At 39.3% G+C, this 72,089-nt stretch overlaps 3 protein-coding genes and 1 non-coding gene across 4 annotated transcripts; 1 reads left to right on the top strand and 3 right to left on the bottom strand.

Moving 5' to 3' along the window:
* Positions 1-24,276: 24,276 nt before the first annotated feature.
* On the bottom strand, positions 24,277-32,374 carry LOC149283411 (rho-related GTP-binding protein RhoU-like). Its single transcript, XM_089497593.1, has 3 exons — positions 32,110-32,374; positions 27,398-27,456; positions 24,277-24,732 (listed from the first exon to the last, which is right to left on the bottom strand). Exons 1-3 carry the CDS (start codon positions 32,372-32,374, stop codon positions 24,277-24,279), a joined length of 780 nt encoding a protein of 259 aa, XP_089353719.1.
* Positions 32,375-41,280: 8,906 nt separating this feature from the next.
* On the top strand, positions 41,281-55,382 carry LOC149283409 (DNA-dependent metalloprotease SPRTN-like). Its single transcript, XM_089497632.1, has 5 exons — positions 41,281-41,417; positions 43,961-44,060; positions 44,399-44,527; positions 44,732-45,002; positions 54,703-55,382. Exons 1-5 carry the CDS (start codon positions 41,281-41,283, stop codon positions 55,380-55,382), a joined length of 1,317 nt encoding a protein of 438 aa, XP_089353758.1.
* Positions 48,753-48,882, bottom strand: LOC149283410 (small nucleolar RNA SNORA35). The gene has a single exon (XR_016277931.1). It is a non-coding gene; the product is annotated as a small nucleolar RNA SNORA35 (small nucleolar RNA).
* Positions 55,383-64,157: 8,775 nt separating the features above from the next.
* Positions 64,158-68,390, bottom strand: LOC149283408 (egl nine homolog 1-like). The gene is made up of 5 exons (XM_089497631.1): positions 67,596-68,390; positions 66,381-66,500; positions 65,605-65,741; positions 64,485-64,555; positions 64,158-64,213 (listed from the first exon to the last, which is right to left on the bottom strand). Exons 1-5 carry the CDS (start codon positions 68,388-68,390, stop codon positions 64,158-64,160), a joined length of 1,179 nt encoding a protein of 392 aa, XP_089353757.1.
* Between the last annotated feature and the right edge of the window lie 3,699 nt (positions 68,391-72,089).

Genomic DNA, 72,089 nt, shown 5'->3' with positions numbered 1-72,089 from the left:
TAGGAAACTCGTGGCACAAGATGCCAAGGGTTTTGCACATGGTAGAAATTCCTAATGCATTTCAGGGACCCATCTTGGTACAGTTTGCTCTATTTAAAAGAGCAGAGATAACACTTCAAACATTTTAATAAATACTCCATTATGAAAATTTTGCTCTTCAGGCTATTTTTTGGGGACAGCTTAATATATCAGAGTATAATGATCATTGTTGGTGCTATTAAAATACATTATGTTAGACTACCTTTTTATAAAAAAAAAAAAACATCACACTAAGCTACTTAATATTCTATATTCTACCTTAATATAAAAGATTCCAGGAACCTACAGAAAACAAAAGGGTGAAAATGATGAAGAGTAAAACTACCTCATCAAGAATCAGTGAATTTGATCCAAAATATAGACAGGTTGTATTTATTTTCTCAATAATAAACTGTTTACTTTGCACATTTGAAGAGTCAGTTGGGTCTATTTACTAAAAGGTTGGGTGGTCAGTTGAGTTGAGGGTTAACGCAACTAATCAGATTCAACTGAGAGTGCATGTCATTGTATATCAAAACAGTTCTCATTTACAAGGTTCAGGCGGGGGCATGCAAGTTGAATGAAAACATGTCCTTGCCTATAACAAGCAAAATATACAGTTTTACCCTTCTGCTACATATATTTAAGTAAAACAGTCCTCAAATTAATAAAGAAATAAAAAGGAAACAGAGGTCCTGGTCCCTATTAACAGGGTGGGCTGACTATCACCCTTCTTCTCCAATCTATGGTGGGATATTGGGTACTTTTTATTTATTTCTTTGCACTGCTCTTTAGAAGAGTAAGCGACATATTTAGAGGTGCCCTTGCACTCTTTATAGATCCCAGAGTTCTCAATTACAGGGCCCCTTTATTGTATTTTATTAGCATTTCTTCACATTTTTATGTAGGGGATGATATAACTTCCTACTCCTGACCAATTTAACAGTTTACAGTGCCAAAATTGCCTTTGTATGTTTAAACAATTGTTGAAAAATAGGGTGCACATTTTCTTAGGCATGTGTTATGTGTGTATGTCTTCCATTACTATCAACATTCAATCGCAATTATTTTTCAATTAGTACAGAATGTTCGGTTCTCTATTTCCATAAGCAGTATTACCACAAACTGATTAGTTACAGAAGACATACTAAAACATTTGCACTCCCAAGGAGAGAGGGAGAGCAAATAGCGATTGTACACAAACATTGTAACAGATGTATCATGCCCATAAATTGACCTCTTGGGAGTGATGCCAAACTCCTTTGTGTTTAATAATGTAAATGCATGAAATGTTTTCTTTTCATTTTCCTTTTGCCCTTCCCAAAATGAGTTTTACAAAAATGCTACATTGTTTTACTTGTAAAGCACCTAGCTCAAAAGCAATTACTTTTTTATTAGATAAACTGCAATTTAAATTGGGATAATCTAGTTCCTCTCTCCATAAATTTCTCCACCCACATAATGACTCCCAAATCTGTATAACAGATTGCTTCCTTACTTACATGACAACTCGTGCACCCACATTTCCATGAGAATACTCCACCATCCTCTCTCCATGGTCATGTTATGGTCCCTGTATCTGTCTGCAGTTTAATTCCTGGCTCTTTGCAGGTCATGCACAAGGCTGTGGATTAGTTGGAGATTCCTACACACTGGCACCAACTAACTAGGTCATCTCACCAACCGTGATCCCATTCTAAACTCCGCGTATAGAAATTTCTAACAATCACTCTCAGTGCATCTGGGTCATCTGCGCCAATTGGGTGACCTACCACTGCCTGACTATGTCCCTGTACAGTGACTCCGTCACTACAACCTCCTTGAGCAGCTCAGGAGCAGTGCAAATTTTGTAATAAAATTGCAGGAAGAGGGGGTTGCCCTTATGCTCCATGGTTAATAGAGGGTGGTAGATAAGCAGAACAACCTCCCAGCAGAAATGGAACACAATAAGGGAATTTAAACATGCATAGGATAGGCACATCACCATGGTGAATCTAAGCTACGACCAAGGACCTAGGAAAGCAGCTAAAAACTAGCAAATTAGATGGGTCGAATATTTCTTATCTGCTGTAAAATCTTATGGCTCTATCTATTCTTTCCAACATTCTGTCTTGCATAGCCAGGACAGAATGTGGCATTGCTATAAATGGTGACATACTCATGCTCTGATATTATGTGGTCCCATGAATTCACTTCACTCTTTGCCCATGTCCCACCCACACTTTGTATCCTACCTATGGAACAGGTGTTGAGTGTGAAGGAAATACTGTCAGAACAGATGGACAGGGTATATAAATCACTATGTCTGGAGTGTCCCAAACAAAGTAATTGGCATCTATTGGAGACTTCATCTTGCCTGCCATATATGTGCCTTATTTTTTTGTTTAACAGGTAGCTTTTGCACATTATTTTTCATACAATCCATTCCTTTGCCATTCTCAGTGAAGCTGTCACCTTTAATACAGAGTAGCTACCAAACTGAAGCATATTGTCTTGGGTAGTGTCCTGGGATCCATTCATCATACTAGTAGGGCTAACTGACCTTTATCAGGGTTATTTCATCATCATCATCTCTTCACTTTAAGAGTAATATATTAACACCATCCAGTCAATTCTTGCTCTGGTTGTTTGGACATTGCTCCCCAAGACCTGGGTTGGAGTAAGTGTTAATAAAATGGACGATTGCAGCCATGTAGGAAAAAGAAAACAGTGACGTCAAGACTGTATACTGAATTTTGATATAGTCAATGTCACCTGGCCACAGTATGAGCCACACCATCAAATTAGGTTAAAGCATATTTGATGGAGTATTCATAGTATAAAAAAAACTATTGTTATATTACAAAAATACGGTAATTTAGGTTTTTAGAATAGAGGTGCCATTCTAACCAGGAAGAATATTTCCTTCCTAGCCTCCCTCCTTATTCAGCTTTACACAATATGGAGTGTGTTTTTCACCCACCCAACCTTTTTTGGATGTGTCATATTGTGTCATGAGTGGCAGTGCTATGAGTTAGTCATTTTGAAGAGGCAATGCCCTTGGAATCCCGTCTTACTACTGGAGTTGGCTGATAAGGATTAGAGATGGGCATCCTCTTTTGGGTGGTGTCCCTGGCAGGCTTAGCCTTCAATGTTGGATTGAACCACCACCATGTGACATGCATTGGTTTGAAAGAAGAACATTTGTGCCTAAGAGAGGTTCACCAAGCAAGAGAGATTGCTATGATCTATGACTATAGGAACCAAGTCATCTTTCATTATAGGTTATGTCAGTATACAATACTGTTATGTTTAAGAAATTGAAAAGTTTATAGTATTGAAATAAACACCCTGGCTGTTTGTACCTTCAATGGTCATGGTGACACTGTTGTTATGTATTGGAATAACTCACACTTTGGATTAATACTGCTCATTAATTAACTAGAATCCACGACCACTTGTTTTTCAAACCTTCTCCATCACGTTTGAAGCTAAACAACTAAATAGAACTCAATCAAATCAACTGGTTTTGGCAAAGCCTACCGCTTAGCCCAACATGATCTTTTTTATCGTTCCTTTATACTTTACACAAGATTTAGTTTGTTCAAATGTAAATGAATAATGATAGGCTTAATGAAAGGAGAAAGGTAAAAGAAACAATTACTTCACTGCATGATTTGGCTCTGATTCCCTTGAACATGTGCACAAATATTGGTTAGGAGCTGATGGATTAAATACATACACAATAACAAGACACTGTGTTTAATGGAAATATCCAGGGCATGTATTCTTTTTTTTTGTTCTCCCACTAGAAACACAGCTGTCCTGGGCTTGCTTACTTGTTGCCTTTCGTCTGTTATTTTAAATACCTACTCACTTGTTAGGCAAAAAATTTAGATAAATAAACATTTTGTCATGGATGTGATTCAAACCTGCTTGCCCACTGCTTAAAACATAGTACCACACAGTCACGTTTTGCAGTGGAGAAAGAAAGCCAAATGATTGTTAACGAGAAAACACAAGAGTAGGGAAAAAAATCTAAAAAGTTTTGTAAAAAATGATCAAAATCAGTCATGTAAATTATTGCAAATGTAATTTACTGTTATACTTGCAATTCCAGGTTTTTTTTTTTGTGGCTATACGACAACAGCCTCTGTTGTAGTATATTTTTTTTTGTATGTATGTTTTATTTTTCTAGGTTTATACAATATAGAAACTCCATCTGTTCCTTTGGGAATTAACTATGGGAGGACAGGGGCCAGCTAGACTACCTCCTAAGAATAAAGCAAAACCACAGACTATAGAATGTATTCACTACAGTTGAGGAATTTTTCTTTCATCCTATTGAGTTGTGAGCACGTATACTTCAGTGGCTAAAAGGGCTATTTTCTTCTAGAAGTTATAAACTTAAGGACTAGAAAAACTATTGATAGTTACCAACAAAGAAGAAAGCCAAAGGCCATCATGCTACTAGTCACCAAAGCAAAATGATGCAAACGCTATGCTACCTTTGTATGCTTATCTCATGCATACTGCAAAACCCAATTTGGCCCTGAAGCTGCAGTGCAGATGAGTATGGGCCACCTATGGCCAGCAGCCCACCAGGCATTTGCCTAGTATGCCAGATGGCCACTTCGGGGCTGCCTGTCAGAGGTAAAGAGATATGCTATTTCTCTGGAGCTCCAGTCCTATGTGGGTAATACATTTGCTAATACAAACACTTTTTATCCTTTATTTTGCATGGCGTCCTGTGTGTTTGATACATAAATTCATTTTTTATTGAAGTTAGTTTAATAAAATTCTCTGTCCTCTGAACAGGCGATGGGAATAGACGGGAGCGCTTAAAAAAATCTGTAATTTCAATTTTTTTTTTATTTTTTTTTAATGTGAAATACATTTCTTTAAATGTAAATCCAATACATGTTGCCTACATTCTAAATATAGCAAGTGAAAAATAAACACTTGCTCATAACCCTGCATTAAGTTGTAGCACAAGGCACCAGGCGGTACATGTAAACAATACAGACAAGTACGGGTGGGTGTGGGGTTAAGATCTTTATGAGACCACCAACAAAATGTAACAAGTACTGCTACAAAAAAATAATCTTTCAAAATCCTGCTTGGCAAAATATAAACACAAGTGAAGTGCTTTGCTAAGGAGAACATCTGGAATACGAGAATCCAGAGATCCCGCAGATGTCTCCATTCAGATACACTTAGAGAACTACAACAGTGCTGCGTGTTATTAATCTAACATGCCTATTCCCTGCACTGCTAAACATATTAGGCCTAAACCATTACATACATACTTTTCCCATGTCCAAAAGGTCCTCCTACTCTGCTGATTTAGTTGTTTAATCACGTAAAAAGTTGCCTTAATTTTCATGCAATGCAAAGGCAGGTACAAACGAGGTCACTATCATAGAAACTGGAAAAGCTTCTTAAAAACTTGTTTTAACGTTAAACTTCCAGGAAAGTAAAACAGCACCTTTATCATAAATACTAAATTTAAAAAACATATATATATCAATGGTGGGGAGAACAGCAGTTTCCATGATGAATAACAGGCCTGGACTGGCCATCTGGCACACACCACCTAAGGTCCAGTGGGCCATTGGCCAACAGTGTTACACAATAAGCTGCATCGTGCTGATTATACCTGGCCACATGGTATGTGAGCATAAAAGTAGAGTGCACCGCGCATATCCAGCCGTCGGCCGCACCTATGTCATCAGACACCAGGCCGGCACTGATGAATAATGTGGTTACTCCTATAAATATTTGCATTTCAGGAAGAACATAATGAACCACAGCATCTATTACAATTTTGCAAATTTATCTAGAGGAAATAAACATTGGTAAACATGAACCGTCGTTAGCAACATAGCGAGTAATTGGGGGGAGAAGTGTGATGGTAGCCGTCTGAGACTTGTGGGCATACAAGGGTTAATGTGTATTTTGTATTTTCAAACTGATGTTCCTTCTTTGTATAATCCCTTTATGCTTATTGGTGCTGCTTCCTGTCTGCACTGCCATTATCTGGAGCTGATGTTATTAACCCTTTGTTGTGGTGTGAACTATTGTATTGTATTAATTAAATGCCTGAGTTAATTTTCTTATGTTAACTTTCCTTTTGTATACAAAGTACTTGGTTGTTTGTAGTGTTTTACCCACCCCTTGTTTTCCTATATAACCTTGTATGCCTTGCAATAAACAGAGAAGTCTTCCCCAAGAGTTTGGTGTGCGTCCCTTTCTTGGGAGGGTTGCGGCAGAGTCTTCGGATCTGTCAGCATTGACCTTAACACTTGACAGCCTCTGTAAGGGCTGTACTTGGAGGCAGAGGGATCAATACATGCCTCCCTATGCAGTGGCTAAAGGACTCGATGCCTACCCCAGCTCAGGTCAAACCTGCTACCGTCTACTGACCCTTCAGCCTCGCTCCAGAAGTTTCCCCTACTGAGACCAGCATCCTGGGGGAGATATAGTCACCGACTTGACCCCGGTCTCAGCAACGCTCCTTTCTGGACGATACATCCTGGGGGAGAGGCTGCTCCAGGTATCCGTATCGTCACACATATAGATTGGCAATGGGCCCTTGGGGTTTAGTCACTAAATACCACTAAATGCCATGCTGTAGGTGTTTTTCAACTTTTTAATATTATAAATAGCATTCTTTATCCCAATTATGCACAATAGGTAGCCCATCTTGTCCGACCACACTTAAAGAGAATCTAGGAAGTATTAATCAGCAGTAGAACTGGAAAAATAGTGACTGGATATGCCTGGCCACACGCTACTTGAGCTTAAATACTTTTAAGTGCCAAGGCCGCCCTGTCATTCCCAGTCTATATACATCCAGGCTCCAGCTACCCGGAGCCCTCTCCTTTTCTGGATTCTCGTAAGCGGTCTCACTGACGATGGTGGGCAGTTCCGCTGATGCTGTGTTGCTAGGCCCACACACAGGAAAACTGGCCATTATTGGGGGTGGGCAAGAAGTGGCATGTGGGGCATGCGCAACGCTGCTCCTGCAGCCCAGAGCTTCTTGTGGTGACCTGGAGAGGAGGCGCTTCAACCAGAGAAGCAGCGTTTCACCTGGGTTCCCAAGCATGCATAGATTGTGTAAAATAACTATAGAAAATGTATAGATGACATTTTATTTTTTGTCCCAACTTATTTGAACTATACACATGCAGGTGAAGGTTCTGCGTATTCATCACAATCTGGGATTACACTGAAACATTGTGGGAACATGCAGAGCCAACAAAGTTCCTATTCTTTGGGACTATTTTTTTTTTTTTTTTTTTTATAAATTTTGCGCTCTCTTTCTCTGTGATGTGTATGAAAGAAAGCAGAAACTTGTGCTTTCTTCTAATTAAGTTCTCCCCAGGGGTCATCATAACAAAGCCAACCTTATTATCCCTTTCTACTCCTAGTTTTGCCCAAAAAAAGGGATTAATACACTAAGTGCAGCCCTGTTTTCAAAAATCAGTGGGGCGGTCTGATTAGAGCTTTATTTAGAATTAATTTCTAGTGACTGCCGGCAAACTGGTTTGCCAGTGATTAAAATTAATCTATAAATAAGATAAATTCAGAGAAAGTTTCTTTGTAAGGTACTATGCCCTTTTAGCTATAAGCCAATGGCTTAACCATCGAAATACCACAAATAAGCAGTTTATATACACATGGAAACATTAATACAATTGTCAAACTTTGAAATGTAAAATGTTAGATTGCTTAGATTTTAAACCTAGCAGCGATGACTTATTGATATTTTCAAACATATAATTTATCCACTGTTCCTGCTGTTAAAGACTCAAACATTACCTGGTCCTTGGTCTTGGATTCAGAATAGCCATATGCCTATCCCATAAATGTTTCAATTCCCTCATTGTATTAGCACCTACCACCCCTCTTGGGAGACTGTTCAACCTATCTACCACTCCCTCAGTAAAGTAAAACATCATCGTGTTATATTTAAGCTTCTGATCTATTAAATGTTATGATCTCTTGTTTTATTTCTACTTGATCGAAGTAAACTTCCCTTCTGTACTTTGTTAATTGCCTTTATCTATTTAAATGTTTCTCTTCTCTGCTCCAAGTTATACTGTATTGGCTAGGATATAGGCCTCCCCCGTATATAGGCCCCACCCTAAAAGTTTGGTGCTTTTTTAAAGAAAACGTTTTTTTCTTTAAAAAAGCACCAAAAAAACATGCTGCCACTCTGCCCCCCCCGAGATATGCTACCACTGTCCTCCTCCCTGCCCGAGGTATGCTGCCACTGTCCTCCCCCCCCCGAGATATGCTGCCACTGTCCTCCCTGCCCGAGATATGCTACCACTGTCCTCCTCACTTACCGGAGCAGACTCCCGGGTGTCTTGCGGGGCCGGCGGGGGACATCTACGCAATACGCGTATACAACTTCCGGTGCCGGCACTGGTAAGTCAGGGGGGGCAGAGGTAAAACGCATCGTGTGGACGGTCCGCACGATGCACTTAGACAACCTCCCGTGCCGGCACCCCCCCCCCCCCGTGGGAAGTGCTGGCAGGGGAGGCTGTCTGAGCGTATCGGGGATTAGGATGCAGGTCCCCTGCACCGCTGCGGGGGATCTGTATCCAAACCCCGCTGCCTGCCCGGCGCCCGGGACTGCATGTCTCGGGTGTCGGGCGCTAGACCCCGAATATAGGCCGCACCCCCACTTTAAAAACTTAAAGTGGGGGAAAAAAGTGCGGCCTATATTCGAGCCAATACGGTATATATAAAGATTATTTAGTGTTCCCTGTTAATTATTATCCTGCAAACCATTCACCTAGTAGCCCTCCTCTGAGCTCTATCCAGAATATTAATATCATTGTGGAGATGGGGTCTCCAGAACTGTATACAATACTCTAGAAAAGGACTGACCAGGTATCTGTAAAGTGGAAAAACACATCTCTTTCTGCTACTAATGCCTCTGCCTATGCAGTGTTTGCTGTTTCTGACACTTTGTTGCATTGCTTGCTTGCCTTTAAGTCCTCAGTGAAATACTAAATCCTCTGTCTTTCTCTTCTGTTGTCACTGACAGAACAGTAACCCCAATTTTGCATTGGATTTTTTTGTCCCAAGTGCATTATTTTACATTTATCCACATTAAACTGCAGCTGCTGCACTCTTGACCATTCTACTAATTTATGTAAATCATTAACCATTTGGGTTATTCCACCAGCAATATCCAGACCTTTTTATTATCTTCTAAACAAACTATGGAGCCTTAGTGGAAAATAATACCAACAAAACTGATGACTATAATGGTGCTAAATAATAATTATTATTATTATTAATAAAAATAATTTGATCCAACTGAAAACATATGCAGTCACAAAAAAATTTCAGATTTTGCCTGCTTGCATTTTCTATTATAATATATATATATATATATATATATATATAATTAATTCCAGTGCTAAAATGGAGTAATCAGAGAGGACATTACATAGTGTGTGTATGTATATATATATATATATATATATATCAAAACCACACAAGTGTCTGCACACCCAAATAATAAGTGAGTAAATTATATGTGCAACACAAAAATAATATGTACAAACATACCCTTCCAGCAAGAGTTCCCACACACATTATCCAAAAGGTTCGTATAAAAAAGGAAGAGAAAAAAGAAAGAAAAAAAATTATGGTGTAGTATATCAAAGTTCGTCTTAAAAAAACGCTATTAAGCAAATCGGACCCTTACAATTTAAAGGGCATAAATATGCCCATACATAGAGTATAATGGTCTCCTTAGGAGTTTCTTTATCCCACACTGGTACTTGTAGATAAAGAAGGTAGGCAGCGGAGGCGAGTAGGTAAAAACGATAATTTTAATGTATAAAAGAAAGGCAAACTTGTTGTCCTCCGTTTCGGATGTTACAGAGTCCAGGCTTCAAACTTCGTAGCAACGCTACCACAAAGAGACACCGTCTTAGTCCTCTGATCCACTTCCGTAATGCTACTCCTCCTCCCAATGTCGTCAACACGCACTACGCGTTTCGCGTATCGCTTCATCTGGTGCATGCGCTTGACGCTCTGCCTACTGGTTTATAAAGCAGCCGGTCTATCCTAATTGGTGTAAGGCCGCTGAGGAAATCAAACAGCTGATGCCAATAATTTGTTTCAGGTGAGTATTCACTATGGTTCGTTTAATTTAACCCCTATGTATATGTCCTGTATGCATATACAAATTCTCTTTGAAAATATATATAAAAATGACATACAATAAATGCATATGAAACCCCCACATAGGTTAATCCATATAGTTATATATACAGGGTTTTCAGGAATCATAAAATAAATATAAAATAGATACAAGTATACTTATGTTTATAAAATATAAAATATTTAAAAATACATATAGAAATCCGACTATCGATATTCAAAAATTCCACCTCTCAACTCCACAATGTTCTGAATAAACATAAGTAAATAGATAAGAATACATATTACAAAAAATTACACAATTCAAAATCACTGTTTAACCCATTAGGAGTCAAGGTCTTAAGTCTAAACATCCATTCTATCTCCTGTTGTCCCAACTTCTTAATAAAATCCTCCCCTCTCCAAACTTTGCCAACCTGTGTTATGCCAATAAATTCAAGATCTTTTGGATCTTGGTTATGGTGGGTTAAAAAGTGAATAGGAACACTATGTTTATCGTATCCATTTCTGATGTTTCTCTGATGTTCTTCTACTCTAGTGTGTAGGGCTCTCGTCGTGTGCCCCACAGGGCTACAATATATATATATATATATATATATATATATATATATACACACTATTTAATGTCCTCTCTGATTACTCCATTTTAGCACTGGAATTATTCAGCCTTTATATTAATTAACACTATACAAGTAGAGTTAGTATTAACTGGAAGATAGGGTTAAATTATTTTTCACTACAGTTAGGCTTTACTCTTTTTATATAATACCCTGTTCTAAACACTAAAGTGATAAAAATATAATTTCAGAGAGACTGGACCTATAAAAACAATTGTGTTAAATTATTATTGTTGAGCACTAAAAAAATAGCTCCCATAGGGAAGTCTGCAAGAAGCAAAGAAGGTGGACAATCTGAAATAGCTATAAAACATGCAGACACTCGGGGATGTGTTGTCTTTGAGCATAGGAGACTGCCTAGCTGAGACAAAATCACTTTTGTTATTAGTCATCTGCTACTGTAAACAATCTCTGCTTTTCACACAGCATATCAAGGACAGTCTTTGTCTGGAGCCTGCATGGATGACCAGAAATCGTAGGGGTCACGGGAAATGTTTAACCCTTTATATTCATAATACATTAGTAATCCTCTGAAATGTATCCAGTATTTTAATACGAAACAAGAGATAAATAATGTTCTAGAAAGGCTTGTGGCTATAGTCGTATTCAATGGTACAAACAAGGCTTGTTAAAGCTAAAAGCTGTGGGGTTTTTGGTGGCGCAATTAAAAATCATTTTCTTATCCGTTTCTTTGCGTTTAATGAAGATTTGGAGGTTTGTGCAATTTCATATGGTATTTCAATCCAGCGTACTGGACACGAAGTGAGTCATCATACATATGTGTTTCACATACGATTACTGGAGTCTGTCTCTCAAGTTCAAGAAGCAGCCACTAGAAAAATAAACAAGCTTTAAAGGGACAGTTTAATGTCCCAGACAGCTTCACAAATGAAGAATGCACATTAAATTACTTTTACATGCATTCTTTAAAAGGTAAACAAATAATTAGAAAAGAGTTACCTTAACCCCTTAAGGACAATGGGTGGTCCCTAAACCCATTGAAAACAATGCATTTTGAGCCCGTACATATATGGGCTTTGTCATTAAGGGGTTAAGGAGACACTACAGCTCCCCATCTCCTCTGTGATGATTACCGTCAATGATTTGCTGCTTGAAGCCAGGGCTCAATCTGATTTATGGAATGTATATCACCTGGAGGGCAAATGCATATGGTGGGATTCTGCAGAAACCCCCAAGCCCTTCAACGGGGGCACCGCACAAATTTAAAGGGACGTCTCAGCTCTCACATGCACTAAAATACATATGATGGCTGGAGTGTCAATTTAACAACCCCAAATGACTGCCCCTTTGACAGTTATAATGATGATTTTATTTTTGAAAGCAAGCGGCCATGAGCCCCTTTATTTTTAGAATAAAAGACAAAACAGGCTTAGGTCACTTGGAGAGGCAGGAAAAAAGAAGTGAACCCTTTGGAATTACCAGCATTTATATATAAATTTGTCTTAAAATGTGATATGATCTGCATCTTACTTACAATAATGAGCAAACACAATCTGTTTTAACTAATAACACACAAATTATTGTGTTGTTCTTGTCCATATTGAATACAGCACACCTGATGTGTTTTAGAGCTACTTTAAAATAAAGAAAAAAAAAAAAAAAATACTCAACTATTTTGAGTTTGCTATTCTGAAGAATAATCTGCTGATGTAAACCATGCCCCACAAAAAAGAAATCTCGGAAGACCTACAATCAAAAATTGTTGATTTTGAATAAAGATGGAAAGTTACAAAGTAATCTCAAAGAGTTTACATATTCACCAGTCCACAGTTAGAAAAATTGTTTATAAATGGAGGCAATTTAGTATCTTGGCTACTCTACCCAGAAGTGAGCACCCAGCCAAGATGACTACACAGATTGATCAATGAGGTAAAAAAAAACCTTAGAGTAACAGCTAAAGGCTTGAAGGAATCATTGAAACTGGTTAACATCTCTGTTCATGACTCTACTATAAGCAAAACATTGAACAGGCCTGGAGTCCATGGCAGGACCTCGCAGAGGACCCCACAGACGAAGCCACTGTTTTAAGCTGTTTGCTTAAAGTTCATTCTCAAATTTATCAAGGTACCATAAAGGATCATGTAACGGTGGCTGTCCGACAGCTGAAGCTTAGTAGAAGTTGGGTGATGCAAGAGGACAAGGACTCTAAACAACAAAGTCAATCTACTACAGATGGTTTCAAAAAAAGAAAATCCGCCTTTTGGAGCAGCCTAGACAGAGCCCAGACCTTAACCCATTAGAAATGCTGTGGAATGATCTCAAGAGAGCAGTTCATACCAGACATCCTAGGAACATGGCTGTATATGTACACATATACACATACTGTACACATAGTACTTGTGACATCCTCCACTTCCCTCCTGTATATTCCTTGCGGCCTGTAGCTCCCTCATTATGCTGCATGCCAAGAAATGACATCACTTCTAAGAAGACAGCGTCAGTGAGTGAGGATAATTGCGGTAATACATCCAAGAACACGTCACAGGACGTGATAAACTCGCCGTTTCTGTGGACAGATGAGAGGTATGGACCCCTCAGAACACCAGGGCCCTGGAGCAGTGTCTCTGTGTGCTCTGCTGTTAATCCAGCTCTGGTAGTGTATTAAACAAACAGTGCCACTGATTGAGTTATAAAGTCAAAAGACCAAAGTTTAGGCACAGAGCAAGCCTTGCAGAGACATCAGTAAGGTCAGCGTGCTCTGAGATCTGTCTGTCTGGTAACGCACAGTATCATATTCACATAATACATCCCCATAAACAGATTCAGATGTAGTGGTAGATAATTAAGGTTTTAGTTAATGCTGCAATATTAGTTACTTGGCACAAAGTGTGAAACACTGATTACTTTAAGCAAGCAAGCAAGCAGTGAAGTCCACCAGCTGTTGAAGATGAACTCATGTTCATTCAGGCAAGTGGCCTGATCTTCTGAGCATCTTGAGATTTATAGTTCAGTAACAGTTGGAAGGCTGCCCCTTTCTGTATCTCTGGATCAGGCAGTTTACACATTAAATCACTGCAATATCAACAACAAAGTCGTATCACAATTATTAACAATTCAAATGATAATTAAATCAAAGCAGTGAGCTATTCACAGATTATTAAACAGGGAATTTGTATACAAAAATATTCGATGGGAAAAAAATATTTGAGTGATCCTGCTGAAACAAAGCAACATTTCTCAAGAAAAATTTTTGGTCATTGACATTTGGGCACTTTTTTTACTAGGTCACATTGTGTAAGATGCTTTTCTATTATGGCACTTTTCTACTTATTTGGATAACACAACTTTGTTGAGTAAAATGTTAATATGTTTTATTTTAAAAACAACTACCTTCTTTTAATTATTATTTTCTTGGGTACTTTGTACTTTGTAACACATACTGTATTTTTTAAATCCATTAAAACACTTTTTTTTAGAAACAACAATTTTCAAGTTAATTAAATAGTGTATTTTATTAATGCTTTTGTATATAATGCTTGAAGGACACCCACACTCCCATAAAAACTGCATTGTGTGTTTTTCATAAAATAAATTGTGGGCACAGCATATGGTTTTCTTTAAACATAATTGCATATATATTTTAAGAATCTTTCTGTAATAATTCATTTTTTTTCTCTTAGCAAGCATAACCTACAGAATGCTTTGAAATTCGAAAATTTCCAGGGCATGTGCTGGTAGTTACTGGCAAACCTAATGGGCCACCCTCTTTTTGGTTTTTTTTTGTTCATTTGCAGTTTTGTTTTTGTTCAGTGAAGTATATTACCTTTAACTACCATTTGGAAGGTTGCCAAAATGAACCCTTTGATTTTCAAGCTATGTAATAATGGATGTCACAAAAAAGTACGTTCGTTCAAATCTGTCCGGATCCTATGATGAGAAATGGAAACAGACGGCACAGAAAAGATCAAAGTGGGAAAGAAATAGGAGGATTTGAGGCAAGGAAATTAAATGACAAAAGGACATTAATCCTCTTTTCTGTCACTGTTCACAGCGTTTACAATGTACTCAACAAATGTTTTTAACAGAAAAACATTTTTGCAAACATGTGTAAGAGACTAAAGTATGTTGGAGTAGCCGATAATATGAAATGGATTCGATAGAATATCCATTTATGACATTGGGAATACAGCATCACTCATGCGCTAGTGGGTCCACCAGCCGTGCCAATGGCCAGGCTTCATCTCAGGTCACCTTGTGCCTCACTGGTTCCAACTCACTCACCTCTACTAAAACTAATGATTCTGTATGGCATCAGGGGCGGGCTGGGCAGGGGGGCAATTGCCCCCCAGGCCGCCCGAAATATAATCTAAACGGCCGCTGGGTGCTGATGCCGCCGGCCGGCGCTACTTTAATACGGCAAGCCTGATCGGCTATTAAATGAAAAAAAAAATAGTATTAAAGCAGCGCCGGCCGGCGGCATCAGCACCCAGCGGCCGTATGCGATGGCCGCCAAGTGATGGGAGCAGCGTGAGGGGTGAAAGCTCCGCCCCCTCGCACTCACCTTTCACCCCTCACGCTGCTCCCATCACTATGCGGCCATCAGATTGTTGGAAATCGAATCTAATATGATATGATATGGGCATAAGACATATCTGTGGGCAGAGTGCTCAGCATAGTGATGGGAGCAGCGTGAGGGGTGAAAGGTGAGTGCGAGGGGGCGGAGCCACTTCACTTGACTTGCCCCCCAGGCCTTAGGCTGCCAGCCCTCCCCTGTATGGCATTGTAACTTTATTCCTAAATCTATCGCAAATTTCATGAATAGATTAATAATTTACATGTTAATAATGACTTAATATACCATTTAAGTAAAGTTGGAGCTTGATTCTATTAACAAATATTTAATTAAGTGGCTTGTGGTATCCAGCACTGCAGCGATTGTTAGAAATGTGTTGGCATTAATTTTGTTGTTGATGACCATGGGTATGTGTTTTAAGATGGTACGATAGTTGGTAATGAGTGTTAGTAATTTCCAGCCTACGCTGAGTTAGTTGTATACACAAAATCCAGGCATTTACCACCCACTAAATGCTTAGTAGCAAAATGCTCACTGTTTTCTAATATACCATAAGGCACAGGTTAATTATATCATATCAAATTGACCATCCACCTCTCTCATCAACTGTTTTCCTTTGTTCTGCGGGTAAAACAATTGTGCACTGGTCTTCGAAAATAATCATTGGGGGTCAGAATGATTTTGATACTACATCTAAAATGTATGTAAATTTTTATCCCGTTATTTGGAGGGATCACGATTTCATGTAGGTAAGATGTTACATGCAGATGTTGCAGGTGGACCCAGGTAGGTATGCAGAGCCCTCATGAGCACAGGACCCAGGGTGACTGTCCTGTTTTGTCCTATGAGAGGAGACATGAGTAACCAAGCTTCTTTCTCTTATGCTTCTAGCTTATTATATGTATTGTTCACCAACTGGAAATATCATTTCACCCAGGTGTTTTTTGCTTTGATAACTTAAATGTTACATAGGCTCATACATTACAGGGTGTAATAAAAGTATAGTGCTTTTGTGAATAAATAATAAAAATAGTTACAGAAGAAACCAATCCTGTTATCACTGTTGGCGGATCTAGACGAGATAGGCGGAGGCCTGCTCCAGGAGCAGGGTTAAAGAGTTATGCCCTGGCACATGGAATCACCTCTTTATCTCCCTGACTTCCAGGAGAAGGTGGGGTCCCGCAATGTCCCGCAACGCCCCGCAATGTCCCTCAGAAGTAGTGCATTTTGTGAGCTGCATGTATGTTAGTGTCTCTGTGGGTATGTAGGTTAGTGTCTGTATGCGCATGTATATGTATCTGGGTAAGCGTGTTAGTGTCTGTCTGTGTATGCCGGTTAGTCTCTGCCTGGGTATGCATGTATGTGTCTGTCTGGGTATTTTGGTGTGTGTCTGTGTATGTATGTTTGTGTCTGTTTGGGTATGTATGTTAGTGTATGCATGTATGTCTGCCTGGGTATGTTAGTGTGTGTCTGTCTGAGTATGTTAGATCGTGTGCCTGGGCATGTTAGTACGTGAACACGTGTCTTTTGGTATGTTAGAATGAGTGCCTAGGTACGTTAGCATGTATTTCTGGGTATGTTAGTCTGTAAACATGTGTCTTTGGGTATGTGTATGGATGTTTATTGCATGAACATGTGTCTTTGGGTATGTTAGCATGTTTTGGGTAAGGTAGTGTGTCTTTGTCAGGGTATGTTAGTGTGTGTGTTACTGGTTGTGTTAGTAAGTATTTGGGTATGTTAGTGTTAAGTGTCTCTGTGTGTTAGTTTCCCCTTTAAGGAATGTTATGCCCATTTTCTTTATCTGTTTTTTCTAAATGCTTCATAAAGTCATACAAGTATTAAATTCAGCAGAGCAAAAGGCATATCAACTTTAAGAAACCTCCTAAACATAATAATGACATAATAATTAACTTGTATTAATACTCTTTTATATGTATTCACATAAAATGTTTTATTTATATACTCTAATGATTTATAGATCCCACACTAAGAACCTTGATATTAGACTCATCATAGTTTCCCACACCTTTAACAATTTTTAATCATAATTATGTACGCACTCACACACTTATTTAATCATGAATACATATTTGTTATTTGCATTATATTATTCAGTCATTAGTGTTCATAATTTACGGAAAAAACATAGCAATCAAGGCTATATGAATATCTGTTTTATAATGCAGCTGTGGTTACATGAAAAAAAAAATATTTGGAGTGTTATGTTAACACTTATCCCACATAAATTGGACAAAAGAGAAAATACATGTTTTCCTCTTCAGCCAATTACAATAATGGTATTTGTTACAGAATAAAATTGTTGCATAGAGAAAGGGAGGCATGGTGTGTGTTAGACAATAGACTTCTTGTGTCCATAACATTGAAGGGTTTGTTAAAGAACAATTCCCCTGTGTGGAAATGAAAGCGTTGTTACTGTATATCACCAAGGTCAGTGGGAACTCTGATGTCATGCTAAGCAGACATACTGAATCAATGTTCAGTAATTTATTTTATTCACATCCTAAAATCCCGCCAGATTAAGTATTTAAAAATGCAATTTTTACAGAATGTTAGTTAACAAACCTGACTCTGATGCCTGTCCCACAAGATGGAAATGGGGCATTATCTACTTAATCACCGCCTTCATATATAACTCCCTTATGCCTCGTTCTCCCCTTCTCTTCATCACTTTCTTGTGTATTAATATTATTATTATATACAATTGACATTAGACAATGGGGGGCTGGTATATACAGGTGTCTTATGTGCATGATACACACAAGTACAAAAATAATGCTTGTGCCATAACAGTACATATAAACCTGAATTACTAACATAAATCCGCAGTGTGGTTCTGTCACTACTTACAGTCAAGTGAAAAAGAAAGTACACCCTCTTTGAATTCTATGGTTTTACATATCAGGACATGCGGAACAACAATCATGTGTTCCTTAGCAGGTCTAAAAATTAGGTAAATACAACCTCAGATGAACAACACATGACATATTACACCCAGTGCTCAGTTTTTGTGCCTGACAGAGCCTATTGAGTCTACTTGATTCCTGTTATTGACTACGCTGCTCTCTCCGATCCTGAGCCTTGGGTATCGTCACCTGACATTGCTGTGTTTAGCTGATCTGCCCCTGCCAGTTGTGAATTATCCTGCATACCGGGTTTCTCATCCCGACCCTGACAACGGCCTCACATTTCCCTCTAGAATAGGTATACAGAGGAGTTAATGGTCTAACTCCTAAAGCCTAAATCATCTCTCCACCACTGTGCTTAAAAGTTGGTAAGAGGCGTTTACTCTAATATGCTGTGTTTGGTTTTTCATAAATGTGGCGCTGTGCATTACGGCCAAACATCTCCACTTTGGTCTTGTCTGTTCAAAGATATTGTTCCAGAAGTCTTGTGGTTTGTTCAGATGTACATGCTGAAGGCTGTAGAGTCTGAGATGTAACTCTCGGGTTTTTTGCAATTTCTTGCACGTTCTGACCTTGGAGTAAATTTCCTGGCACGTCCACTACTGGCAAGATTGGCAACTGTCTTAAATGTTTTCCACTTTTGAGTAATCTTTCTCATTGTATAATGATGGACTTTAAAATGTTTGTGAATGGCCTTATAACGCTTCCCGGAATGATGGGCAGCAACAATTGCTTCTCTAAGATCAGTGTTCATGTCTTTCCTTCTTGGCATTGTGTTAACACACACCTGAAAGATCCAGACCAGCAAACTGCTAAAACTTTATGGAGGTGGTCACACATGCTAATGATCAATAATGATCAAGGGCATTTGTTTAGCAACACGTGTGCTACTTAGCATCTTAATTCCTATGGAATGAGTAAGAATGTACTTAGTTTTTCACACATGGCTTCTCCATTTTGGCTTTATTTTTGTTGAATAAATCATGACACTGTAATATATCATGTGCTGTTGCTCTGAGGTTGTTTATACCTAATTTATTAGACTTGCTAAGGAACAGATTTATTGTTGTTATACCCCGATATGTAAAACCGTAGAATTCAAAGAAGGTGTACTTTCTTTTCCACACAACTGTATGTGGTGATGAATATTGACATTTTTTGTCAAACAATACTGGTAATGCCTTATACATTACATTTGGGTATGTCAGATTTAGGAAAATACGTTTGTAATAATATTCATACATTTGAACAATAGCACTTTAAAAAAAAAACCATGGCTGAAAGATCTCCCCTATAACCAGCCCACTAAGCAACAGGATCACCAAGATCACCCCCCCCCTGCACCTGCCACCCTAAGCCAGGATACATCACTGCTCTGGAGCAGTGAAAATGTTTTTGATGAAGTGAGTGATAAATCATACTTTACTGGAAGTCTGATGGATGAATTTGGGTTTGGTGGATGTCTACCTACCAGAATGCATAATGCCTACTGTAATGTTTGACGGAAGAGGGATAATAGTCGGGGGATGTTTTTCAAGTTTGAACTTAGTTCCTGTGAGGGGTAATGTTAATGCCTCAGCATACAGACATTATAGACAAGTTTCGTTTGGAGCAACTCGAATGACCTGCGCAGAGCTGTGACCTTAGCCCCACTGAACACCTTTTGGGATGAACTGGAATGCTGATTGCAAGCCAGTCCACCTTGTTCAACATCAGTGCCTGACCTCACAAATGCTCTAATGTATGAATAGTCAAAAATTCCCACAGAAACACTAAAACTTGTGGAAAGCCTTCCCAATAGACTGAAGTTATACCTACAAGACCACCTCCACATTAATGCCCATGGTTTTGGAATAGGATGTCACAAGCTCGTATAGGTGTGACGGTCCGGCAGGGCCAGTGTGCAACCAATAGCAAAAATACATGTTGGCCTAGAGTGCAGATCTATGTGGGGTCACCTATTATGTGGTAGTCCGGACTACCCTTCAGAGACAGAGAGAGAGAGAGAGAGAGAGAGAGAGAGAAGATAAAGACGAGATAAAAGAGGGAGAGGAAATAAAGAGAAGGGAGGGAGATGGGGAAGTGGGTCAGGTAAAGAGGAGGAGAAATAAAGAGAAAAGGGGAAAAAGGAAAAAAGAAATGAGAGATAAAGTGAGAAAAGAAAATATGAAAAATAAGAAGGGGTCGAAGAGAAGGGGAAGATGTAAAGAAAAATGGGAGAGGTTGGGAGGAAAAAAAAGCATAGATGAAGAGAAATTGGAAATAGAAAGAAAAGGAGATAGAGACATTAGGGATGAGAAATAGAGAAATTGGTTAGATCATGAAGGGGAGAGATAAAGGGGGTAAATGAGAAAGGTGAGAGATAATGAAGACAGGTGTCCATAGTTTTCATCATATAGCATACTTCCCAACATCTTGTATGCATTATTTTTAGTGCCCACATTTAATTGACTCACGTAGCCTTCCCCCTTGCACACCTAAGCAGCTTGGGGACTTTGGAAATAAATCTGTGCACCATTCTCTCACTTACCATTGAAGGTGGAAGTGCATGATGGCCTCATAACTCTGCACAAATGAGTGTTGGTGTTTCTAGAAGGATCATAGAAGAGATCTATACAACGGGTACACATGCTTTGCATTAGCCCCATTGGATACTAGCAATAAAAAATTTGCTACACAACTTCATAGTAGGAAATTAGCATGTCCTTAAGGAAATAATGAGTGGACTGAAATACATTTCCACATTTAATGGCTGTTCCCATCTTGCTGCTATGGTTTGAATGTCAGCAGCTTAGTGAACATGTTGGAAATTGTAAAGCCATTAATGTGAAAAACCTTCTGTTCCACTTTTTTATTGGTGTGAAATCGCCATACCTTTGAGAGGCAGGGCTATCCACATTTATGGGTGGGGCTAGCACCAAACACCTAATGTTTGTACCAGGGTGGGAGTGGGCATGACTGAATGCCAATTCAACGACCACAAGCCGGGAGTCTCTTAACAAAACACAGAGTTCCCAGGTATGGTGACCACCACACTAGTTTATTAGTAAATACACTAAAATAAAGTTGCATCTTCACATGCTGTATTTATGCATTAGTGAGACAGATCTTAAACAAAAATCAAGCAGTGATTTAAAGGCCGTTTACTCACGGTGAGGGCCCTTTTTACTTTTATTGGGTTTTTTTGTCAAGGGTCTCCTATACCATGCAAGATGTAAACACAAAGGACCTTTTTATGAAATACTACTTATGACTCAGTGAACTTATGTTGAAAAACAAAAACATGATGGCTATCCTCCGTTTAATCTACTATAATTGCTAAATGTCACTGTCAAATTACCGTGTTGTATTTTTTTCTAATAAGGGAGTCATTTTATTGGCCTTCCTATACTGTCCACCATCAAAGATAGGATAGATTATGGATCATGTAAAAGGAAGTACAAAAAAAACAAAACCCAAAACAAAACAGTATAGCTTTTCTTACAGGTAATCTTGATCACTCAAAAGTAACTTCGACAAATCAGATAACAAGCATCTTGTATAATAAACTGTGTGCCATTTTATTAGCAATTGTATTATACAAAAGAGATGATAAAAAAGTAACCAGGAACATGATAAACACGCTATAAAAATACGTTTTTTACATCTGTAAAAGAAAAGCAGAAAATGTACCAGTATTAAAAATATCTTGGAAATGTCAAAAATATATAAATACAAGCGAGGTTGAGCAATAAGTGGCCATGTTAATGTTTTAAATTCACAAGTGTTCACAGAAATATTCCCCAGTGAACACCTAATGTCAGATTACGGCTGATCATATTAAAGACATACAGAGTCAATTCTTGATTCCTTTTAAGAAACAGTAACTATAAATATATCAAAAGCACTTAAAATACTATGCCAGCTTTTGTAAAGGTTGTAACTTAATGGTTTCTGTTGCAACCATGTCTTCAATGCTTCCATAAGCAGCCAATTGCCAAATACCAAGACAGGGGTTTTTTAGGGCTTCCCAACATAACAATGCATTATTACAGGCATCCTTCAGCGAACTTTCCCTGCAAGGAGGTCTGTTAGCCCTGAATAATGCATGAGTCATATGGAAGATGTCTTCAAACTTTGTTTGATGACTTGGCGATACTTTATAAAAAGGCCAACTCATTTTTTTCTTGCAGGAGACTTTTGATAATGCATGGTGATATCAGCGATAAGTAGGTACAGCCAGGAAATAAATATACTTAAACGTATTGAATAGTTTTAATATTTTGGCACAACTTTATATACTACATTGACTACTCCTATCCAAATTCTGAATGAAATGATTTTAATGCATTTGCACATTATGGACAATTCTTTGCAAAAAAAAAAAAGTTTTGGAGTGCTAGCAGAAAAAAAATGTAGGGGTATCCGGGAATTTTCTAGGTCAGATTTTTAACACATACTAAGATTTGTTAAAAATATCTCTGTGTGTGAATTAAGATCCAATATAGAATGTGCCAAAATTCTGAAGGTTGTCACTTTACCCTCTCTATCACAAAAACCATTTCATATTTTCTATGTAATTCATAAATTTGTATCTCATGTAGCCGAAATATATTTGAAATCTATTCTTATAGTGGCCATATATGTGTTTTATTAGCCCGAGGTGCAAAGTGCTACATTTAAAGTAATAGGCGGGAAGAAGCCTCAAACAGATGAACTTGCCTGACTGAATAAAGTGGAGAAATTATGGAATTTTGAAGCAATTCATTTATGTATCGCATTGATCTATACCGTCACGTTTAGAATGCCAACATGAAGATGGGTAATTTATGCTGGAAAGTTGCAGTATTATATAAAGATACATAATCGACAGATGCATGATACCTACATATATATACACACACACACACACACACACACAACATGCAAATATTAGATATGCATTTTTGTTAAACCGCAAAAATGTCCCAATCTGTGGAAAATGCGTCAGCATACTGCTCTGTGGATTTTAAAAGGAATCCACAGAGCAGTATGCTGATGCATTTTCCACAGATTGGGACATTTACAGGCTCTGGCATGTGAGCAAGGCATTGCAAAACATCTACTTAAAAGCAGAATTTATAGATCGAGAACATGAACTCTTACAGATAGACATGCTGCTGCCATAAAAGCAGAGAAATGTAAAATGTTCCCTTTTGAGCTATACATTTGCATGTTTAACACTGTAGTGTGTTTCATTTATCTTCAAATTATATATTTCTGTAAAATTATATATATATATATATGACATAGGAGTCTATAACTGAAATCTCTAGGCAATGGCACATAAATATATATATTTTTCATTTAATGACACCCTGTCAGCTCATTTTGCAGACATCTAGATACACTCTTAGGGTGCCACTGAGCAAAAGATGGAACAATACGGTTGACCCAAGCTGGACCAAGTTCTACCGTGCAAATGAAAATCAGGACTTGGCATGTAGGGTTACAGGTTAGCTCTTGATTTGTTAAAAATACAGCCCAAAAAACGTCCATATACAATAAAAATAAACAATAATCTATATGATAAGTGGGTTAATAATTTCAAACGGAAATAGAAATCTGCATAAAATACTAATGTTAGTATTGTTTGCTTTTGAATCATGAAAGGTTATCTAGAAGCATTATGATTTACAGAAGCAGCATATATGTTACAGTTTTGAACATTTTTACATCGTTTGGGTTTCTGTACTAACTATAAAGCTAATATAGCTTTTAAGATATTACATTTTGGATAAGGAAATCTCTGGACCCTTGCAGAGCAAAGAATAAAGATGCAGTACACAGTATAATCCTTGTGACCAGGTGTCCATGTTCTCTTTCAAATGTACCATTATTGGTATTTTTGCCAATGCTCAATGAAAGGCAAATAAGGTTGCAATCCACAACTTCTGGTCGTCAGGACAAACTAAGCACTGTCATAAATCAATGGTTTCATTAAAAGTAAAAGAAATAAAAAATATATATTTTAAATTGGTTTTAGGCACAGCAACTACACAAAGCAGCAGTATTTTTTCCACCAAGACTTTGAAATATTTTTCACTTTGTCTGGAGTCCGACTCTTTGATTTCTTTGGTTGCTGTTGAGCATCGGAATACTGAATTCCACACAATATGGCAGCATCAAAGACCTCCTTAAGATTTTTCTGAGTCAACGCCGAGCACTCAATGTAAGAGGCAGCTTTGACTTCTTCAACGCATAGCTTAGCTGCCTCCTCCGCCACTGGCTTCTCCTTGCATTTGTTTAGTTCAATCAAGATGTTCACATCTTCTCTGAGGTCCGACTGTGTACCAACCAGAATGATTGGAGCTTTTGGGCAATGGCAACGAATTTCAGGAACCCACTTCTCACAGACATTCTGGAAAGATGACGGGCTTACAACGCTGAAGCATAGTAAAAACACGTCTGCGTTTGTATAACACAGGGGACGCAGCTTGTCAAATTCATCCTGCAATATAAAGTGAAAAGAAAAACCTTTCATTTTAACTCTTTATGCTACACAACTCCCTGGTTAGAAAACTAATTTGTAATTCGCAAACTCATGAAAGAATTTTGTAAAACTTGTAATAAAAACAATAATTCATAAAAATAATGTTGAGAGGCAGCTTAATGAGAATCCATTAGTAATTCATCATGTTTTGTTTGTTTTTTTTAGATTTTCAGTCTGTGTTCAAATTATTTCTTATAACTGTGTCTTCACTAAGAAAGCATCAGAAAATAAACCTTTTATATTCTTGAATGCCCAAAGCTTCTTAAATCGTAAGAGATGACCTTGTATAATCTGCAAAGCCACACTGATTAACAAATCCACAGAGAGTTCTTTGTACAGACTCTGAATATATTTATAAAATGTTAGCATATCCCTTCAAAAGTATTCATGTAGTGTAAACATACCCAACTTCGATAATTCCCTGTAACCAGAATCTCCACCTTATATTCAATGTATCCCCCCCCCTTGTTTTAATAATTGGGGGGGGGGGTATTAGTAAACTGGTGCCCATCTCTGCAACACATCTTCAATGTGATATCCATTCTGTAAGAAATTATGTTCTTACACTAGTAAAAGCACCCATTTATCAGAGATTTTTTACAGTGATTACTGGATCGTTAACCCTTGTGCTGCTACTTAGTCTCTTAGAATTCATTCTGTGCAGTACGAGAGAACGCAGAGGGAGGCCGCACCCCCTGCTGAAGTCTGTGAGCAGCATCGAGAGAGCTGCAGTGCAGGTAAGGGGGTGAGGGAGGGTGTTTGAATGAGTATGTGTGATTGAGGGAATGAATCTGAATGAACAAGTGTATGAATGAACGAGTGTGTGTGATAGCATGGATGTGTGGGGGGGATGGTACAGGGTGGCTGTAAGTGATGTGCTGACCCCATACCGTCAATGTCCAATTGTGGTGTGTTACTTACATTTAATAAAAGTGTGGTTAACACGCCAAAATTGGACAAAAAAAAAATACAACAATATTAATTTATATATGATTGTTGACAGCAATCAGACTCCTATTATGCTCAGCCAACTAGTACATGCTGGAATCTGGGTATGCCTGAGATTTCTGTTAAGATTCATTACACACACACACATTATTTATACCGGTAAGTAAGTGTGTGTGTGGGGGGGGGGGGGGGGGCAGGAGGATCCAGGTCCCCTGCAGCGTTGCGGGGGATCTGGATCTTAGTCAGACCTATTTGAGATCTGATTATAAGACGACCCCGATTATAAGACGAGGGGTATTTTTCAGAGCATTCTGAAAAAACCTGGTGTTATAATCAAGCAAATACGGCATATATTAACATTGTTATTACATTTTATGTACAATTTTGGTGTGTAACTTACTTACTTAAAATTGTGGGATTTTTTTAAAATTATTTTTAAAGGTGGGGGGGTCATTTTCGGCTAAGTGAACCATGAATTTTTGGTTTTGGTCCAGAATTTTCATTTCGGTGTCTCCCTAGAATAAATGGAACTATTTCATTTTTACTAATCCAGAATCCTGAATTTGTAGTCACAAAACTTTCTAGGCTCAGACATCAGTGAGAGGAAAAGTAAATGTTTTGTGTCATTTACTTTATTTTAATCTGCATCTCTTATTATAGGCCATATTTTCTCACAGTGAAAAATGAGGGCGGCCCTCGAACGTATACAATTCTGATGAAGTGGCCCACTGCAGAAAAAACTTGGACGCCCTTGTGGTAGACCAAAGCACACTGTGGGAACCAAAATACTTTTCACATTTATAAATGTATTACATATCTATACTCCAATGAAACCGATTTATGTGTTTAATCTGTTAGCCACTTAAAAAGGTGTTTTTTTTTATCAGAATGGTTTGCTTAGTTACATAGTTAGCTGTTAATCAGTCAACAAATCTAGAATCCCTGCCACCTGTGCTTTTTGCCCCCCCCCCCCCCATTTCTTCACCTTCAGGGAACCTTTTTGCAGTGAAAGCAATATCAGAAATCACATCTTGAACGTCCAAGAGGTATTTCTCAAGAGCATTATGAAATACACAGTTCATTCGTGTAGTCTCTTGCTGAAGATCAAAACTTAAGCTTCTCATATGGAATAAAAAGATTAAATATAATTTTAAAAGAAAAGTTTACCGATTTATGCAGATAAATAGGCTGTACTTAGACGCGCCCGAAATAGAACTAATCTACTTCTAATCGAGTATGTTAGCACCATACACAATCCAGCCTCCTGAATTCCAAATAAGTATCATTTTTCATAATGACTTCTCCAGCCACAGCTGGAGCACAAATGCAGCATATACATTCCCCCCCCCCCTGTTTTTTTTGGTTTTTTTTGTTTTGTTTTTTTTTAAACATGACGTGTAACGCTGTTCTTTTTCCCTTAGAACCCAACATATGGTATTTAAAAAAAAAAAATTTATATAAATTTGTATAATGCTTTTGACTTATACAGTTGTGGTTATAGACTTTAACATCATGCTGACAAGTATTTAGTATTTTCACCAGTCTATTTTCCTTATTGACCTTTTCGACAGGAAATTCTTTAGGAGTCTGCAATATATCGTACGGGAGATATAGAATATTATATGGTTGTACTAATACATGTAAATACACAGATAATGCAGGGTTTAAGACATACCTGACCAGCTGTATCACAAAGCTGAAGCTTCACTGGTTTTCCATCAACCGCAACAACCGCTGTGAAAAAAAAAATAAAAATTTAAACAAATATAAAAAACATTTGTTTTAAACAATATATATATATATATTATACACACATATATAAATAAATATATACGCACACACACACATATATATATATATATATATATATATATATATATATATATATATATATATATATATATATATATATATATATATATATATATACACACTTGTGTGGTTAAGCCTGCCTCTTAGGAAACCCTTTGAGACTCTTAAACACAATTCTCTGTGCCAATGAAGAGACAAATGGCAGAATGGAAACTCTGAAGAGATATGGGGGGTGAGTTTTAAGAAAGGAGAAGCAGCTCAAAAGCCCTCTTATCCTACAAAGCCTTAGGGAACAATCTCCTCCCCCACTTTACCTCGTCATGGTTTAAATCACAAGGAAAGCAACCAAAATATTATTTCCTGTACAATACTATAGGTTAAAAGGTCCAATCCTGCCTTACATCATGATTTAGCAGAAACAAGTTTAACAAAATCTCCCTGTTATAGGCATATCTTCTTTCTGGAATATAACAGTACATTTAACTCATGTCCCGTTTACTCTTGCATGAGGCAGACAGAGGTAAGTTTTCCCATATATTCCTTTATGGAATTGTCTACTTTCCTAAAAGTCTGCAACACTTATAATCTAAAAAGTCTTCATTACTTTTAATGTATACAAAGATGGGTCTGACATGGCAATTAAAAGACCAGAAATGAACATGAGGTTTTAATATTTTAAACTTTCACGCTTCAGTTTGCAACTTATTTTACAGCTGAGCAGAAGGAATAAGAGAACTGTTGGGAGTTTCCCCAAAATACCTATAATATAATAAAATTCCATGGCTAAAGTTAAAGTTTCAGGGGAAAAATAAGTCGTCAAAGCTACAAGCTTATTAGCAATTGTCTCCAGAGCTATAGATTTAGCAAACAGATGACTATGCTCTACTAAAGTGGAAATTACCAAATTTGATTTTTTAAATTAAACTAATCTGAGGGGTATGCATGATCTTAAAAGCAATACAGCCCTGCACTATGAACAGTGATACAATGCAATATTCACCACAAACAATACCTACGCTTGAAACTACAAGCATTTAATAAAACGTATCTCAATAGTCTACACTGACTGACCCTGTTAAATTTCCTAGGGTTTACTTTGCTCTTAAAAACGCGTCGGCCATCAATCATTCCAGGGTGCTCTGGAAGTGTGTATTATTATTGCAACAGCTGGTGAAACTTGAATAGCCAAAGACCTGGGTCCAATGCTTTTATATTAAGGAGAAGTCAAAAGAAAATTCTACTGGACCGTTGTGCCCAACACGATTGGTATCGGTGGCAAAAGTAGCATGTTGAATTCCGGATATGATGTTGTCATCTCCCACTCTCACAAAGGCTGCTTGAAGAAAACAACAACAACAACAACAACAACAATGTGCACTTCAAGCAAGGAGCAATAAACCCCGTTAATCCCAGGAAAGCAATGCCTCCATAATATAAGCATATGGTAGATTTGCAATACTTGTATTTTTTTTGTGTAGACACCACTACGTGTGTTAATAGAACATTAAGAAAGGTTAACAGATATACTTTAAATCGAAAACAGCATGTACCCTCTACAGTTACCGTAGAACTACAATTTCCTTGATAGCATTATTATAGAGCTGTAATTTCAGACCAGCTAAAGAGTAACCTGTATTTCTACAATTCATAGTATGTGCAACATTAAATCCTTTTATTCCATACCGTACAACATTTAGACACACAACTGTTCTAGTACGATATGTACACAACTACAGTTTGCTAGTATAGCTTCATGTTTTTATCCGTATATTAGATTTTTTTTTATATTTTTATCCTCTGAAAATTTTCTGCTTCTAATGAAATTCTAAAATGTAATTTTGTGGGATTTCCTTTTACCCACTTTTTCACAGAAAGGGCTCCCTAAGCTAGCCTGCCAGACTCACAAACTATTGTTGTGGCACCTGCTGGACTTGGGATATTTGCTGTTAGTGCCGTATTTGCCGTACCCAAGTACCCGGGCATTGACTAGATTCATTTATGAGCTAAAAATGTTTGTTGAGGTAGTTGGAACTTAAGTCATATGGGGTGCTACCTCATGTCCTTTTAATATAGCACATTTTCTTTATGTAAGAAACTAAAAAGGGGGGGGGGGTCTGTTACCACTGTCGTTATCTAAGTCATTCAACTTACAGTTGATGGTTGTAACATTTTTCTTTGGTCAGTCGAGCTGTTGACATTCAGCCACCAGCAGATTTATCTGGAGCAAGTACTCTCTATCTTACATTTAAAATAATAATAAACAAAGACATTGCATCTGGAAATAACGGATCTTGTTCAACGAGCTCTACAAAGGATGTTGGTTTTGTCTCTGAAGGCTATAAGCTATACAGTATAGTGCCTGACCCATCCTGGGCCCCATCCTTCCCTAATGGAGTCAGCACTAAAGCCTAATGTAATAGAAGTATGAGAAGACTACCAGGTGTCATATCATAAAAAGTAGACCTTTTCTTATTAGGGACCTTGTCCAATTTACTTGATATAGTGGATGTAATTTGTTTCCAGCATTGGATACAGCTCCACATATACAGATCATCTGAAGCAGTTACAAAAGAAGCAGAGGAAAGACATTTGCTGTGTAAGGGTTTTTTAAACCCCTTCCAAAGTGTAAGTACATTTTGGTATTTTGCGTGGTACATACATTGAGTGATAACACACCATTGGGGTCCCTACCTGTCTCTCTGTTTTTTTGCATATTTGTCATACACCCATTTTTGAAGACTGGATTGTCTCTTGAAGCCTGAATACGTGTAAAACACTGTAAGTGCATTACACAGACTTGCAGCGATATCACTTGTGTTTAATATCACACAATTATATTCTTTTCTTTTTATTTCATTGTTCATTGAAACCGGTATACACGAGCGCCCCCTAGTGTTCTTAGTTCTATTTTGGAAACACCTGGAGAGTGTTTTGTACGGGTTGCAGCTGAGTATCCGGGAAGGTTACACTACAAAAAGGGAAGTATTTTTATTGAATTTCCTTCTCTACACACCCACTCCACACTGGTTTTCATCACTCTTCTTTTCCAATTTACTTGATGATCAGCTTTTCCTATGCGCAATGCTACCTGGACTGGAAACCGTTTTAGAAAGTGAGGCATTCCCAGCCACCTAAGTGAAGGGCTTCCCCGTCTCCCCCATCATTCATGGAGAAGGAGGGTTTTCATCCTGAGACCCTCTGCTAAAATTTGCCCCACATGAAATTATTGGGTTAGCAGATCCATTGCCCTTATTTAGGAACAGTCCCAAATAGGTAAAGCAGGTCCAGGTGGAGCACATTTTAAGTCCTACAACCTTAACCTACCCAAGACAAATAAATATAGCTTGAGAATGGGTGTGTAGCTGCGCCCTTTGATTTTTTGTTTTTACATTTTCTCAGTCTTACAATCACTATTCATTAAGAGACACCATCCTGTCTAAAGTCTTCTATTCTGAAACAATAGCATTAAAATTGTTCTGTGAAAAACCTCTTTTTCCACTGTCACCAGTTCTCCAATTTAAGTACCCTCTCATGAGCTTAATGGTGCTAAATGCAACTGCGATAAACTATAGCCAGGACTTTTAGTTAACTAGACAGGTCAATGGTGCATAGAGTCAAACGAGGAGCATGTATTGCCTTGTAAAAACATAATTTCAATTTGTATCACATAAGATATGGATCTGTTCCTTCAATTGATTAAATACATACTGGTAAATAACATTTAAAAAAACAAAACAAAAAAAAAACTATTTTTTGTAACCTGCAAGTTTATTTCCCTTTTTTTGGTCCCTATCAATATTTTGATTCCAACTAAACGTTCTTTAAAATTACAAGTCAAAACAATTGTGTTATTGGATTACCGTAAAACTATTATGTTAACAACCAGGAGCCGTGAACCAGAAGATTTATCTGGGCTCTAACCTTGACACAAGTAAATAAACAAACATACATAATTATGTTTCAACTACAGAACACACACATACATACATTATATTTACACACACACATATAAAATATATACAGACAAAACAGAATCTTGTGCAGCTCTACCCCTTTCATCCTCAAAGGGGCCCCTTAAACCAACCGAATTATCCTAAACAGCTGCTTAATCTGTTTAATATGGTACAGCCATACGGGGGGGGGGGACAAGTTTTTCTCAAGTTTAGCAAGTCATTGAAGGATTGCAGCGGAGCTTCAATGAGACTTGATAGGACCGGAGGAAGAGAAGAAGACCTCGGAGAAGCTACCCTTGAACTCATCACTCAGTAAATCTTACTATAACTATCAATAGATAAAACGGCTGACAATGGGTCAAACCCAGTCATGTAATTAAAAAGCGTTAAAATAAGTAATTCAAAACATTAAAATATCCCTAGCATGCCTTGTGGAGATGCGGAGGTCTTAAGATCATCGTTGAAGTTCCCGATTACTTTATATAAATATAGTACATACACATTTTCAGTAAGAATATTAAAATTACATACATTATAAAATATATAATCTATACATACGGTTAGATATAATCAATATAAAGCAGGACGCTTTTAAATGGGATGCACTGGGGTGTCCCATTACCTGAGAAGTTGTCAAAGGCTGTAGGCACGTATTCCGTGGGGTAGCCATTAGTGGTGTAACTCACTACTAAACTGGTCTTGCCCACTGCTCCGTCGCCCAACAGGACACACTTGATCTTGCGCTCCGTGCCAGGGCCACCGGCTCTGCCCTTAGACGCCCCCAAGCCACGGCTTCTGATCCTCCGAGGAGGGACAGGGGGGACTTCATTGCAACCTCCAGAAGGTACCGGTTTACTAATATAATCCGCCTCTCCTTGGGGAGGCATCGGCTTCAACGACACCCTGCCGGTGGAAGAAGAAGTGAAATCAAGCAGCTGAGGGCAATCTGATGGACGGGGGGGGGGAAGAGTGACGTCAAGGCCAACAGTGCAGAACAGCTAGAACAGATCAATCAACGGGTTATTCCACGAAATCCTTTCCACTCCACAGATCGTGCCTTTCCTAGCAGACTGAATCCCAATGCAGAGAGCCGCTAGGACGGCTGCTGGTTTTGTAGCATGTGCTCCTTTGGACTGTATCTTCTAGCAGCTCCCCAGGTGCTCCACATAATCAAATAGAAGAATAAAGAGAAGGTACCACTGGAAATGAAAGGGTTTGCAATGACCCAGAAAAAAAAACCCCGCTTCAATAGTGGAAAAATAACTTCAAATAATGATTCCGAGACAGGCCCACGAGCATGCTGTTATGGTGCTATAGCAGGTTTCTTTTCTATCGCTTCAAAGCCTTTGTATACGATTAACATAGTGTGACAGAAGAATAAAGCGCCTCAGACAGCGAGTCTCCTGCACCGCTGACTGGCTGAATGAGCCTGCAGATCGCACTCCTCCTACTTCACCCCGGGGATTACATCAGTGTGGGCGGAGACAAAGCACCCCTCATCCCGCCCTTTTTTCCCACAATAGTAAGCTCATTACTGCCGCCATCTGTTCATGTCCAGTAATGCAAAATACATTGGTTAAAGCACAATAACTTGAACGTTAACATACAATATCAAGGATGTAAGCTCGCTAACAGGCACTCATTTTTACCTCATGTATCGGTCTGTCTTAGCCTGCCAATTCTTGTTTTGCTATGTCCTTTGTATGTACGTGCTGTAAGAAGTGCTAAGTAAATTGTTGGCGCTATATAATAATAAAAATAATGATAATAATTAAATTTTTTCCATTTCCTTTTTTCAACAAATGGAGTCACTGTATTTCTGTTCTGTGTCTTCTGTTTTGTCACCTGACACGGGACATATTTTAGCATTTATTGCATGGCGTGTACGATAAGTCCCTAAAGACAATCACAAGTAATTTGTATTTTTAATTTAGTCTTTGTTCATTAAAGCAGGTGTTTTCAGGAGAATTGCCCCGTCAACTGACTTCACTATGCATTGCCAAGTGAGCATCTGCTGCAAGAGCATGCGTGGACATATATTTTGCATTGTTAAATTAGTAACATTTTACCAGAACACGGGTCTTCTTGACAAAAATAAAAATACAAGTGAAGTGAAATTTGTTGAAACAGCAACTCACTTTTCCCAGAAAGAGCAGAGGGGTAGATGAAGTGGAGGGTAAAATACACGTTTAGGGGGTAGAGAGAGGGCAAAAAACAGTTTAGGGTTGAATGCAATATTGTCACTTTGGTTAACTTTGTCAGGTTTTTGGTGCATTTATGATGTGATAGTTTCCCTTTTTGTTTTTAGTTTACGATGGGGCAACAAGGTGAGGTCACTTTGTGGAATATTTTATCACTAACCCATTTTATTGGCACAATCACATATTTTGTGGCTCTACTGTGCTAGTAACTGGGGAGGCTGGCACCTTCAGCTCTGGGGGGCAGGTAAAGCCTGGTGGCCCTGTCAATCCCTTGCACCCCGTAACTCACATTTGCACTGGCACACATATTTACACTCACACTAACACACACTTACACATACTCATACCCACATAGGTACACACTCATGTTAACACACACACTGCCTCACAGGCACTTATACATTCATGCTAACACACACTCTATCACACACATACACTTACACATCACATTCATGCTAACACGCTTACACATATACATACATACATACATACATACTCACTCCCTCATAGCATCACACCCGCTGTGTTCCCGCCTCCACGAGTGGCATAGTCCAAGTCGGCCCGACCCTATGTAAAGAATTTTGCCCCTGCAATACAGTTTCACATCCTGGGTGTGCTCTAGAGTTGTGATTTATACCACCCATGCTTTTCAAGTTAAGATGTGTTAGTCATGCAGTATTTCAGTTGTCAACTAACAGTTTCTAAGTGGAAATATTCTAGCTTGTATAAACAAAGTCTATGAACTCCAGCATAGACCACCTGTTTCTCTCTGTTTCTGTGTGATCCAAATGTACATATTTTCCAAATTATATGGTTAGGGCCAGCGAAAGGATTTTTGTTATCCAAGGAAAAAAATCTTTCTACTCACTACACCTTAATCATAAAGTTCATATCCGCCTTCTGAATTCCTATTTACTTTTGTTATGTAATGGCAAGGGAGTATGAGATTTGTGTCCCACTGAAAAAGAGTGGAGTCACCCTCACTTTCCTTAGAAATGCAAAACCCAGAGAAATATTCCCTACCATCCCAGTAGCCAACCTGCAACACTAGGTTGAAAAAACCCTCAAATGGAGTCCTAAGGACAGACAAGTAGCAACTACTTTTTTTGGACATAGCATTAATTCTATGAGTACTTACTAAGATGGCAATGGCTTTGTCGGTATTAACCCCTGCCGCTCCCTTCTTAACAGAAGTGCAACAAAGTTGCACACTACCAGTGAGTGATCACATAGGTCTTAAGATGCCCACCGCGGAGGAGGCAGATAGGGCAGCCCAATGGTAAATACATCTCTGTGTGTATAATATATCATCCAACTAATTTTAACATAAGACAAAGGCAGTAAACGCAGTTTTTCACCCATTAGGGACTGGGCTGTTTTTTTATTTTTGTACTCTTCGAGACCAAGGCTGTTTCTGGAGTGTTTGTGTTTAGCTGTAATTTTCTTCTTTCTCATTAGTAACTCACACAATTATATTTTTTTTTTTTCAGGACAAAAAGGGTTTTCCTTAGATAATCTTTTTATCATATCCTCTAATTTACTATAATAAAAAATAGTGAAAAATGTAATTAAATATTTTTTACTCATCTACAAACGCTAATGAAGAAAAGTTTAGACATGCCCACTGTTTTTTGTTGTTTTTGCAAGTACAAAAAGCATATTGTATTTTCAAAACCATTTCATCAAAATTAGAAATAGTGACATTGTAACACTGGTATCTTTCATGAATCCCTGAAGCACCACCCCACACAGACATGTACTTATTTTTGAAAAGAAGACAACCCAGGGTATTCATCCTGGGGTATTTTGACACTTTTCATGCAGCCATTTTACCACCAATCTTTACTTAGGAGGTAAACTCTATGCATTGTGGTATCACTGTTGTTTGGCAGTGACAAATACCACGAGCTATAAAGTACAATGCATGTGAAAAAACACACGCAAAGATTGACAAAGGCTGGTGGTAGAATTAGTGCATGAAAAGTGTTAAACTTCCACCATTTGAAATTCCCTGGGTGGGCTACTTTTCAAAAATATATGGTTTGACAGGGCTAAATTGAATTGACTTTTTTCAAAGATGTCCCACATAGGACATGAAGGAATTACCAGATGTCAAAATTCCAAATTGAAAAACTGAAATGTGCATGTCCCAAACGTGGCCTTTAAGGCCCCAAACAACCTTACAAACAGATGCATGGGTGGTATCACTGTGCAGATATTGCTGCACAAATACTGTATTGGCCCGATTATAGGCCAAACGTTCAGCGTATAATCGGGGTTTAGTGCAGTACATTTAAAAAGACAGTAATCATGCCTGGATGTGTCTAGTGAAATTGAACCCAATCATGCGTTCCATTTGGTTAATTGGTCGATTAAGTAACTAAAGGGCAATAACTTAGGGCCAGATAGGTTTGGATAGCTGTTTTTTTTTTGTTCTATATATTAAATTATTTCAAGCTGTATATTGTGTTTACTTGGGTAATCTTTGTGTAATATTAGTTTGATCTGAAACATTTAAGTGTGACAAACATGCAAAAATAGATGAAATTGAGGCAAATACTTTTTCACAGTGCTTTAGTTCTATTAAAATGAAGAAAAACAATTTAACTTTTTTTACTGAGACTCTTAAGTATCACCTATCATTATATTTCTTACATTTATCTGTAAAAGGTTTTGCATACTGATCTTGGAAATTAGTCAGCCACGGTCATGGATAATGGGTGCTGAGGCTGGCTGTTTTTATTTTTAAACATTTCAGACGATATAGTGTATAATTGTTCAAAAATGTTTCAGATAACTTATGTGAATCTTCTGGGCGAGAACATGTGTGAAATGTGGAGCATGACTAAATGGTTCCCACGGATGACCAGAATGAAGCCAGATGCTTACACCTGGCACTGGATACATATTCCTACCACTGCAATCTTGGCCCATAAGCCACTTACTTTCCCACTCAAGTTAAACAAAAAATACAACATTATTGCACCATTATCTAATCACACATGAAGACATATTATTCATCAAAGACATACAAGAATATATATCTATTTGATTTTCCATTGTGGAAATATATCGGTTATTAATGCTGACATTCACATTCAAAAGCAGGGGCACAAATACATGTAAAGGAAAAAATACAATAAACCATAATAGTGTAGTACTGTGTATTTAACCCTTCAAAGTGAGCAATGGAATGTTTCATCAAAAATGAGTTCATCAAAAACAGTTATTTAATTCCATGGTTCTGGAATACATAATAATAAAAAGATTCAATGGCACAATATCACTGTACATATATTGTGAATTGTGAAGAGACACTTACAATGAGTTTTGCACAATCCTATGTGCAAAAAACACAGAATAGCAACAAACAAATGGTTAAAACGTCTTTTTCAAGATGTACTATCACTTACAAATTTCCCTGGGATTACCAAGTTTATTCAGGAGGTAAACATTAAATAAATTATATAAAAAGAACAAAAAATCCCAGGAATATAATCTTGCGGCACATTTAATCTGTGAATAGGCCATATTTGAAATTCTTCACAATAAAAAAAGAGCTAAACTACAATGTGACCTAAGAGGGGTTGCACAATCCTCCGCCACTTTATCAAGCCTACACCACCACCAATGCCCCTTTTCCATACCAACTTTTTCTCAAATTTTACAAATTTGTCATTTGTTAAATACTATATATGTTTTTTGTTCTTCAGGGACAAAACTTAAATGAAGATTATTGATACATGCTTCATTTAAATAAGCAGACTTGCCACAGTCAATGGAAGTTCTCATTGCTGTTATTTACCGTTTACTGTATCCAAAAATATTGTAATAATTTATGTCTACAATAAAAGTTAGAAGAAAAAAAAAGAAAAGCATAAGCACTATGTGTCAGGAACTTCATGGAGTGGGTTTCCATGGCCAAGCATCTGTGCACAAGCCAATGCGCAATGCCAAGTGTCAGCTACAGTGGACTCTGGAGCAATGGAAATGTATTCTCTTGAGTGATGAAATTTTGTTGAGAAGAGTGGAGGCTGTGCTGGTGGTGGGGTGATTCAATATTAATGCCCGTGGTTATGGAATGAAATATCCAACAAGCTCATATACAGTAGGTGTGATTGTCAGGTGTCTACATACTTTTGGTCATATAGTTTACTGTGACCGAGTGACCTGTCATGCAAGGCCCCAAAGTATTCAGAGATGGCTCCAGCCTGGCTGTCAAACAAAGATAGCACAGGTAGGAACTCCATTGTTTTACTAATCCCATCAATAGGATTGTTGCCAGGGGAATTGAAGGTTGGGTTGTATACATGTATCTGTTTGTCTATGTTAATGCAGTTCTGTGGATATATGAGGCTATGCTTAACAACAATAAAATGTTCATTCTTGCGGTACTCAGTTCAAGGTAGTTTTGTCTACTTATTGGGTACACATGGCAGGGTTCCAAGGTGTGCATGCTGGGAGTGATTTCGGGGACAACAGGAGGATACATGTGGGTGATCTCTGGGAGTTACTACAGCTCTCTTGGTGAACCCGTTGCATGTACTTTATGAAGATCTTATACCAAGTCTCAATCTTCAAAATATTCTATTGAATGCAAATTGGCACATGTACTATTTTTTTAATAGATTGGAAAATTAAACTTCTGTTTAAGTCTTCAGTGTGAGCTTAACTCACATGTGTGTACTTATTATGAATACAAGGGTGATATACTGAATTACACTGGCTGCTTTCATGGGATCAGGTTAAGGATGAGGAAATTAGATTCACTTTCCAACCTCTGCTTAAAAAATGCATCACTTTGCTTGTGCTGCAATGTACGAAGTCCATGCTTAATAGACTCCAAAGTACAGTTAACTTTTTAGTGTTCCTTTATTTGATTTATTTCATAAAGTACTAAAAGAATTGCCTTATACTCAGGCATAGTGTTCCCGTTGCCATTTGAATAATTTCTGTCATTTGCTAGTGTTGGCATCCCATGCACTCATGCTGCCGGCATATATAGGGCAGCAATTGCTGAACTCTCAAAAAAGGCACACTAAACAGTATTTGTCAACGCAATGCCGATCATATTTAAGGAAAACAGGGACAGTAAATGAGAAAAAGTGCTATGAACGCCCGTAACAGAGGAACAGTTATCATCCAATAGTTCCCTTTGTTGTAAAACATAATCTCTGCATCTTGTAAAGACACAAAGGAAAATACCTGGGGAAGTGACATAGCTCTTTAATAGGAAAAGTGAAAAACTATCTAAAAAGTGAAAGAATAATCTCAAATAAAAATGTAATTATCCATCCCTTCACTGTGATGATAGTTCTGCCCTTCTTCTGTCATTCCATCTACAACCCTCTCTACCCCATCTTACTTTTCCAATTCCCTAATTATCTCGACTGTCCATTTGTATTAATGAGGCCCAAAAAACAAAACTTTATTTTCACTTGGTTGAATGTGGGGTATATTATTATCAGTGGAATAAGAGAAGAGGGTTCTGCTCATATGATCTTACAATCTAGTCAGTGGTTGGGTAGAAGTGAAACAATAGGAGAGGACTGCTTGGATGGGGATAACTTGATCGGATCTGGAAGATCTGTTGAGGTTGTTGATCGTTCGGATTGCTTGATTATGATGATAGCTGAGAGTATTGGGAGGAAAGGCTGTACGCTTCTTGGAAAAGGTGGGTTTTCAGAGAGCTTTTAAAAGTTGCCTTCGAGGGAGAAAGTCTCACGAAACAAGGAAGCGAATTCCTCAGAAGGGGTGCAGCCATACCTGGGAACTCTACGGGTTTGACCCGGAGATTGCCGGGTGCAGGGCCAGCCTTAGGGGTGTGCGACCTGTGCGGCCGCACAGAGCACCATGGCAACTGGGGTGCCTGCCCTGGACTTAAATCAAAACATCGGGGGGGGTTTTTTTTGTTTTTTTTTTAACTTTATTTAACATCATCCATATTAAATAAAGTTTTTTTAACTTTATGTAACACGGAGGATGTTAAATAAAGTTAAAACAAAAAAAAATGGTGTTTTAATTTAAGTCCTGGGCAGGGGTGCTGAGCTGTCGCTCATGAAGTTTTCAGCAACCGTTCGGCGCCCCACAATCTCCGTGACTCCGTCGCGGTGACAGCGTTTCATTCTGAGCGCCGGAAAAGGGGCAGGGGGGGTAGATAGTGAGAAGGGGCAGAGGTGGTAGATAGTGAGAAGGGGCAGAGGGGGGGGATTTTTTTCCTTTCTTTTTTTTTTGGGATGGGGGCGCCAGAGGAGTAATCCGCACAGGGTGCCAGAACACTTAAGGCCGGCTCTGGCCGGGTGATTGCTGCTTCTCCGGGTCAAGACCCGAATCCTCCGGGTTGCGGGATCTTGACACGCCCTGCTCCCCGCCCATTTTTACTTTAAATGGGGGTGTTTCCTGCTGCTGTCAGCGGGAACGTCCCCTAACAACAGCGGGAACGCCCCTGATGTCAGTGGGCCCACCCACCGACAGCAGTGGGCCCACACCGACGGCAGCGGGACCTCCCACCGACGTTTGTATTGCAATGAACAAAATAAATGAAAATGACAAAACAGAAACATTAACATGTTCCATTTCAGCCTAAAACACAACACTTACTATAAGCAGAGTAATATTAATATGCTGTCAAAATTAGGACTCTAAACACCAACATTTAGAACTCCTGAAAAGGATTGTCAGGAAAGAGCAGGAGGTAGAAACCTGTCATGTAGCTTTTCAAGCAGGACATGCTGGTTCCTGTAGTTACAACTAACATTCTGTTTTTTCCCCAAAAAATCAAACTAGTCTCTTTATAATTATGTAATTATGTCATTTTGAAAACAAGACAGGAAATAAGCTATGATTCTAATGTAAATACATCAACAATATACAAATTCGAATGAATATAGGTTTTATTCAATAGACATTAACATTCATTTATGAAACCCTTGAGTGTTGTCTCCCAAGTGACCCGCTAAGGGCTGAACAAAAAGTGGAAACCAATACGAATCTACATAACTGTTTAGAGAATCTAGCTTTAGCACATACATCAGTAAGGAGAACGAGCTCTACACGCCAGAGTCAGGGCATTGGCAATGGTTGCGCCAGGCAGGGTCGGATGCGCATGCGTAGAGCTCCACAGGCGCATGAGCGGAAGTATGGTTTGTTTTTGGTTTTTTCTCTCGGTTAATTTGAGACGTTATTCAGCAACGGGGAATTATGGAATGATTGGTAGGTATGATGTAGCCACAGCTTAAAAAACGGAACTCATCAGTGGTGGTGCGTTTGTTAGGTTAAGTTTTGTGTTTGCGCCTGTTTTGTGACAGCTGATTGATGTTTATGTTTTTCGTGCTTCTGATTTATTGTAATGTGTTTGTCGCTTCCAAGGGTCCTTTTGATCTTCTCCGCTGATCACTAGTGTTCGGTGCCTCTGCCCGTGAGACGTGACTATGGCTGAAGACTTCTTACTAGCCCTCCGGTTACAAGAGGAATATGACCGGGAGCTGGCAGGGCCCTCGTGGGAAGTGGACGAAAATGACAGCCCCGAAATCATCCACACCGTGTCCCGGAAGTCTGCCACCCCCGCTGCACTTTCTACCAGCTCAAAGGAGATGTCTGTGGTGGATCCATCCTGGGAGCTGCTGGATCCGATTCCTGATATCCGAGCGTTGTTTCTGCAGTTTAATGACATGTTCTTTTGGGGAAAATTGGCTGGGGTAGAGGTGAAATGGAGTGCAAGGATGACACTGTGAGTCTGGGGGTCTTAGGGATGGGTATATTTCATATATATATCTTTATAACTTTACTGACAAACGTACATATTACTGAAAGAAAGGGACACAGAGTAATACAGGTGCCAGAATTTATTTTTATGGGTTTCAAATAAAGCCCAGTTAATCATTAAAAAATGGTATGAAAGTATTGCTCCTTGGAAGCCCCTTTTATTGGCGCAATATCCAGATTTAATTGCGCATAAGCCCTTGAGGCATTAGATTTACCTTCAATCGACTTATTTAAGTGTGCTGGCCCAGTTTGTCTAAATCCTATTTCTAATGATAACAAGCTTATTATTCTTTTTTTGCTGTTTTTCAACTCGTATGTGTCCTAGCTGGGTTATCTTAACCCAGGCTACTAGACAAATACCCTGACTCCTTTTCATACAGCCAGTTGTGAACACTACAGTGGCTTATTGTTAATCATCCAGCTGGATACTGACTAAGGCTAGGTTTCCACTTGGGTTTTTGTCCTGCGTTTTTTTTCTTGATGAAAAACGCCAAGAAAACTGCCACTGCATTTTCCTGCGTTTTGGCGTTTCTGGAGTTTTTTCTGGCGTTTTAGCCTTTCTGTGGAAATTGCTTTTTTTGACCTTAGGCAGTTTTTCCAGCCTTTACAAGTTAGAAGTTTCACCCAGCTAAAAGGGATTCGGATAAATGGCAAGTATCTGCCCCCTGATGTCATTTACTTGGTAGAGTTCTACTTAAACGCCCCGGCGGACCCTTTTGTCACTTTTCTGTGGTTTGTAAGGCATGCTTTATTCCGAATGTCTGCTCCTCTGGGAAGATTGGCCCCAAATGATGGTGCAAATTGTTTGCTGTTGCTTTTGGCACGCAGAATCCAGTTGATGCGTTGGGTATGTTTGTTTGTAATGGCATGTTTGTTCCAAATGGTGTAAAATTCAATATGAACCAGTCCAGGACTTTGTTTTGTGTGAAACTGTTTGTTTCCAGCCTATTTCTCGTAGGACACACAGATACTGGGTCCATCCTCTGCATTGTAACTGTGGAAAAAACGCCATAAAAAACGCCAAGGCAATAAACCCACATGGCTTTTTCATGGCGTTTTTTCTCTCCCATAGACTTCTATTGGAGAAAAACGCCAAGATTTCCTTGAAAAAACGCCAGAGTGTCGACATGCTGCGATTTTGAAAAACTGCCACAGAGCCCAAAAAAGCAGAAAAACGCCAAAGAGGACTGAAAAAACGCCAGACAGAAAAACGCCAAGTGGAAATGGCATTTTGCGATTTCCTATTGAAAAACAGCAAACATCTGGCTGCTGCGTTTTTCCACTAAAAAAACGCCAGGTGGCGCTATTGGCGTTTTTATGGGCGTTTTTAGCATAAAAAAACCAAGTGGAAACCTAGCCTAATGAAAGTATAAGGAAGGAGGGACTACTTAGCATTAGCATCACCCAAAATATCAGATGACTGACAACAATGGCAGCCTCCGGGTCTGCAGATAAAGTAAGTTATTTAGAGCAAAATAAGATAAACCCTTTTTCCTTCTTCACTGATAACTTATATCACTATATACAGCCCTGCAATATATGATCAAAGAGAAAAAACAAATCATGGGACGTCTTTAAATATTTAAACTCTCCTCAATTCACTTGCAGTTTAGGGTTTTTATAACCGCGCTGAGTAGAAACTTCAGGAATACATTTGACTTCTCTAGTTGTCAGACTGTCAAAAATCCCTGTACAAAAAAATTTCTTCTGATGTAGAGTTTGAAACTGTTCCATTGGTTGCTAGTGTGTGAAGAGCAAATATCAGACCGAAAGCTAGACATACGATGTTATATCCTATGTTGTAATCCAAAATGTGTATAGTGGAGTTTCCCTTTGAAGAGATCATCTATGTTTTGAAAGTATATTTTATATTTTGTTATAATTTTGTAAGTCTGACCAACCCTCCTGTGATCGGACTTCCTCAAGTGCTTTGCCTACAGTGTTAAAAGTGCTGTCCCATTATGACACAAAACATTTAATGAACTGTCCACCGTGGTTAGCAGATAAGCCTTAGCAAACCTGTCATGTTATTTGTTGTGAAGCTTTAATCACAAAAAGCCACACACGTTATAGAAGCAAAATGTTCCAACTGTGCTTGTAAAATTGACTCATAAGCTTATGAATAAGCGCAGTCTAAGGCACGAAATGCATTACGCTGTATGCTTTTTTTCAGCCATTTAGTATGTGTTCATACCAGCACCGTATACTCACTATTGGAGTGTGAAGCCTGTAATTATTTTTGGTTATGTGGAACTTTTAATAGTTGGTGAAGGCACTCGGTAAAAATATCTTCTATCATCATGATAGTGCTTCATTGTTTTTGAATTGTATGATGATTGTTACCCCTTTCAAAATCTTTAAGAAACATTTAGATTTGCTTTTGCATTTAATATAGCCATGTCCATACTTTGATTTAGGTATTGTTTTTTTTCTGTTTGTTTATTTTTTAAGATTGATAAGAATTCACTTTTTTGAAATGTGTGCATTTAAGATTTCTTTTCATTACAGATGTGCTGGGGTTTGTAGCTATGAAGGAAGAGGAGGTTTGTGTTCTATACGCCTAAGTGAACCATTACTGAAACTGAGACCAAGGAAAGATCTTGTAGAAGTAAGTTTTAGAGCTTATCACAAATCCTTAAAAAAAAACATTTAACACCTAAGGCTATAAAAACCTGGTAGAGATATGCAATATCTATTGTAGTGGTGCTTGATGTAGTAAGAATTATTGATCACCTAGGTTGAATTGATTCAATATTCTTTAAGCAAAAATAATGTGTTGCCTTTTAATGTTATCTAAATGGTTAAACTTTCGGATTTGAGAAATTGTGTGACCGTTTCACTTTAACGTTTAGTAAATATTTAGGAAGCATTGATTTGTTCAGTTTCTCTCTTTCTATGAAACCCAGTATTAGTACTTAATTTCTGCATTTTTTTTGCATGTAACAGACACTTCTCCATGAAATGATCCATGCACTTCTCTTTGTCACACACAACAATAAAGATCATGACTCCCATGGCCCAGAGTTTTGCAAACATATGACGCGTATAAACAGCCTCACTGGTGCTAACATATCGGTACGTTTATAAACTTATATTTTAACAGGTAACTGTGCTTTCTGCTTTCTTTCTGTTCATGAATGGGCACCAGCATGCAGTGCTATCAGTTTGCAAATGGTACATCATAATTAAATTGTGGTTATTGTCAATGATTGTACCCACAATCAGAGCCATGTGATTGCACAATCTTTGTATTAGATATTACCATGTTTTTTGTTTTAGGTTTATCACAATTTCCATGATGAAGTTGATGAATACAGAAAACACTGGTGGCTATGTAATGGACCTTGTAGGACAAGGAAACCATATTTTGGTTATGTCAAACGTGCAATGAACAGGGCACCATCGTCTCTTGATCCTTGGTGGTCTGAACATCAGCGTACCTGCGGAGGAACATTTCTAAAAGTTAAAGAGCCGGAAAACTATGGACAGAAAGGGAAAAGGAAGAATGAGTCCTCTCATTCTCAACCAACCAAACCATCTGATGTAAAAGGTAAGATGTTTACTATGTAACCATTTTAGTATTTATGTAAAATTATAATTGACTGTTATATATTGCACCGTTTGTAAACAGGGCATAATACGTATCACGTAACAATTTGGACTTAGAAACAAAAGTTGAGACGGGTCTGGCTTTAACAAGCTTACAATCTAGAAAGAGGTGGACGTTTATTACAGAAGAGGGTGAAAGTGCAAATGATTACGGTAGACCAGCCATACAACAGTATCCTAGTGTAAACATTGTTTAACCCCTTCAGTACCGGGACGTACCTGGTACTTCCTGGTTAACAGTTACCGGTAGACCGGGACGTACCAGGTACGTCTCCTCCAAAAAACGCCCCCACATCACCACAATCGCGGTGATCGTGGGGGCGCTGCTGCTGCTGTCTGCCCAGGACTCCTGGGCAGACAGCACAGCCTGTCTAAGCCCGCCCCCAAGCCCACGATCACTCCCACGGAGTGATTTTGTAGGCAGAAACAGCGATTGCAGAAAAATCTGCAATTGCGGTTTCAGCTGCCACAGGCACCTTCAGGGAAGGGGGGGAGGTGTTGAATGGGTCCCCACACAAGTGTGGGGACCTGATCCAACACCCCCCTGCTGCCTGATCGCTCCATGAGAGCGTCAGTGCAGCGCTAACCCAGTGCAGCGTTAACCGATCGCGGCATTGAAGGGGTTAATTCCCGTTTTGTAGGGGGCTCTGCTGCAACAGCAAAAACGACCCCCCAGAAGTCCTGTGATCAGTCCTGTAGGACTGATCAGAGAGACTCCTCCCCTACAATCTCCAGTCTATTGGAGATTGTGTCCCAGCTGCCAGAGGCAGCTTCAGGGACAGGGAGACAGGGTTCTTTGGTCTCCACATGAGTGTGGAGACCAGACCCCCCCACCCTTCCTCAGTTAACCCCTACCCCCCCTTTCCTCAATTAACCCCTTCAATGCTGCGATTGTGTGTGACCCCCATCGCAGCATTGCAGGGGTTAATATTAGTCCCCACAAGCTTGTGGGGACTAAATATCAGTCAATGCTGTGCTTCAATGGAGCATCAGCATTTAAAGAGTTAAAAAAATGTAAAAAATAATAATAATAAAAATAAAAAAAAATAATAAAATAATAATAATAATAATAAAAAAAAATAACAGCACTGACCTGAAAGTCCAGGGTGCTTCCAGGTCAAATGCTGGGCTGGGCTGATCAGATCGCTCCTGGCCAATAGGAGTGATCGGATCATTATGGCAGCCCACGGATGACCCTGCTCTACAAAGAGAGAGGGGTCATCTAGGGTAATTATGAAAAAACACAAATTATTAATAAATTAATTATTACCTGATCACTTGTCGGTGACATTTTAAGTCGCTGATTATTGATCGGTCTCCCTGATTGATGTCAGCGGCCTAAACCTGTCACTTACAAGTAATCTGATGAAAAAAAATATTTAAAAAAATGTAAATGCACATGTTCCAGTTTTGCCCTCATAGCTTCCTCAAAAAATGCATGAACCATGCATGTGAGGTCTTGTTGGAATCAGGGGATCTTGGTGAACAAAATGTTTTTTTGTTGCACTTATGGTGTGCAAGAAATTCAGTGCAACATTGAAATGTATGCGTTAAAAACGCAATAAAATAATTTCCCTGTGAAGTTTGGCAGACATCAGTGAAGAAATGGCTAGCTGAAAACTGTCAAAACTACCCTAGTTGAACACCTTGACTTGTCTACTGTTAATAAATATATACTTTTATGGGGTAATTTACAGCGGGGGGCTTCCAAAATGTCCCAAATGGGATATGGGCCCAGGAAACCAATTTCTGAAAATTCCAAATGTGAAAACGAAAATGCGCATGTTCCAGTTTTGCCCTCATAGCTTCCTCAAAAAATGCATGAACCATGCATGTGAGGCCTTGTTGGAACCGGGGGATGTTGGTGAACACAATTTGGTGGTTTTTTTCTGCAGTTGCACATATTCTATACAAAATATAATATAAAATCTAAAGCAACATTGCAACATATGCAAAAAAAATATAAAAATACCTCAAAATTTGGCAGCAATTGGCGATAAAATCCCTGTTTGAAAAGTGTCAAAATGACCCTAGTTGTACACCTTGACTTATCTACTGTTCATAAACATATAATTTTGGGGGGATAATCGGTATCTGTGACAACTATTGCAGTTATTAGACTACCATGCCAAATTTGAAAAAAATTACATTTCAAAAACGTGATGCATGCCTTCCAATATTTGCCCATATACTGGTCAAAATAGATAAAAATCCTGGCCATGTTGGGTGGTTTCCAAATCAGGACAACTTAATGAATATATTTGGGATAATTTTTTCCCATTGGTTCAATGTGTGTACAATTTGTATGTATACAAAACTGTAAAAAAAAAATTATTTTTTCCCCACTTTTTCCAGTTTATTTCAAACAAAACAATGTACTACCCAGCTTACTATGGTTTCAAATGAAAGCCCTACTTGTGCTGAAAAAAACAATATATGATTTGTGTGGGTGCACCAATTGATAAGAGAGAAATTACAGTTGAAGAAAGACATGGCAAAAACGGCTCCGGTCCTTAAGCGACACATTAGTATCAAAATCCCGGTCCTGAAGGGGTTAAAAGGGTTTTTGTTTGTTTTTTTAAGTATTGGAGACCAAGAAAAGAGCCTCGTAAGTTGTGGAAGGCATTACAAACGGATAGGGGCAGCCCTGGAAACATTTTGTAGGATAGGGATAATGTTTTCACTCTTGATGTTATGGGAGACCATCAAAGGGAAGATTTTGAATAGATTTTAAACCTTTTAGAACCTTGTTAGTTACAGAAGTAATGCAATAATTAACATCACCAAAGAGGATTGGAGAGAGTAAATGGGAAGTTACATAGAAATAAACCTCATCACCATACATGTGGTACTTTAACCCCTTAACCCCTTCGTGACAAAGGCTGATTTTACTTTTTGTACCCTTCGTGACAATGGCTGTTTTATCGTTTCTGCGGTGTTTGTGTTTAGCTGTAATTTTCTCTTAACCCATTTACTAAACCCACACAAGTTATATATTGTTTTTTTCAGGACAAGAAGGGCTTTCTTCAGACACCAAATTTTTTTCATATGATGTAATTTCCTATAATAAAAATAATAAAATATGACGAAAAATTGAAAAAAAACCACATTTTCTCACTTTTATTTGAAAAATCTTTTATTCATCATAAAAAACTACTGAAAAAACCTGCTAAATAGATTCTACTATTTGTCCCGAGTTTAGAAATACCCAATGTTTTTATGTTTTTTTGCTTTCTTCTACACGTTATGGGGCAATAAGTACAAGTAGCGTTTTGCTAATTCAAAACCATTTTTCTCTGAATCTGGTAATTCTGTCTCTATGTGGTATTTGGGGCATCTTTGAAGCCAGCAAATTAAATTTACCCCACCAAACCATATATTTTTGAAAACTAGACACCCCAGGGTATTTTAGATGCTGATAGTTTAACCCTTTCCATGCACTAATCCTACCACCAACCCTTGTCAAAGTTTGGGATAGTAATTGTTTTTGGTGTTTTTTTCACATACTTTGTACTTCAGGTGTGAAATTACAGCTCCTGGTATATGTTGCTGTCACACAACACCCAGATATGTGTCCAGCAACATCTCCTGAGTACATTGATTTGTCAGATTGTTTGGGGGCAAAAGGGCCACATTTGGAACATGAGCAATTCAAATTCAGTAGGAATTTTACATCTGGGTAAAGAAAAATGCTTGTACCCAACTATCAGTAGGGACAGGTTACAAGAAAGCCTGGCCTATCTCCAAGAAGGGATTTGATCTAGCACCTTAAGTGGTCCCTCATGCCACGGAATGGACACAGGGGTCACTTGACAGTGCAAATAAAAACGCTTAAAAATGGTGGAGCAAATAAAAGCTAAAAAACAGTAAATGTAACAAAAAATTAAAAAAAAATACAAAAATGGAGCAGGAACAAAAAAAAAATTAAAAATGGGAAACTGTGTGATACAGCTTGAAGCAGTCACCGACACAGAGTGCAGGTTTTCCAGGGCAATCTGGACAGTAAAATGTGGTGTCCTTTCTTTGCCCCCTGCTGTAGCATACCCTGCATCTCTTTTGGGGATTCTGCTTCTTTGCTGTAGGGGGGATTTTAAAAATAAAATGGGTAGCCCCAATTCTGTTGGTTCCCATCACTACTTGGGGACCAGGTGCATCACGGTACAAGATACCTGAAATTACTTCGAGCTGAAACTGCAAAAAAGACAGCTTCAGCCCAGTGTCTGCTTTTTTGTGCAGCAAAAAAGCGTTATAGGTTGCAATTTGCATTAGATAAATTGCAACCTTCTTGTACCAGGCCTTTGTCTTCCTCATAATGAGGTAGGGCTGTAGGAGTTGATCTGACAGATCAACTCCACCCATGTGCTTGTTATAGGCCCTGATGCACACTGGCTTTGTAGTGACCCCAGCTCTGCCACGGACAGAAACCTCCACGGTTCTCTCATCGTGGATGGTGCTCAGCATGCACACCTCTTTTCTGTCCCTGAACTTCAATGCCAAAAGCTCCTCTTGGCGTAGAGCTGAGGTCTCCCCCTTTCCTAGCCGGGTTCGTACCAGGCGTTGTGGGAAACCCAAGCGTTTCTTTTTTATAGAACCGCAAGCTACCGTATCGAAACAATACAGCAGCTTGAACAAAGGGACGCTTGTATAGAAGTTATCTACATACAAGTGGTAGCCTTTGTTCATAAGGGGGAATATTAGGTCCCAAACAATCTTGGCACTGGTGCCCAGATGATCTGGGCAACCTGGAGGGTCAAGGTAGCTATCCTTACCCTCGTATACCCGGAAGGCATGAGTATATCCTGTCTCGCTCTCGCAGAGCTTATACACCTTCACTCCATACCTGGAGCGCTTGGAAGGAATATACTGCTTGAATCCCAACCTTCCTTTATATTTCATTAGGGATTCATCCACGCAGATATTCTTTCCAGGTGTATAAACCTCTGGAAACCTGGCAGCGAGATGGGTAATCAGGGGGCGGATTTTGTACAGCCTATCAAACTGGGGGTCCTCCTTAGGGGGGCACAGGCTGTTGTCGCTAAAATGCATGAAACGAAGAATCATTTCATACCTTTGCCTAGTTATAGTTTGGGCAAAAATGGGGGTACTAAAGATGGGGCTGGTGCTCCAGTAGGAGCGGATGGAGGGCTTTTTTATAATGCCCATTAACATTGTGAGTGCCCAGAATTTAAGAAATTCTGGCACGTCAATGGGAGTCCATGGCTGTTTTGCCCAAAAGGAATTAGGGCTAGCAGCACGGTGCTGCTGGGCATAAATGTTTGTTTGTGTGACAATGTCTCCCAAGACATCGTCTCCCAAAAAAACCTGCACAAATTGCAGTGGAGTGAATCCTGTAACATCAATATTGATGCCAGGAATTCCAGAAAAAGGAGGGATAGCTGGCTTGTACCTATTAGGCGCTACCCATGCCTCTGGTGCACTGCCACGACTACGTGTGGTAGGCGTCCTAACAGCCACAGATACATCACTAGATGTATCTGTGAACTGACCAACGTCAAAATCTGACGCTGTATCAGTGGCCTCAGAATCTGTGGCCAAAAAGGCATACGCCTCCTCAGCCGTATACCGCTGCATGGTAACAATTGCAGCAAAAATAGTGGGGAAGGAAAGGGTTAATGGCTATAATAAAAAATAAAAAAAAAACCTAAAAAAAGTAAAAAAAACTAAAAAAAGTAAAAAAACATGTAAAAAAAAAAACAAACCCAAAAACAATTGCCACTATGCAAGATCACTGTTTATGCAGTGATCAATGGCAATGAAGGGGTTAATATTATATGGGTGGCTCTTATAAGAGCCTTTGGATCAATATATATATATTTTTATTAGGGAATACCTGAAATACCAGAACACACCGATCTGTCTCTCTCCCTCACTAGAAGCAAGTGAAGGAGGGGGGCAGATCCAATACTGATCAAAGGCAATGTTTAGAAAACATTGCCTTTGATTTATCAAATCATGATCACTCTTATGAGTGATCTGACCACTAGGGGTGTTATTCACTGGATGTCCATGACATCCAGCAACACCCCCCCGATGATGTCAGCAGGCTCCGCCCCCCGGCTTGATGGGCGCCGCCATCTTGAAACACCGCGTGTGTTTCGAAGACACCGGCACCGGGAAGGTAAGTTGAGCATTTAGGAAGCGATCGCGAGTCGCTTCCTTTGCTAAACAGGTGTTGCAAAGATGCCTCGATACTGAGGCATCTTAGCAACACCAGCTAAGCAAAGGAAGCGACTCGCGATCGCTTCCTAAACCCGTTTTTCGGCGGCGGGCGCCGCCATGTTTGAAAGACGTGCAGTCTTTCAAACATGTTTTTTTTTTGCTCCTAGGAGCGATCGGGGGGGGGCGGGAATGTTTTTTTTGGTGTTGCTCAATGCCTCGATGTCGAGGCATTAGAGCAACACCGTTTGAGTGAAAAAATCGATCACGGATCGATTTTTTTTTTCACCCGTTTAAAGACGTGCCGGTCCTGGCACGTCAATTGTCATAATCGTCACGATTTTCAGTGACGTGCCCGGACCGGCAATTGTCACGAAGGGGTTAAGGACCGGGCTCATTTTTCGTTTTGTACCCTGTGGGACCGAGGCTGTTTTAATACTTTTGTGGTGCTTGTGTTCAGCTGTAATTTTCTCCTCACCCATTTAGTGTACAGACATAAGTTATATATTGCTTTTTTCAGGACAAGATGGGCTTTCTTCAGATACCATTATTTTGATCGTATCATCTTACTTACTATAAAAAAAAAAACATGGTGAAAAATTGAAAAAAAAACACATCTTATGACTTTTATTTGAAAAATCTTTTACTCACCTAAAAAAGCAAGTAAAAAAACTAGCTAAATAGATTCTACTACTTGTCCTGAATTTAGAAATACCCAATGTTTTTATGTTTTTTTGCTGTTTTTTGTAAGTTATAGGGCAATAAGTACAAGCAGCGTTTTATGATTTCCAAATCTTTTTTTAACAAATCTGGTCATTCTGCCTCCATCTCCTCTTTGGAACATCTTTGAAGCCGGTTAACTCAATTTAACCCATTCAAACCATATATTTTTGAAAACTAGACACCCCAGGGTATTCCAAATGCTGTTATTTTAACCCTTTCCATGCACCAATTATCGAACTACACTTTGTCAAACTTTGTAATAGTAATTTTTTTTATTTTTTTTTTCACACAAATTGTACTTTAGTTATAGATATACAGGTTCTGGTATATGTCACTGTCAAACACCCCAATGTGTGTTCAGGAACATCTCCTGAGTGCAGTGATACCCGACATGCATGGGTTTGTCGTGTTGTTTGAGATTTAAAATGCCACATTTGGGAAGTGCGCTTTTTTTCTCCATTTTGGAAAGTCTGTACCTATGCCCTATCTTTGAGCTCGGCCACTCCAATTTACCCCATCAGCCATTTTTTTTTTTTTTTTATATATATATTAGACACTCTCTTTGTTGAGATTTTTGAGAAATTTTAGCACTTGCTCAAAATAATAAACTTTATTTTTTTATTTTATTAATACTTTTTTATATTTTTTTTTACACATTTTGCTGGTACTGGATGGTTCATCTAGTGACATCACTGCATAATTATTTTTAAATGTAAGCACTTTTTTTTTTTTATATTTTACCAATCACATTGTGATTAGAAAGCTGGGCTCCATTGACTTGCATGGTTGAATGCAGTACCTGTATTCAACCTGCAAGTGGAGCCAGAGTTCTCTAGAGGGTCTGGAGACCATCTAGCGAACTTTTAAAACTTGATTGTTTTTTTACAGTCACAGCCCATCCAGAGGTAAGTGTTTGGTGTCGCTGGATGCCTCCTGATCGAGGCATTCCAGCGACACCATTTAAGTTTAGGAGGCGATCGTTGATCGCCTCCTAAACGCTTTTAAAACGGGCGTCCGCCGCCATACAATGTATGGCGGCTGTTGACGCCCCGGGGAGGGGCCAGACATGGCCCCCGATGCCGATCTCGGCCTTGCTGAATGCCTCGACATCGAGGCATTACAGTAACGCCGTTTAAGCAAAGAAAGTGATCGTTGATCACTTTCTAAGCTTATTTAATTTTTTGACGGTTCAGGACCGTCAAAGGTTATTTAGTGACCGTTATGTCATGACGGTCCTTAACCGGCAAAGGTCATTAAGGGGTTAAACCAGGGGAGGTGGTGCGAACTGTAAACAGAAGGGGGCCTAGAACTGGGCTCTGGGCTACACCAACTGAGATGGTAAACAGAGAGGATAGGTTACTAGAAAGGGAAACACTTGAGATGCTGGTAGAGAAGAGGATGGGAATCGGAGAGGATGAGGTACTGGGGTGGAGATTATGAGTTCAGTTTTGGAAAGATTACATTTCAGATAGTGTTGTGAAGTCCAAGAAGAAATAGCAGACAAGCAGTTGGTAATACGGGACATGAGAGAAGGAGATCAGGGAAGCATCATCTGTTTTTGTTTGCTAACATCTTTTTGGGGCGGCTACATAGTGGAGGAGGTGAAGATGCCTTGCCAAAGAATGTGATGCAATGAATTATTAGATATAGCTCTCTCCTGGATCTCATATCTTGTATACCTCCAGAAGTGACTCTGTCTTTGGCAAAGAGCAAGTCATTTGGTACTTTTGTTAGAGCGGTTTTAGTAGAGTGAAGGGGTCTGAAATCAGACTGAAGAGGGCCAAGGGTGAATGAGAGGAGAAAGCTAGTTAATTGTTTGTACACAATCTGCTCTAGCAACTTGGGGGCGAGCTTTAAGGAGTCAGTTGCTGAAAGAAGTGGGATTTAAGAAAGATATGAATGTGCTTAGAGTATGCTTAAAGGTTGTTGGTGCAGTTCCAGAAGATAGTGAGTGAGAGCGGTGTGTGAAGGGATAGGTTCAAGGGGATAGGCTTTTGGGTTTGAGGAAGAAAGAAAAATGGCAGCTCCATTTATAGGGGGAAATCATTTCATGTGGGGTGGGTGGCATACATTTGTATGAAGTCTTAGCTAGACTTTTTGTTTGCTAAGGTTGGTGTCGAGGGTAGTCTAAGGTAACTGGGGCAATGCTGGGGAAGGATACAGTATGGCAGTTGCCTATGGATATGAGGTTAACATAGGAGTGATTGGCAGAGGGTTGTATAGGAGAAAAAGCTAGAAGGGTGATGGTCAGGAAAAAGGGTAGGGAAGGGAAATCAAGAGAAATAAGAGTGGAAGCATGATCTGTAGAAAACCAGATCGTGTGTGTGTGTGTCAGAATCAGTCCATTTGGAAAGACTGAAAGCAAAAGTTATGGAGAGGAGTTTGGAGCTGGTGGAGTTGCTGGATGAATGTTGCAGTGGTTTGGTAAGTTTGTTTGGGGTTCAGTTTTGTTCTTGTGGAAAGATGGAGGCATGTGTCGAAGCAGGATGGGAAGGATCCAGTACTACTGGTGCATTCACCTATAGCATGTCAGGCCTCTAAATGACTGCGAACCACAAATTTGGTCCTACCAACATTTTACTGAGTATCAATAGGGATGTTTGTGTGTGTGTAGTATATCTATGCGGCTATCAAAACTGTGTAAATACAGAGATGGGAAAATCCGTGTCGATTTCTAGATAGTGTATTTTTGCTTCTTTTTTATGTATTTAATATTTTTTTTTTCATTTTGCTCTTTCCAGCAGATAAAAGTAACTTAAAAGGAGTTGATATTCGCACAGTCATTCCTTTTAGTGGCGTTGGCTATAAACTTGTTGAGTCCACAAATTCAGCTGTCCCTCCTAAAATACAGAACATTAAAAATACTTCACCGCACAGATCGTCCATCAGCACAATTACCACCCGTGAGCCATCCATACTGAATCAAGTTAAAAACAACACAAATTCAAAGGCTACTGTACCAAAAATCTCTGTTGCAAACACCAAAGCATTCATAAGTGTTGATGGATCCCCAATAAAACTTATGGGAAATGGCAACAAACCAGTTCAGAATGTGTCAACTCATGACTTTTTCTTTTCTAATAAGAAACAGAAGAAAATTTCCTTTGAAATACCAAGTTCATCTACAAGCTTACCTTCTGCTTCCCAGGGATCAAACCATGACGAAGGTCATGTGCAGCCTACTAAGAGACCAAGAATGAATGACAAAAAAACACTTGATGACTTTTTCATGAAAACTTCCAGAAACAACACTACAAATGGTGGAGTTATGCCAAATGTTAATAATGCTATGGGATCAACTTCTATAATGACTTCCAGTTCTAGCAGCCAAAGTATGAAAGTCAGCTGCCCCATTTGTAGAACTGAAGTTCTTGAATTAAAAATAAATGACCACTTAGACGCCTGCTTAGCAGCCTGTTAAACATAATGATTTTTTTTTTTAAATAACATAGCTGTTTTATAATAAAAGGTGCTAATATTTTAAAATATTTAATATATTACTAAAAGCTTTCTGATGCTATGCACATAAGTTTGCATCCCAAAAATTAACTTTTTCTCAGGTGAACAAATTAAGCTGTATGATCAGAATGTGTTTTAATATAATGTTCTTTTTATAAAAGAGAGGGTGTCTGTCTCCCTGTTAATGTCTTTGTCTTGCGTGTTTTTATCTGTATTTTGCAATAAATGTTTTATAGATTCATATGATGTACCAAGTATTTTACTACTTGTTGATAAGTAGATAATGATCATAGCATCATTGGTGTTGGGTTGTTACCATTGAAATATCAACTGGAGGAATAATTAATACAGCAGCAATATACAAGCTTTTTGGGTGATTGCCAGACAAAAGATTGAGGAGGTCGCTATATGTGTGATTGTGCTGTATTCTATTGTCTATTATATGAAAACCCTTACTGAGAGGAATAAACATCCATGATAAAAAGGCAGGATTTTTGTAGATAAGGGGGAAGCATTATAGAAACCTTTTAAGGAAAGTAGCAATGTGGACCATTTTTTGATGGGGGGTACCGTAGACGAACCCAAGGCTCTCGGTATTCAATGAATTCATTCATGTACCTTCTCCTATAGCAGTGAGCATGCCCATGCTCATAAACCAAGCACAATCTAGTCCCTGCCTGCAGGATCAGAGGTAAGTAGATTTTCAGAGTTTTTCAGTGTAGTATTAATAGTGTAAATACTTTCAACCAAGTTAGAGGAAGGTTTAGCGAGACATTTAAGGCTCATACTAAACAAGGTTTGAGGGGGTGAAGTTCGTGGTATTCATTTGGTGTGACAAAAACTTGAGATGAAAGCTAATGAGACATTGGGCAACATAAGATGGGAAGAAATGTTCAGCTAAGTAAAATGTATGGTAGAAGAAACTGAGCATTCCCTTATCTGACAGGTGTACATAGATGAGGCCAGGCCCACTGTGTGGCAATTATACATTTGTTATAAAGGGAAATACTGCATTTGCTCGATTATAAGACAAGTTTATTCCCAGAGCATATTTGAGGTGGTCTTATAATCAGACCTCAAATAGAGGTGCTGCAGGGGTCCCGGATCCTCCTTTCTGGTAACCTCTGCTGCTGCTGGCACTTCCACCGGGGCTTCTACGACAGAGCACTGGCATCACATGACCTTCCAGTGCTCAGTCTTAGAAGCCAGACGTCCACCAGCTGCCCCCACCTGACACCAGGGAATTTGAAGCAAAGAGGACAAGTCTATCACGGAGGACAAGTGCACTGGTAAGTCTGGGGGGGGGTAAGAGTGGCATATGGGAGGGCTATAAGGGATATCTGGAGGCAGAGTGGCATATGGGGGTTAAAAGGCATATGGGGGGGGAGGCATATATGGGGCAGAGTGGCATATAAGGGGGTATAAGGCATTTCTGGAGGGCAGATGTGCATACCTGAGGGGCAGGTTGGCAAATAAAAGGAAATAAAAACAAGAAATTCATTTTTCTCAATCATAGTTTTAATTCAATACGAAAAAATTGTTTACATGTGAATTAATATTTACTAATAAAACTTTTTTTCTTATAGGGTAGTCTTATATTCAGGCTTTTTCTTTTTTCCCCCTAGATTAATATTCAAATTTTGGGTGGGTCATGTTATAATCGGGTAAATACGGTACTTACAAATCCTCTTATAATGCTAGGGGGGTTTTCCCATACAAACTTATATAATGTATTTGGTTGCACATTTAATGTATATAATAAGATGTTTAAAATGCCAAGCACAGTATGTGGGACGTACACCAAGGAGCGTCAGAAAACATCACGGGAGTGTGTTATCTGATATAAGGATTAACAAACAGGTATCCCCTTAAATTGGCTTTCAACTAATTTGCAATATTTTTGTTATCAAGGTATAAAAAAAATGGAAAAAAGTCACATTGAGTATGTGACAGATACAATAGGTTGTATCAACGAGAGATTTACTGGGTCTTCCACTTAGAAACAAGGAAACCTAAAGGCATGAACTCAGAATATGATGCATCACATTATTTTTTTCATTTAATGAAACTATGTTACTATGGCAAACTGCTCATACATTCATTTATGTAGGGAGAAATTTACCTGAACAAGAACTAATAAAAAAAAATAATTGTAGATTGCATCCATATAATACCGGTAAAAAAAAAAAGGTTTATTCAATATATTTACTTTGTTTGTAACCACAGAACATGAATTTAACATTAACAGTGTTTCCTCAGAAAAATGTTGCCTTTGTATGTGTGACAGAATGACCTGTCATACAGGGACCCAAGATACTCAGAGATGGCTCCAGCCTGGCTGTCACATAAAGATAGCACAGGTAGGAACTCCATTGTTTAACTAATCCCATCAATGGGATTGCTGCCAGGGGAACGGATTTTTTTTCATTTTTGTTGTTTTTCCTATATCTTGGGTGATTTAAGGGAGATTGCTCTGAGTATTGGTTTGAAGCTTCTTTCCACTTTACAGCGCTTTAATTTCACTTTTTTCAGTTGTTTCAGGGGAATTAAAGGTTGGGTTTAATACATGTACCTGTTAATTTATGTTAATGCAGTTCTGTGGATATATGAGTCTATGTTTTACAACAATAAACTGTTCATTCCTGCTGTACTAAATTCAAGGTAGTTGTATCTACTTATTGGGTACACATAGCAGGGTTCCAAGGTGTGCATGCTGACTGGTGCTGGAAGTGATTTCGGGGACTACAGTCACAGGCGTAGGAACCCATAAAAATCTGGGGGGACAGCATTTTCCCCCATCAGATCCCCACTTTCTCCCCATCTCTCACACTATCCCCTCTCCCCCTTCTCACACTATCTACCCCCTCTCACACTTTCTTACTATCTACCCCCTCCCTACCCTCCCTTCTCACACTATCTACCCTCTCCCTACCCCCCTTCTCACTAGCTACTCTCTCCCTACCCTCCCTTCTCACTAGCTACCCTCTCCCTACTGCCCCCTTTCTCACCAGCTACCCTCTCCCTACCCCCCCTTCTCACTGTCTACCCCAGGGGTGTCCACGTTTTTTCTGCAGTGGGCCACTTCATCAGAATTGTATACGTGCGCGGGCCGCACTCATTTTTCACTGTGAGAAAATATGGCCTTTAATAAAATATGCAGATTAAAATAAATTAAATGACACAAAACCTTTACTTTTCCTCTCACTGATTTCTGGGCCTAGAAAGTTTTGTGACTACAAATTCAGGACTCAGGATAATTAAAAATGAAATAGTTCTATTTATTCTAGGGATGCACCAAAATGAAAATTCTGTACCAAAACATTCACAGTTCACTTAGCCAAAATGGAAAATGACCCCCCACCTTTAATAATAATAATAAAAACTCACATTTTTAATAAAAGTAGGTAACACACCACAATTGGACAAAAAAAAATAGCAATATGACTTGGCATGATAGGAGTGTGATTGCTAACAGCAATCACACTCCTATCATACCCAGGCAGCCAGTACATGCTGGTACAGAGTGGCTGTAAGTGATGTGCAGACCCCATATTGCTGGCAGCATCAATACACAAGGGGGCAGCTAGCTAGGTTTCAGCATGTACTGGCTGACTTGGCATGATAGGGGTGTGATTTCTAACAGCAATCACAGTCCCATCATGCCTAGGTTCCAGCACTTACACATCCATGCTATGACACACACACACACACACTCCTTCATTCATATACTCATTCATTCAGATTCATTCCCTCAATCACGCATACTGATTCAAACACCCTCCCCACCCCCTTACCTGCACTGCAGCTCCTTGATGCCACTCACAGACTTCAGCAGGGGGCGCGGCCTCCCTCTGTGTTCTCTGGTACCACACAGAGGAAGCAGGATGTGATGTGATGTCACGTGAACTCTGCTGGGTTCCGCTTCCTCTGTGCAGTACAGAAAACCCTCCCACAGGTAAATAGCAGGGCTCTTGTTGTAGCAGGGCTCGAGGTGCAAACCGCGTAAGATCGGTTGCCCTGGCTGCCGATCTTACGCGGGCCGCACCTCGAGGTCTCGCGGGCCACATTTGCGGCGTTTCTATTGGGGGGTTCCTACGGTCCTGGGGGGGATTTCTTCATTATCGCCCCCCCCCCGCATGAGTTACTGGGGGATCTGTCCCCCCCCGGTTCCTACGCCCATGACTACAGTATACATCTGGGTGATCTCTGGGAGTTACTACAGTTCTCTTGGTGAACCCGTTACAGTATTTTCTCCAAGGTGATCAAAAAATTAAGATGGACATGGCCTCAGTAATACAGATTGTACCATCATACAGACTGGTACTCAGAACTCGGCAGGCTTTGAGTGCAATCATTCTTCTTCCAATGAGGGTCAACCTACTACATCCAGTTCTAGTATTCCATCCATGTTCTCCCTTAAGCTTGTTTTGACTTCCATACGGCTCAACATATTATAGTACCTATACCTACCTAGGACTCGTCTACTAACAAATACCTCCACACTCAGCTGTCAGATGTTGTGGTTTGTCTTTTCAAGAACCTGAAGTATTCAGAGGAGTGACCTCAAAACTTTTCTTACCCTTCCTTGGAAGGCAAACCTACCTCATCTCTCTTGTCAAAATGCGTAAAATGCCACCTTCTGCATTTTGTTCACAAAAGCACTTAATTGTAAGCCTTGAGGTTTTTGATTTGCATCTGGCACCATTCCTACATCAAGTCTAACGACCTATTGTGTTTCTATTTTGTAACCAAGAGAGTGCCTTGCTTATTGCTCTGTATGTCATACGGTGGTGGTGGGGGACTAGAGATGGTTTTTGAAAATTGAGTAAGGATAATCCATTATTATTTCCCTAATCGACTACAGCTATAGATTTAGAAGCATAACATACTACAAGGCATTCTTAGCAGTCAAAGGGCTCAGATACTGAGCATAAGATGAAAAAATAAAAGAAAATCCTGTGTGATTGCAGTAAGCAAATGCTGGGTATATCATGCAATATATCTCCAGTGGAAGTTAAAGAATTCTTCCTCACCCAGATGATCAGGTGTGTCATGTAACCCAGATCCATGGAAGAATTATCAGTTTCCACATGTATGCATTTCAGGGCTTCAATCTCTCTGCTATGAAGAAGCCATTCAAAAATAAAAATAAAAAAATAAAAACAAATACTTGTTAGCCTGGAACAGAGAATTCAGATTAAATAGCACCCAATCCATTGACAGCCCAAATGGGATGTATGTTTGTTACGTGGAAATATGTACAGCGAAAATGGTAAAGTTAAGTGACGATATGAGTTGGGAAACTGGATGTTTTGGACAAATGGAGACGGGCGCAAAACACCAGTGATATAAGCACGTAGCATTTATTGAACGTTCTCCTTACACAAATGTACATGTCTGAGGAGTCACATATAATTTTACATCTGGGAAACACAGGCTGTATGAAAAGTTATTGTAATTTAAGGAAAATGTAAATAAGCCAAAAAAGTAAATTGGATTGATTTCGTGCTTCACACACACATCTCTATCTACAGTGATATAACGGTACTCCTGGAACATCAGAGGTCTGTTATTTTTGTATGTCGTGGGCAAAGTTTCTCAGAAGCATTTCACCAGTGTTAACCTCCATTACATCTTGTTACAGTAACATTAATGCAAATATAAATTTATCTTCAATATATATTTCTAGAACGATAAAAATTATACAAATTTTATCAGATATTCTGGACATGCCTGGCAACACCAAAAAAAATTATATACATTATATACAAAGTGTAAAGAATACATAATGCATTTTTATGAAAGGAGCAGATGAAAAAAAACCACACAGGTTTTAACTAAATATTACACATTCCTTGCTTTACAGTGCATGGCATACATTCTTCTCTAGTTCATAAAAAAAAAAACAAAAAAAAAAAAACCCAAAACCAAAAATAGTAACTTAAGCTTATATCATTTGGGTATCACTCTATATGTCAAAAGTGTAAACAATTACTTTGAGTAGTCAAAGAAAATTGAAGAACATATCCCTGCTGTCTCATTAGTTTGTATTCTACAGAGACATGCCAAGTTGATAACCTTTATGTTACAGTTAAGTTTACGGCAAGCATAATACCGCGTGTAAGAGCTCCCAGGTGTAATTTCTAAAAAAAAGTTGTATTCACTAAAGTAGGTAGGAGAGTCACGGTGCTAACTCAGAATGAATCTATTTTAATAGCCTATGCATGGCAAATTGCTCAGTCCTATAATACACACACATTTTACCGGGCCTTCCAAGCTAAATTATTTCAAGTATCCGTTCCACTAAATATATGCATTATGAAGGGGCAAACAACATCCAGACTTTCCCCCGACAAGGACCAAGCTGTTTTTACTTATAGAATTGGTCCTTTACAATGTTTAGTTAAGTCTTAAGTATTTCAGGTTGCTTTAAGTAGTTTTTGAACTTGGAACACAGCTTAGTTATTGAGTCTTTCACATTACAGCGCCATTTGAATGGCAACATTTAAAAAAAATCTGGAAACAAACATTTTCATTGACATACATACCGTATTTGCTCGATTATAAGACGAGGTTTTTTTCAGAGCAAATGCGTCTTATAATCGAGGTCGTCTTCTAATCAGACCTCAAAATGTCCGCTGGGGCCATGCTGCTTACCGGGCTTTGGTCGCGAGCAGCAGGAGAACAGGAAGCTAGCACAGTCCTCACATAACTCTGCCTCCCCCCTCCTTCCTCTGGGGGCGGGGCCAGAGAAGTTGCTCGCACAGCCGGGCCCCTGCAGAAGTCTGGGAGTGAGAGATCTGCAGTTCAGGTAAGGGGGTGGGGGAGGGTTTCTGAGTATGTGTGATTAATGGAATGAATGAGTATTTACATGTTTGTGAATGTGTGTTAGTATGGATGTTTAAGGGGGGTAGTGGTGGTAGCATGGCATAGGGAGGCTGTACTCACACTCCTATCATCCCCAGGTTCCAGCATGTACTGGCTGCCTTGGCTTGATAGGAGTGTGATTGCTGTTAGCAGTATATATATATACCTCCAGAAATGCCTTTTAACCCCCTATATGCCACTTCTGGAGGCAGAGTGGCATATAGAGGGTTAAAAGGCACATCATGGGGCAGAGTGGCAAATAGGGGGTATAAGGCATTTCTGGGGGCAGAGTGGCAACCCTGGGGGCAGATGTGCATAACTGGGGGGGCAGGTTGGCAAATAAAAGGAAATAAAAAATATATATATTTTTCTCAATCATAGCTTTTATTAAATATGAAAATATTGTTTACATGAATTAATATTTACTAGTAAAACTTTTTTCCTATAGGGTAGTCTTATATTCAGGCTTTGTTTTTTTCCTAAATTAATATTCAGATTTTGGGTGGTCGTCTTATAATCGAGCAAATACGGTATTTACTCATTTTTATACAGGTTTCTCCATAATTACATAAATCAGTTTTTACATAATTTTCAGTGTCATTTTATCTTATAGACATCTGCTTATAAAACAGTAGAAGATAAAACACTCTACAAAAATGTTAATCTTATAGAAATATTTGGTACTGGAAAAATATAATGCTTTTTTTAAGAAGACTGGACTTTTAATTCGAGAAGAAAGAAATTATAAGCATTTAAACAGTTTTTTGGGATAAGTCATAAATAGTATTTAGAAAAAAACTAAACAGGAAATATAGCTAATTGTTCTAAATTTAAACATTCAACATAGGCACTTCAAGTTTATATACATGAAAGTTTTAGCATTCTTCATTACTGATGGCTCAATAATTATTCCCTTGCACTAACATTTTCGTTCCAACAAAAAATTCATCTGACGCAAGGGCTAACACTACAAGCCTCTTTAGCAGCAATAATACTTGTGTGCTTACTGTAAAACCTGTCGTTTACATACATATATTAAGTGAAGAAAATCGACCTGAATAGAACACTCATATTTGCAGATATGCATTTTTAAACAAAGCACATGAGCCTTTTGTCTTATGACATAATCAGGAGAACCATTTAAAAAAAAAACAACAGCACTTCCTGTTTCCTGCAGGTGTAAAAGAAACCGTGAAACAATGGAAAAAAAAACAAAAAAAAACAAGCAGTCATTTCACAGATAATGTGTCTTTCCCGTCTAAGTGTAATAAAAAGTTGTTGCCAGTAGTGGATTGGAAACACGTGGAAAAGTATAGTTTTGTGGTAGCGTCCCACAAAAAAGGTAGGACGCAATACAGATATGAAAATTTGGGCAGATGGGAGTTCCCATCCAGCTCTGGTTATTAGAACTTTCAACCCGCTAGTAAACTTTTCCGCCCTTTACGAGTGGAAAAGTACAGCCTGCCATTTTCCAAAATAATCAAGTCACTGTAGTGTTACATTAACGAAATACATGCCTCATCGGTATTTTAGATTTGGAAAAAGGCGGCTGGCACATGTCACAGCCGTTTAGCGTAGCAGAAATGATGTACCTGGGTATATTTGTACTTTAACACTAAAGCACAAACTTCTGAAAATGAAAGACCACTTAATTATTTGTATATTTTTACTTTTATAATATATATATATATATATATATATATATATATATATATATATATATATATATTATAGCAGACTTAAGTCACTCACAAGGTATGCATTCCAAAAGGAGACTATGTGGCTTGATAAGCAAACAAACCCTTGGTTACCATTTTAGCTGCTCGCTCATTTTGTAATGTTCCCCCGGGAATAGAAGCTTCAAAGAAACTTATTTCACACCCGAATCAGATGACTTATTAAGCTCGATTCGCACTCCTTTTTCACCTAAACAGAGAAAGAGAGGGGAAAAATATATTTAAAAAAAAAAAAAACAACAACTATAACTTTGGTAAAAATGTTCTTGGCATAGCTGATAAAAGTTGAAGGTTGCAAAAGTATAATATAGATCTATAAGAATAGGGTGGATGGTAAAACAGTATCAGCCAAATCAGAGGTCTGGGTGGAACTAGCTCTAGGAACTTAAGCAGAGGGCTCCTCTCCGAGACATATCCAGGTATACCAATGAAAGATTCACTACGTGAATTCTAGAAATTACCTGTGTCTAAATATTTTTCTTTTGCTCTGGCTCTTTCTTCAGCATCAAAATACCACACTGTTATTGCGTACCTAAAATGAAGAAAAATTTGAGATTGACATCAATACGTCAAAAGGAAGTTAGAAATTGAGATGAGATAGTTATTTCCACAATTATGAGTACCTTTTAAGTCCAACACTACTCAACTTACAAGAGGAAAAGAGACAGAAACACAAATCAAACTCTTATGGAACAATCAGCAATAACGTTCTGATATGTTGCCAATATGCTGTGGTGCCAAAACTACATTATAGCATTGTGTCCTAAAACTGATCTTTGTAAATATGGACTCATGTGATACAAATATATATCAAAAGATACCAAAGACTACATTGTAGTTTGACCTACATTTGAGGATACATACAGGTCATTTGTAGGTACTATTTTGCAAGGCTAGATCCCCAAAATACATATTCTTCATGGGAAGCGCCACAAAAGCAGCATTTTAATAAAAAATGGAAAACATCATTCACGGGTTTTATTCTTTGTTTACAGTTTCATTAAAAAAAAAACAAAAAAAACCTTTTGGACATTCTATCCCAGTTTTTAATTGCTTTATACAAAACCGGTAGTCTTACAAAAAAGCCACACAAACTAGGATGCAGCTTTGCTTAGCCTGTTTTTTATGTTAAATTGGAACATGAAAGACCTCTTCTAATTGAATAACATTCTGAGAATGGCCAGGAAAAACTGATATGTATGTCTTATTGCCTAAAACTATTCAGAAATTCCATAATAAAATAGAAACTCTGCATATTAGAAAGAAATCACAGATACCTATTGCAGATGATCCCTGTAGATTGTTCCTTTTGACAAGATTAGCTTAGCATGAATTTGGAACAAGGTCTGGGCTGTTAATTACAGACCTGCAGACCTGACATGTAGCAAGTTATTCAAAAGGAAGACACATATGTATTCTAAATAGAAATATATACACTTTGCTGAAAGAAAAACCTTAAATATAATCTAAACCCCTAGTTTTATAGCATCAATAAAGATGGTCACACACTCAAGACTAACAAGTCTAAAATTAAATAATTTATCTTGTAGCAAAGGCAAGTCTAAAATTATATAAATTAACCTTGTAGCAAAGGCTGGCTGAACTTCATGAGGATTGCGACGGTCCGACCAGAAAAACAGGAGTCTATCAAATTTCGGTTCAATGTCTGCATACTGGGCTTTACCTTCAGGAAATATTCGGAGCACACCTCCATTGGTCTGTAAATAAATTACATACAATGATTAATGAGAAAGCCGCCTATAACGAGACCTCGCCATTGTTCATCCAAACTCAACAGAGCAAGTAAAATGAACAGATTTAGCTAAACCCGATATATTTCATATAAAGAGTAATAAAAATAAATTGGTTATATCTGCTTATTGCATCACTACTACCCTAAACACTAAAAATAAACTTTGATAGACGATACTGACCTACAGGCAATTATCTATCGTATATACAGTAGATCATGAGGCCTGACCCAAGCAAATACAACTATTCTTAAAACTGAGAACCAAGACACCACCACACCACCTTCAACTTCTAATTCTAAGCCCTCCCTAACCCCTCATTTCACTTGTGTTCTAGCGGGGCGAGGGTAGTCTAGGATTTGCTCACGTGCTCGATGTCCAACTGGCCCACCTCTGCCCAAAAAGACATCTGTATGCTCTACCCACTCCCAGCTTTCCACTGGGCTAGCCTCACGTCCCCAACTCAGTCCTCCTCATTCCGCCTCCCACCACTTGGATGCTGCTATGATGAAAAGACGGGAAGAACTTCTCAGATACACGGCCAGTGATTTCTATGTGCCGATATAATGCAATGCTTAGATTACACAATGATATTATTGAACTTACCTTCGCATCCCAGTCTTTATTAAGATAGTATATGCAAGTGACACATCTTCCATCTCCATTGGGATTATCCACATGTCTCACATATCCCGTTCCTTTTCCTGGGTAACACGCTACCATCGCCTGGGAAATTAAAAAAAATATATATTTTTTTTTTTTTAAACTGCAAATAGTTATTCTACATATAATAAAAATGAAAACCATAAAAGCTGCAACAAGATCCAAGACAGAGCTTTTTTCTTAACCATTCTCCTTTTTTTTAGTGCACCCACACAAATTGGGACCCATCAGGAGAACTCTTTACATGAATGGAGCATTGCGTTCATTGAGAACACAATGTATCCATTTATAAAGTCTTGTGTGATCGTGCATCAGGAACTCCCAGGTACTTTCTTCATGTTGTTCCACGCCATTAAGATTTTTTTGGCATGAAACCTCATTAAGGTTTTAAGAGGTTAACGCATCCGATAGCTGTGTGGTCTCTTCTGCAAACATGAGGCATTCCGCAGAACTCTTCGTAAGCATTTGCCCCCTTCCCTCGATATTTGCAATAATATACTCACCTCCGGCACGGATTTAATGGGAGCGCTTTCCAGCTTCAAGCGGCCAATCCATGGAAACAGATGTCAGGCCATGGGGGGGAAAGGGAAGCTGCTGCTGCTGCAACTTCTAGTTCAGGTAAGTGCCATTTTTAGAAGTTCTTACCCACTACCAAGAAGAACGCATACTAAAGTACTGTATCAGAGACAATAGACTGTCCCTTTAAACCCCATTAAAAAGGCAAATAGAAAAAAAATGGCAATTAAAGTTTGTTCTGCTTCTTTACTTTTCGGCATACTATTCAGCATACTCTTCACACTCATATCAATGCAGAATCAGAAATACTATTGGCAGTTGATGGTGAAATGCCCAAAAGTTCAGGGAAACAGTTCTTTTACAACTTCATAATTTTACAATCAAATCTTAACTGTCAAGTGACACAAAGGCAAGAACTAACAGGCTGTTGCCATGTCAACTGAAATGCTCCTGATGTTTATATATAGTGTTTGTATGATTAAACCTATAGGAGAAAACCAATGACAGATCCGTTAGATTAACAGGCAAGACAGATAAACTACTATTTTGTCTAAACTCACCATTTACAGAACTATATAAGCTTTCATGCGAGGACGGACTTTGCTACACCCGCATTATGAAAAAGGTATACATCGCTCTTACCTTCGTCCTGCCGTTGATCCTGAAGCTGTCCAGCTTGCCATTGCAGTGCCGGATGAGATCGTCCATGCTGCTCATGAGCTCCCTTATCGCGCTGCAGCCGGCCTCCTTCCCTTCCACCCAGGTGATCTGATCGCCGCGGATGTCGCGGGTCGAGTCGCTCTTCTGGTTGACGAGCTGCCCGTCTGTAAAGCGGCCGGTCTTGTGCAGGGCTTTCACCTCGGACACGATTCTCTCCCCCAGCTCCTGGCCCAGGAAGTCGTCCAGCACACAGATGCCATGCTTGCTCATGCACGGAGCGATGTACTCCTGCGCCAGCTTCTGCAGCAGCGGCTTCGTCTGGCCATTTGGCCGCCCGACTCCCTCTCTCCTCCTCGCCGTGCTGCTCCCCCCTGCCTCCCCGGAGGTCTGGGTGTAATCCTCTTCCTTGATGGCCCTCAGCGTGGCCCCTCCGACCACCAGCTCCCTCTGCTCGCCACCCCCCGCACTTGTAGCCTCCGCGGCGTCTGGGGCATCTTGTGCCGGGGCTGAGGGCGCAGGAGGAGGCTGCTGCGGCGGTTCCTTTTTTGGGTCCTTTTGCAGGGAAGTGCCGGTGTTTGCCCCCGGGGTAGTTGCCGGGCTCCCCTTGCAGACCAGTTTATGCTTCTTCCAGTCCTGCCGCTGATGCTCTTTGCTGCAGTAGAAGGAGCTCCGGCAGCGGCCGCACAGCAGCAGGTTCTCCATCTTCCCGCACAACTCGCAGTACTGCCGGTCACGGTCACACGGGCTGCTGCCCCGACATCCTCCACCGCCAGCCATAATAACCACTGCGTGCCCGAGGTAGCCGGGCTCGACCTGTTACTAGAATACTGCGTCACTCCGCACAGAGTCCCCGACCCTTAACCACGTGAGGCGATACTTTTCACCTGTCAAACACCCAGGCGGCGCGCATCAGCCACATCACAGCTGGATTAGCGCTACCAAAAGATAACTAAAACGCATATTCACAACAGATCGATTACCGAACGCCAGCTAGCGCTAGTTTTCCTACTCTTCATAGCTCACTTACACGCTCAGGAGCAGCCAGAACCAGACGGTCCACTACAAGGGACTACTGAGCCTGCTTTATGGGTGTGTTCTCCGGCGATTGGTTCCATGGTGTCGTTTGACCCTTATCACTATTTGCTGCTGTGAGGGATTCTGAGAGTTGTAGTTTCACATCCCTCAATGGGTTCGGCTTATGCTTTCCTTGCTTAGTCACGAGAACTACAAGACCCAGAAATCCTTCAAATGTACCTTTGGCGACTGTACGAACGCTGGCACTATATAACGGTGCATGTTTATCGAAGCATTTCAGAAGTGGAAGCATATGTTGGAGGTGGCTCGGCTAAATCTCAGCAAAGCTAATTTGAACTATAATGCCCTTTACGTGGACTCTTTTCTTTTGCATCATTTATATAAAACCAGAAGATGATGTCATCAAAATCAAGGTGTCGCGACTTTCCATTTAAAGCATAGTTGTGGCCATTCATTTTATACATAAGAGCCATGAAGACAACAATTTCAATGAAAAATGCTGCTTGGTGACATGGCTGTTAACAGCAGTGGCTCTCTGTACATTCACTGGGCAGACAGTGGCACAGTAGGGTGGCAGATGTGGCAAAGGGAAGGTTTTAACACTGGTGGGGGATCAAATTCAGCAAAGTTGGGAAAAGCCATGTAAAACAGTCATGGCTGTTTCTTTAAACAAATTAATGTTTTTGTATCCAGAATCTTTATATAAATCACACAAACAAATTACAAGATTTTAGAAAACTTGTAATTAAATATTAGTACAATAAACAATTTCATCTGATCAATAAACAAACGGTTGATTTTGTGTTTTGTTTTAAAAAAGAAACTAAAATAATAGTATTATTTTTAAAGAACCTGGAAGGAGGGATATTTATAGGCTAGGTTTCCACTTGGGTTTTTTTTGCTAAAAACGCCCATAATAACGCCAATTCAGCCACACGGCGTTTATTAGTGAAAAAACGCTGCGGCCAGATGTTAGCTGTTCTTCAATAGGAAATCGCAGAATGCCATATCCACTTGGCGTTTTTCTGTTCGGCGTTTTTTCAGTCCTCTTTGGCGTTTTTCTGCTTTTTTGGGCTCTGTGGCAGTTTTTCAAAATCGCAGCATGTCGACACTCTGGTGTTTTTTGCAAGGAAATCTTGACGTTTTTCTCCAATAGAAGTCTATGGGAGAGAAAAAACGCCATGAAAAAGCCATGTGGGTTTTGCCTTGGCGTTTTTTATGGTGTTTTTTTCCACAGTTACAATGCAGAGGATGGACCCAGTATCTGTGTGTCCTACGAGAAATAGGCTGGAAACAAACAGTTTCACACAACAAAGTTCATATTGAATTTTACACCATTTGGAACAAACATGCCATTACAAACAAACCAACTGGATCCTGCGTGCCAAAAGCAACAGCAAACAATTTGCACCATCATTTGGGGCCAATCTTCCTAGAGGAGCAGACATTCGGAATAAAGCATGCCTTACAAACCACAGAAAAGAGACAAAAGGGTCCGCCGGAGCGTGTTTAGCTGGGTGACAATTCTTACATGTAAAGGCTGGAAAAACTGCCTAAGGTCAAAAAAGCAATTTTCACAGAAAGGTTAAACCGCCAGAAAAAACTCCAGAAAAAAACGCCAAAACGCAGGGAAATGCAGTGGCAGTTTTCTTGGCGTTTTTTATCAAGAAAATAATGCGGGACAAAAACCCAAGTGGAAACCTAGCCATATAAGAGTACATTTGCTCACATCAATTTAGTTAATAGGATTGATGTTTGGCCAAGAAACCATCTTTTTGTTTTTCAAACACAACATTATATATATATGTTTCTCCATTTTGTATGGATATTGTATTTGTTGAATAATTTGTGCCCAACTTGGAATTTCTTGTTAAAGGCAAAATCTAGAAATTCCCAATTTCTTTGAGAAAGGAAACTTTGGAGTATTAAAATAGGATAGACTGTTTAATATTATATATATATATATATATATATAATATATATTAACCTTCCCAACCCTATGGGTGGTATGTGTCTTCTTCAACCTCGGGTCCTCTACCAGAGGCCTTGGAGTTTGTGGGTTCTGCACAGTATCTTAGCTGTTCCTAGGACCACGCTCTTCTGGACAGAGTATTCTGATGTCGTTCCTGGAATCTGTTGGAGCCGATCTCCCAGCTTAGGAGTCACAGCCCCAAGTGCTCCTGTGACCACTTTGGCCTTCACTCTCCACGTTAACTCCTGTTCCTCTTTCGGGCCCTGCTGCTTCTCGTACCCCTCCTTCCTGATGTTGCTGTCACTTGGGACTGCTACATCTATCACTGCCGCTGTCTTCTGGTCCTTGTCTAACACCAGGATGTCAGGTTGATTGGCCGCACTTTTTCCCCCACTTTAAGTCTTTAAAGTGGGGGTGCGGCCTATAATCGGGGTTTAGCGCAGGAATGCGCAATTCGTATCGCCCCGACGCCCGGAACATGCAGTTCTGGGCGGGCAGCAGGGTTAGGATCCAGATCACCCGCAGCGCTGCAGGGGACCTGGATCCTACTCTCCGGCAGCTGTGGACGTCTACGCGATGTGCTGAGACAGTCTCCCCTGCCAGCACTTTCCACAGAAGGAGTGCCGGCACAGGAGGTTGTCTAAGCGCATTGCACAGACGTTCGCCGGCTGAGGCGATGTGCGTAAACAGCCTCCGCTGCCGGCACGTCTGCTCGATGTGCTTAAACAATCTCCCTTGCCGGCACTTCCCCCAGAGATGTCCTCTCCCGGCCCCGCTAGACACCCGGGAGTCTGCATTGGTAAGTCTAGGAGGGGAGGTGCATATCTAGGGGGCAGGGTGGCAGCATATCTGGGGGGGCAGAGTGGCAGCATATCTGGAGGGGGCAGGGTGGCAGCATATATCGGGGGGGCAAAGTGGTAGCATATCTGGAGGGGACATAGTAGCAGCATATCTGGGGGTGCAGTTTGGCAACATATCTGGAAGGGGCAGGGTAGCAGCATATCGGGGGCAGAGTGGCATATCTGGGGGCAAAGGGGCATATCTATAAGTAAGGTGCAGTAAAATAGCTATTGGTTTTGTGTTTGTATGTAACATATGTTGACTAACTGCATAATAGATACCAAAAATGTTAAAATACAGTGTGTTAGAATACTATTTTACTATTCCACTAATGTGTATTTTTTTTAAAAAAATCTAAATTTTTCTTTAAAAAAGCACCTAACTTTTAGGGTGTGGCCTATAATCAGGTGCGGCCTATAATCGAGCCAATACGGTACTTGCTTGTCTGTCTGTCTGGATGTGGACTGGCTGAGGCTTGCTTGAGTAAAAGATCTATGTGAGTGTGTGTTTGCCTGGGTGTTTTAGCATGTGTCTGCTTGGGTATGTCAGTGTGTGAATATGTGTGTTTGTCTAGGATGTTTGTGTGTGTGTGGGTACGTTAGTGTATGTGAATTTTTTAGTGTGAAAAC

The sequence above is a fragment of the Sceloporus occidentalis genome, unplaced genomic scaffold, assembly GCF_023333645.1.
Source record: "Sceloporus occidentalis isolate IW3139 unplaced genomic scaffold, rSceOcc1.0.p SCAF_105, whole genome shotgun sequence".
Taxonomy (NCBI): domain Eukaryota; kingdom Metazoa; phylum Chordata; class Lepidosauria; order Squamata; family Phrynosomatidae; genus Sceloporus; species Sceloporus occidentalis.
This window is presented reverse-complemented; position numbering and strand designations above follow the sequence as displayed.

Excerpts from the sequence above, each read along its gene's own strand:
- LOC149283409 (XM_089497632.1), top strand. The coding sequence starts at position 41,281 with ATGTCTGTGGTGGATCCATCCTGGGAGCTGCTGGATCCGATTCCTGAT. Across the intron at positions 41,418-43,960 it reads TGGAGTGCAAGGATGACACT|ATGTGCTGGGGTTTGTAGCT; the intron begins GTGAGTCTGGGG and ends TTTTCATTACAG. Across the intron at positions 44,528-44,731 it reads TCACTGGTGCTAACATATCG|GTTTATCACAATTTCCATGA; the intron begins GTACGTTTATAA and ends TTTTTGTTTTAG.
- LOC149283411 (XM_089497593.1), bottom strand. The coding sequence starts at position 32,374 with ATGCCTCCCCAAGGAGAGGCGGATTATATTAGTAAACCGGTACCTTCT. Across the intron at positions 27,457-32,109 it reads AGCCTTTGACAACTTCTCAG|CGGTTGTTGCGGTTGATGGA; the intron begins GTAATGGGACAC and ends TTTTTTTCACAG. Across the intron at positions 24,733-27,397 it reads TTTGTGATACAGCTGGTCAG|GATGAATTTGACAAGCTGCG; the intron begins GTATGTCTTAAA and ends TTTATATTGCAG.
- LOC149283408 (XM_089497631.1), bottom strand. The coding sequence starts at position 68,390 with ATGGCTGGCGGTGGAGGATGTCGGGGCAGCAGCCCGTGTGACCGTGAC. Across the intron at positions 65,742-66,380 it reads ATAAAGACTGGGATGCGAAG|ACCAATGGAGGTGTGCTCCG; the intron begins GTAAGTTCAATA and ends ATTTATTTACAG. Across the intron at positions 64,556-65,604 it reads CAGCCAGCCTTTGCTACAAG|GTACGCAATAACAGTGTGGT; the intron begins GTTAATTTATAT and ends TCTTCATTTTAG.